At 44.0% G+C, this 54296-nt stretch overlaps 2 protein-coding genes across 2 annotated transcripts; one reads left to right on the top strand and one right to left on the bottom strand.

Annotated features, from left to right (window-relative positions):
- Positions 1-1897: 1897 nt before the first annotated feature.
- On the bottom strand, positions 1898-9599 carry LOC124665173 (casein kinase 1-like protein HD16). The gene is made up of 17 exons (XM_047202574.1): positions 9556-9599; positions 8463-8882; positions 6428-6553; positions 6269-6342; positions 5841-5910; positions 5707-5762; positions 5546-5617; positions 5347-5441; positions 5107-5173; positions 4899-5028; positions 4492-4707; positions 4258-4382; positions 3665-3839; positions 3501-3591; positions 3085-3242; positions 2772-2960; positions 1898-2468 (listed from the first exon to the last, which is right to left on the bottom strand). Exons 2-17 carry the CDS (start codon positions 8844-8846, stop codon positions 2409-2411), a joined length of 2088 nt encoding a protein of 695 aa, XP_047058530.1. The 5' UTR covers positions 8847-8882; positions 9556-9599; the 3' UTR covers positions 1898-2408.
- LOC124662853 (B3 domain-containing protein Os03g0620400-like) lies at positions 9398-44336 on the top strand. Its single transcript, XM_047200639.1, has 8 exons — positions 9398-9613; positions 9806-9886; positions 42017-42106; positions 42211-42670; positions 42751-42950; positions 43231-43576; positions 43676-43896; positions 44055-44336. Exons 1-8 carry the CDS (start codon positions 9398-9400, stop codon positions 44334-44336), a joined length of 1896 nt encoding a protein of 631 aa, XP_047056595.1.
- The last annotated feature ends 9960 nt before the right edge of the window (positions 44337-54296 follow it).

The raw sequence follows: 54296 nt of genomic DNA, 5'->3' as shown, positions 1-54296 counted from the left end.
TGCCAGATCCAAGAGAGAACCATCCCAACAAGTTTTTGTGAGTCGATGAACAGGTCCGCTGCAGGCAGCCAGGCACATGTCGTTGTGGCACGTCGACCAGAGACGTCGCCGTGCTATCTTGAACTAAGATCCATCGCATTCCATCGATGAAGTTGGGGAATAACGACATATCCACCATCTTCGTACCAACGTCCTTTCTCCAGAGCATCACCTCCCCCCGGCCCAAGCGTCGTCGTAGACGAACGCTAGCGACACGCCGAGAAAAATATCTCGCCAGACCTGAAGAAATAGCGAGAAAACCACGTTATCGATCTCCGTCGTGCTCCAGCTACCCTCCCCGTGATGAGCAACACACTCGTGCACAAAGATGAAGCCTTTCCTTTTCGCTGACGCCGAGCCAAGGGTGAGGAAATAAATTGGGGTGGCGCTCGTGCTCTCTCTACTATTTTCGTTCTCCTTGTTTGAATGTTGAATCGAGATGACATACAGATCGAGTACGCGCAAGGAGAAAGAAAAACATAATTGTTTTCGTCTTTCCTTTTCGCGTGGGATGGAAAAACTGTGAGCAGTTGTACCAATCTAATTTCTAACAATTATAGTATCATTAATCAGCGGTATCAATCTTTTATTAAATGATAGTGCAATCAAATAAAGGTATTACAAGAAGCTGTGATAATAAGTGCAACAAAAAAATTCTCGTTGATGGACTTACAGTGAATAAAGAAAACCTGATGCATTAGAGAATGTTGTAATCTCACTTTGTTTTTTTTTTGCATTTTTGTAAAATGTATAGTGGAAGTGCTAAGTTCAAAAAATTATGAAACTTGATGTATTCCTTTTCCTTTTTGAAAGCAAGCTACATGCATAACCTTTCCTTTTCATATTGCTGAAGATAAAAATTATCTCCTGGGTTTGTGCTATTATTTGATTGCTCCGAGAAAAAGATTGGTGGGTATCTTCTAGGACTCAATTAGTTTGAGTTACGGTATGTTTATTTGCTGGATTTATTTTAAGCAATCTCTTCAGTGCTTCCAACATTATTATTTTCTCGGTCAACTTAACGGAATAATTGATCATAACATTGATTTTATCCGGAAAAGGTTCCAAATTTATGTAGAATCCAGTTTGCTTGTAACTCGGTACGATGACTCAAAGGGCAATATTAAGAATGTATATATCCATTTGTATGCAAAATGCTATTACATGCTTATGCACACCAATTTATTTTTCACAGCTTCACATAGACTTGTCATGATTTAAGATAGCCACACATCAGCCTTAAGACTACAAATGAAGGATTCAGAATTTTCAAAAATTCAGCTTGCATGTAGTACAATACTATAACTCGAAAGGCGATGTTAAGAATCTTGATCACGGTTGCTATGTACAATTTGTTTTCTTTCCCCAAGGATGTGTGCATGTGCTATATTTCTTTGTAGCAACTCCAAAATCATGAGCTCTGGTGTGGTGATTTGCGAGAGTTTGAGAAAACACTGACGCAAATCATGAAGTGAAATGTTGGAGCAAAGGGATAACTGAGTAAAGTGATGCGTTATCGGAGTGGGGTGACTATAAACATAATAACAGTGAGCAAAGAAATTCGAAAACCGGACATTAAACTAGTAATAGTATAGATAGATGATAAGAACCGCAACATGCCACGGTTTGGCTTTCCTATCTCGAAGTCTGGATGTTGCACCGAGATTCCGTTCCTTCAGTACTTCATGTCTTCAGACCAAGGTTTCGCTATACACAATTCTCCTTTCCCCCTCTTTACAGTTGTGCCCTTACTCGTAGCTCTGACACTACTTCCAGATCATTTACTGGAAATGCCACTCTTTGGAGCTCTGTACATTATAAGCCTTCCTTGTGCAAAAGCAAAACTAAGATAAGAGAATGATCAGCAAATCAACATCATGCCATCAATGCAATGGGCTTAATGGAGTTGATACACGAATTCATCAGTACACTCGGTTCATCTCGCATAATAATTTAGACACTCCCGGTCTATCTGGGAATATGGAACTTGTTTCCAGTTACAAAATTCAGAACATGATAGAGCTATATACACATGGGGCTTTCACAGGTTAAATGCCTCCAAACAGGAGGAGGCCACCCATACTCTGCACAGCAGCTGGAGTGAAGCAAAAGCACCTTGATGCTAAATACTTGACGCCATCAGCGTCAGCACCACCACCACCAGCCGCATCACCATCTCCTTATTAGCTGGCCGTCATCCCTTCATCCAAGTTCTTCTAGAGCGCCCCTACTCTGGCCATGATGTAATGTTCAGCTACGCAATTTACCTACACATACAGAGCATCACAGCAGCAACTAAAAATTGCTGGGTTTCTCCACGTCAAATCATTTGAATATGCTCAGCCCTGAGCTTGGTGTGCATGTAAATCTCAAGACACTGTCCGGCCAAAGCATATAGAGGCAATGTAAAGGTTCTTGGCCCATTTCTCCTACAAAGGACAACATATGTCTACATTAGAGCGGTGATTAAGTTACTGTTTGAACAAGGAAAAAAGCTCTGTAGCAACAACAAACAGCAACAAAGAATAAAATATTTGGTTGGAGTGGATTATGAAGAGAAAGGAAATAACTAACAGAAATATCAGATCAGTGAGAACTAACAGAGAGTGGATTCTGAAGCAACACACATGCAGATTGAAACAAAACTAGATGACAGCTATTAACTTCCTATAGTCCAAAAACTTAGCATATTAGTTATGAAATGTGCTAAAGAACAAATGGTATGGTCCTACCTTCACATGGTTGCTTGGGAAAGCAGATGTTCTAAGAGTTTCTTGTGTCTCGTCCATTAATTTTCTTTTTGGAATGCTCAATATAAAAGCAGCTTGATCACCAGTGGCTGCTGTAGAAGTTATTCTATATCCATTCTCCCACCGCCGGTGGATACCTTCACTGGGATATAGAAAATCCAGTTCTACTACCTGTGTGTTACATAAGAGGAATGAAGTAGCAATAATTTGATTTCAAACAACAGAACTTGGTTCTGCATGCTCTTTCACATGCCCACTGTATAGTTCACATCTGACTCATGGATTGCCACAATACCTGTTCAGAATATCCAGAGTTCCTTGACATAACTACACCCCAGCGGCTCCCTGCAGTGGTCATTGATGTAACATGAAAACCTTCTTTCCATTTCTTATTGATCCACTTGAACGGAAACGATTCACTAACTTTGTAAGACTGTTGAGTGTAAGGGGTTCCTGGAAAGAGTAAATGACCAATCTAGGTTAACCTCATCCATGTCATAATTATCGACAAAAAGAAACACTGGGAACAGTGCATCCACTACATGCACAAAAGAGTCAGCTATCTACCATTGAATGGAAACGCTAGCAAAGTTATGGGAAGCATAAGCAGGACAAATACTAATTTCCTAAATATATATAACAAATAACCATTGATGTTTTTAATTTACCAATAAATGATAACCATTCGATGACAGAAGAAACTCAACAAACCTTTTGACATAACCACCAAGGAACTTCCGTTCGTAGCTCCTGCTATGGCACTAATGTAGTAATTATTTTCCCACTGCTCCATAATCCAGTCCTAGAGTAAAATAAATAGGCAACTTAGGAACCCGAAAAGAGAAGAGCAGCATGTTGAAGAATCGATAATATACCTTATGCAGGAAAATTGGTGAAAGTTCATAGACTTGTGATGTGAACCCAGTTCCGGCATCCATAATAAGGGCCCAAAGATTTGTTGAAGATGCTACCGAACTAATAAACAATCCATCTTCATTCCCTTTATCTATGTGTTGATGAAGCCGGGCTTCTGCTACATTGTAATGGTATCTGAGAGGAGGGAAACAAGAAGTTACTAGAAGGGCAATTTGAAAACCATGGCTATTGACTAGACAACTAGCTGAGAACAGTATAATACAATCGACTGTAAATTCTCGCTCAAACTGGCAACTCACTAATGAGGTGCACATGGTTTTCTTGTAAAAATCAGAAACATTGGTAGTTTCCAGAAGAAAATCTAGGTAGTGCAATTGTACAACTGTAGCATCTATTAAAGCTTGGCATGGAGCACTGAAACAACTCACAAAATCTTGAATCATGTACACCGTGTGCCTCCTTTGAAATTGAAATATTTATGGAAAAATTTCAGATCATCCATCACACAAAATGTTTATAAAGTATAGCGCATTGTGGCAACTGAAGACTCATTGACATGTGCAACCTAAAAAGCTACGAGATATTTTGTTACCTTTGTTTCATAGGCTTCCTAGCATTATATACTGAAATCCACTGATTTGCTGGGCTTCCGAGTCGAACTTTTTTCTTCGGTTGTTCATCTTCGTCATGATTTCCTCTTGCTCGTTTTTGTCCAGTCTAAATATGAAAATGACAAAAGGTCAAATTAAACAAGCTCACTGTATGAATGGGTAATGCGCCAACTAGGCTTGTTGGACAAAAGGCGGAAACAGTTTTATAAAATGACCTTTAGAGCACCATCAATTCTAATAGGCCTCAAATGCTGGGGCTCAATCAATTCATCAAAGACGGAAATCAGCTTCGGGTAGTTTGGTTCTTCATCGAATTTCATGTTTGTTACAGTCTCCAGGAAAAGTTTGAAAGGAGGCGGGCAGAAAACACACATCAGATCTGGAGAGGTAGCCATTTTCTTCTTGCAAACAAGAAAGCTCTTGTTCTCGCCCTGCACATCATTTAGCTAAAGTCAAACACAAAGGTTTACATCACGTAGGTAGAGACTATCATATTCACTGAATAGTTTGGCAAATAATAAGTTTGTTTCACTTCACTCTACATGCAAGTGGGTGTAATACAATATACGAGGTATGATTCAAACTCTTAATTGCAACCAGAAACTGCAGTAAAAGAGGAAACCTGATAGCCTTGCCAAGGTAACCTTCCTCTGAGTAGAAATATCAATGTATATGCTAGTGATTCCAGATCATCCCTTCTGCTACCAGTACGACCTAAATGGGCATGCACACTAGCATATCTTATTGTGCCCCTGCCGAAAAGAAGGTAATTGGTAAATCTCAAAACTGTAAGGAGATGAAAAACTATTGAACCTTAGATAAAAACAAACCTAAAAATATCAGGCCTCTGATCGTAGTCAACATGTTGTCCAGACGATGTTTCCTTCCATCTCGATGCTGAGTGTAAATGGTAGGAGTGAGCACTTGTTTATATTGGTGTTAGGTATATAATATAGTTAAAATGCAGATTATGATATGCAGAGTCCTAAATTTGTGTGACAAAAGGAATGATCTACTCAACTCTTGGCAAAGAATGAATTATTAATCACAAGAAATTTGCCACGGCATACCTAAACCAAGATCAATCAAAAAGAGCTTCTTCTCATCAGGTGATCCTGGTTGGCCAAGTAGAAAATTCTCTGGTTTAACGTCTCCATGAACAAACCTGGAAAAATATTTTAAGAATAAACATATAAAACGGGAAAGCTGTATCTTAAAGGAAAATTTGTCAAGAGTGTCAAAGAAATTTTTTAACAAGACATCACTTACCCCTTTGCATGAAGTTTCTCAAGAATAGAGATTGCCTCTACAGCGATGCAAGCAACCATACTTGGAGTCATCCTGCTCCAAACATTCGTTATCACCCAGTTGTTCTTATTTGAAAACAGATATGACTAAAACAGTAAGCAAAATAGGTGTATCCATCTTACGCTTGCCCAACAGAATTCCAAACATCCCAAAGGCTAGGCCCTAGTATATCCATTACCTGAAACAGACGTATAATTGAGCTCATTGTTGCAAAAGAACTTTTTCAAATGAAATAGAAAATGTTTATATAACTAACCATCACATAAAAGTCTCCCTGGCGGCCTTTGTAGTGAACTGACGGTATGCCATAACATCCGTTCAGAGAGCTTAAACAAATGCACAACAAAAACATCAGAATAAGTGGGGAAGTAGTTTGGTGATACAAGTATTACAAATGGTTCTTGTAAGTAGTGAACAACGACAATAAGGAAGCCTTCTTTATTTCTCAATAGATTAGAATACTGCCAAATCAATTAAAAGAACTAACAAAGAAAGTTATTAATTAAGCATTCACTCTTCGGTTACATGATGAAAAAAAAATTGGATCCAAAATATAACTAGGAATCTGTAAAATATGCAGAGGAGAAATAAAGTTTAGAGGCACACATATGTAGAAATCTTATGGTTTGCAAGATATTATGTAAGAATATAGACGCTGTCAGCCAATTACAATGTAATTATTACCTATAAACTTGCCACTCATATGGAGGGCCATAATTGCACCCCTTACTGTTGCGGTGCTCCAATTTCAAAGCAACCTGCAAGGAGAGAAGACATCGATATTACCATCATGTTACATTAAAATAGTTTTTGAAGACATAAGAAACAGCAGTAAAGATAAACCTCGTAAGCATTAGGTCCAGTGCGCTCTGTTCCACCAGAAATTCTTCTGCCGACATAAACCTGTCCAAAACCACCCTTGCCCAATTTCCGCTCTACCTTGTATTGCGGAGAATGGCCTACTTGAACCTGCAAATGATTAAAAACAGATTATATTTACTGGATGACTAGTTTTCATTTTCATTTGCACTTAGTTTTCATCATGTCACTAGCATTTCAAGTTTTCAACCCATTATCCCAAGAATAATCAGTTCTTTCAAATTGCCAACCTGTACTGCTGGAAGAAAATTTTAAGCTAGCTTTGACCAACCAGGTATCCACCGATAAGATTCTACTGATATAAATTAAACATCTTTCAAGTACAGTGTGATTCCAGAAAATGAAAGTAACTGCCTGCCAAAATTCAAGGTATAGACAGGCATTTAGATAAACAATGATCAGCTTGAATGTGTATGCCACATTTAATTACTAGATGCGTAAAAGGCGAATCCTAATGCTCAAGCTTTAACTGCCCTAGAAGCAGATGACGGATATGGGTTGTCTATCTTCCATATTACAACCTTTTGAAGAAGCTTCCACATCAGGCCAGTATGGATATGGGTTGTCATCTTATTTATTACGACCTTTTTTAAGAAGCTTCCACATCAGGCCAGTATGGATATGGGTTGTCATCTTATTTATATTTACGACCTTTTTGAGGGAGTTTCCACCTTCAGACCACGGGAACCTTAAGCTTCCAAAAAGAGGGGGAGGGGGCAGAAGACAAGCCCGCTCTATGGAAAAGAGAAGACAACACGGGCTCTCTAGTCTCTACAGAAAACCTCAAACACTCATCCACATGCGTACGGGGTCCTCGGCTTTTAGCCTTCGATCGATCTCGTGACATAATTTCTGTAATTTGGATATGAAATATCTTGCTGGACCTGTCTTATTTACGCATGTCCACCTAAATTTCTTCCGTTAGTTACATTCATCTAGTGGGCAGCAGCCCAATTCTTTACCACAGCACATTCACATCTGCAGCTAGATAAGACATGTGTTGTATTAAATTACGTCTGTGCTTAAACTAGTATTCTTTTACTTCATTACATGTGAACCTAAGTTGGAAAAAGAAAGCTTGCATGATGTAATACCAATATTGAGAGATACGAAGCAGCAACTTGTAGTACCGACAAGAAGTGAGCCTAGGTCACTTGGCTAGGGGAGTTGACGTACATTCCAGCCACTGTGGTTCAAGTCCTCGCGGTTGTGTTTGGGTTCTTAATATTTCAAAAATAAAAATCTGAAGAACTTCAGTTTAATATCATTTAAAAGAAACTATGTACAGGAATCCACGAAAGTCATCCCAGATAAAAACATAATTGGAGGTCGCTACACCTGACCTGACACATCACTTAGTTGCTATAAATTAATGACACGTGTCTGGGGCTGGTTCCGATTATTTATACTACAATTATTTCATACTATGACCTGTTCTTCACATGAAAATGATATCCAGCATTTCCAGTCCATAGTACTAAGAAGAAACAAATCCCACTCGCATGTTCTTTTCTCTTCCCCCACGTGGATTAGCAAGCTATCCTTCCAAATTTAGGAACAGATATAAGTGGAGCTAAACGATACAAGTATTAATATGAGCGCACAATCCGGAGATTCTCATGTAGCATTATTACAATCCATGACAAAGTAAGTACAAGGGGAAAGACGATGCGATTGATTCTTTTCAAATTATATTGTTTTACAGTCTTTAGTCTTTACTACTTTCTAATGGGCTCTAACAAAATTAATAAATTAACTAAATGGAACACAACATAGCATGATACGGAGCACAGAGGCGTGACGCTAGCATAGACATAACTTAATGATCACGGCAGCATAAGCGAAGTGTGAAGTGGACTGTTATATATAAAAAATTATGCATAGCCAAGCAAGTAATAGTTGTTACATACTAAAGATTTATCGTTATCTTCTGCAAGGGGAAAATCAAATCAAAACACAGAAATTAGTAGCAAGAGGCATAGTGTATTCGAACAAGTACCTTCTCTGGTACTGGAGATGCGTCATCTTCACCTCCACCGACCTTGTCAGGACTCGCGCCATCCATCTTGCCAACTTTGTCAGCAAATTCGTTGATGCGCTGTGGACCACCCACAGCACCTCCAGCAACAGCAGGCCCAGGAAGAACCTCGAACGGCTGGTCCGGATCCAAGTCAATCACCGGGACGCCTCGCCCTCTTCCACCCGCCCTTCCCCTCCCAGCTCCTCGCCCCGCACCCCTCCCACCCCTCCCTCTCCCACGCCTCCCCGCCACCGTTGGTGCCGCTGTGCCTGCCAAGTTCGCTGCTGGGTCCTCCACGTCGAGGTCCTCGACCTTCCTCGCCTTGAGCCGAGATTGCCGGACTCCGCTACGCAGCTCCGGCATCCTTCCTCCCCATGCACTTCCTACCACATAACAAATCTGCCACGCGAAACGGATGACATCAAGGGTTAGCACAAACGTACTGCATTCTACCAGCCAGTAATCAAACGTGAAATATTGTTACAGGGAACATGGAGGAAACTCCACATCAATCAAGGACTATCTATCTATCTATGTATCAAGGCCGCTCAAGAGCAGTTCCCGTTTGTACTGCTTGGATAGCCGCCCTGAACAGTCCCACGAGGACAAGGCGACGATCCTTGTTCCTTCTCCGGAACACAAATCTAACACGGGGAACTGTGGCGTGGGATTTGGCGACGGCGGATGTTCCCCATCCCCAAATCCTATCCCGATCTCCTCGGCGCAAAAATTGTCCCCGCCGAAACCGATCGACACTAGGGGCTAACGCGCACGTGTACGCCGCCGCGTCACCGGGACGCGCCCGATCGTCCCCGGGAAAGGGTAGCGGCCGCCGCGGGAACACGCGCGGGCGGCAATCGGAATTTGTGGCAGGAAACGGGGAGATCGGCGGGCGAGGGGCACGATCGGACGCGATGGAGTGTAAGATCGGTGTGCGCGGCGGCGATCGCCCGCGCCCCAGGCTGCCGCCGCCGCCGACACGGGAGGCGGTCTGGCGGGACGCGGGCACGCGCGGACGGAGAGGTCCGGCGATCGGGGCGGGGAGGGGAGGGGAGGAAGGGCAGGCGCTCACCTCGGGGACGGAGACCGTGCGGCGGCGGCGGAGAGGATGCGGCGGCGGCGGCGGAGAGGTGGGGGGCTGAGGGTGTGTGTGGGGAGGTTGGTGTTTGGTGTCCCGCAGGCGCAGGCGCACACGCACACCGCTGTGGCTGTCTGTCTCTCTGCAAGGGAGAGCAGGAGGCTTTGGCTTTTTGAAGGCTTCGAGTTGTTGTTGTTCATTTTCTCTTCTTTTTTTTCCCACTCTGCTCTCGGTTGGAATGCAGAGCGAGGGCCCACGCATCGGGCTGGATTCAACGGACAGGATTCGCTTGGGGCTTGACCGCGGCGGAGTCATGGATAACGTGGTCTGCTCGGTGGGCCCATCGGCGAGATTTTTTTTCCCTTGTGAGCTCCGACTGTCATGTAACGTGTTAGTGCTGTTTTGGGGTTGGAAGAGGTGTCTGTTTAGTTTTCTGTGATGAAATGCGACTGTTGCTTGCTCTCTTTTGTCTTGCGCTGGAATTGCTAACTTTTCTGTTAGTTTGTTAGGCATATAATATCTACTCTGTCTTTAGACAACTCTAAGGGCATGTACATTGGCTTAGACGGATGCTGTCTGTAGTACTACTACATATCATCTACTAGATAATGATATAGACAGTGTATACAATAGTCTGTCTGTAAGTTATCTATTTTTAGTCATAGCTATATGTGAGTATAAATTATAGACATCCTTCATACAACAGTAAAAATGTTGTCTGTAAGAAGCCTACAGACTGTCTGTAACTTTACAGATAGCCTCCTTCTCTCTCCTCATTCTCTTTCCTCCACATCACCAAAATCATCTATAATTATCTCTTACAGACAGCTGAGTCATCACCATTGTAAGGGCATGTACATTGGTTTAGATGGATACTATCTGTAATACTACTTCATGTCATCTATAGACAATGATACAGACAGTGTATACAATAGTCTGTCTGTAAGTTATCTATTTTTAGTCATAGCTATATGTGAGTATAAGTTATAGACACCCTTCATACAACAGTAAAAATGGTGTCTGTAAGAAGCCTACAGACTGTCTGTAACTTTACAGATAGTCTCATTCTCTTTCCTCCACATCACCAAAATCATCTATAATTATCTCTTACAGACAGCTGAGCCATCACCATTGTACATGCCCTAAGGTGGACAGAAACGTTGTTAGTTGGTTGTGTCTTCTTGAACAGAATATTGGGCATTCAGCGTAAGTGATTCTTTTAATAAACAATACGCTCGCAAATATAAGCATACGCTCGTTCCTATGAACGCAAACAAGCACACTCAACCCTATGAGCATCTTCGAGTGAGAGGCAGAGAGGACGGATCTTAAGATTGACGATGTCATTGCAGACGACTCGCTATAGACTGAAACGTTGCCGCCCACTGAAACAAAGTTTCGTATTTATGAAACACCAAAGCTGTCAGACCTGAAGTTTAACCCTAGGTGGGCTACGTACTAATGTCCCCCTAGTCATCCAACCATATGTTGCATGAAAGTGTTTAAGCTTGGCTAGGTATGGATTTAAATTAGTTCTCTTGTGACATAACAAAACCAAAGTAGACAAAGAAAGTGTTATAAAAAACATAAGAAGGAAGCCACTTGGATGGGTAGCAACAAATAGAAGGAAAATTTTGTCGGAAATGGTGGAGAAAAGAATGGAATAGCGAAAAGGCATTATTCCCAAGAAGAATAGAAAGATGGAGATGCTCTTTAACATTACTGAGAAAGAAGAAACGAGGAATGCAATGGTGCTTGGATTCCCTATGTGCTTCTAGTATGGCTTGAGGCCCATTTATTTCGATAGAAACAAGTAAAATGCTGAAGGGAGCTAGAGTTTGCCGAAACTGCACGCAGCTAGTTAGATGTTCGTGTGTGTAGGAGGATGTATAATCGCTGGCTGTGTCACTACGAAAAGAGCCGAACTCTAATTGTCTGCTCGATGTACTGTCTCATGTATTAAACGAAGAAAATGAGAGGGGATTGGCTGGAGGGTCGTGCGGCCAGCTCGGCCAATGAGAAGAAAAAACGAGGGTAGGTAATTCCTATGGAAGGTACATGTCTCGTCAAAGCTTCGTGTCTTCCTATGGCGCCTTCCTCAACACTCCCTACTGGCGGGCGATGTCCGTAACCACAAGCAGATGGAGTCTAGTTCATGAGCCGTCTGTGGCGAGGCTGACTCATGAGACATTCTCTAATAATTGCACGATCGCGAGATGTGTGTGGGATCTTGCTTATGAGGGAGTTACAGAGCACACATAGGCACGAACGAGGATTCATCACCGAAAACAATGGCTTTTCAGGATGATGGAGTTTTTGTCAAGGGCTGATTTTGCTAGAGTGGTTGTCATGTTGTGGGCCATACGGTATGCTCGAGGTGTACCAAAACCCGCTATCAACACACTTGTTCGTCAAGAATTACCTTTGTGATCTCTCGGGTCAAGCACTAGTGGGTCAAAGGGTCATGGTGTCGGTCAACAAACACACCGTGATGGATAGCACCATACATGCGGTGCGTGAAAATTAATGTCGATGTTGTTGTGGCAAATACGCGGAGAGGTGGTACAGTTGGGGCGGTTCGGAGGGATGAAGCTGGCGTGTATTAATGTTAGAACCATTCTTTTAAGCATAATATACTAGAATGAGTAGGACATTATGTGCTCTCTGGTTCATGAATAAATAATTTTATCTATGAATAAAATAGCAGCAAGCATATTATCCTTGTACCAGTAATGTCACCCCATAGAAAATAATGGGAAGAAAGTTTTGTGTTGAAGTTTTTTCACAGAGAATGGATGAACACCACACCAAGAGCAATCGAAGAACGGTTAAGACCATAAGCTTGGATGCCCAAGGAACGCCACTGGACATATATTAAAACTCTCGGGTTGCACACTTCTGAATTTTGTTTTTTAAGCAGCCTAGAATTCTCGCTAAACCTTGAAGCGACCTTTATTTATTTTGTGTCTAGTTTTGTTTAAATTATAGAAGACCATCACATTAAAAACTTTCATGCATATGAAAGAGCTACTGAACTAAACTCTCTAGTCATGAATGTCTCAATAAAAATAAGTTGCATATTATTAAAAGAAGAAGAGGGACGCTGATGGCGGTTGACGAGGCTTGATGGAGTGTCTTGATTCCTCGGGCCCACTTCACAAGCTCCACGAATGAGAAGCCTCAGGCCCCTTCACAACCTTCCACGAAGAGGTCACCGGAACACCAACCAAGCCAACTAGGAGGTCACCCTTCAAGAGTAACAAGCTCACGGTCTCTCACTCAAACTAATCGTGGTGGAGAGCTCAACACTATGCAATGATGCAAAGCAAGAACACCAAATGTGTTCAAATCATTCACACTCAAATCCCACCAAACCAATAGATGCTAGGATGAGATTAGATAGGAAGAACAAGGAGGAAATCAACAAATGACTCCGAGATCTAGATCCAAAGGGTTCCCCTCACTTAGAGGAGAAATGGATTGGTGAGGATTGTAGATCTAGATCTCCTCTCTTAGATCCCTCAAGAATGAGCAAGAATCATGGGGGGAATCAAGAGATAGGGCAAGTTCTTCAAAGTCAACAATGGAGGAGAGAGAGTGGAAGAACTTACCCAGCCCAAGGTGGAAGAAGGCCTATTTATAGTCCAAGATAAAATATAATCATCGGGGAGAATAACGGGCAGAAAAACGACCCAGCCGGCCAGCCAGCCGGTCCACCGGGCCGGGTTCCGGACAGGCCGGCGCAAAGGCCGGCAGCGCCGGCTAACAGGCCGGCCGGGGTGCGGGTGGGCTGCGCAGCACGCAAAAGGGCCCAACCGGGGCAGGCCGGTCGACTGGGCGTTGGGCCAACCGGTCTGGCAGCCACCGGGCCAGGAGCCGGTCATGGGCCGGGAGACCCCTGGAGCAGGCCCGGTGTGCAAAGAGCGCCAGAGACGGTTGATACGTCTCAAACGTATCTATAATTTCTTATGTTCCATGCTACTTTTATGATGATACTCACATGTTTTATACACATTATATGTCATTATTATGCATTTTCCGGTACTAACCTATTGACGAGATGCCGAAGAGCCGATTGTCGTTTTCTGCTGTTTTGGTTTCAGAAATCCTAGTAAGGAAATATTCTCGGAATTGGACGAAATCAACGCCCAGGGGTCTATTTTTCCACGAAGCTTCCAGAAGACCGAGGGAGATACGAAGTGGGGCCACGGGGCGCCGCCACACTAGGGCGGCGCGGCCTAGAGGGGGCCGCGCGGCCCTAGCGTGTGGGGCCCCCGTGACTCCCCCGACTCCGCACTTCCGCCTACTTAAAGCCTTCGTCGCGAATACCCCAGTACCGAGAGCCACGATACGGAAAACCTTCCAGAGACGCCGCCGCCGCCAATCCCATCTCGGGGGATTCAGGAGATCGCCTCCGGCACCCTGCCGGAGAGGGGAATCATCTCCCGGAGGGCTCTTCATCGCCATGATCGCCTCCGGATCGATGTGTGAGTAGTTCACCCCTGGACTATGGGTCCATAGCGGTAGCTAGATGGTTGTCTTCTCCTCATTGTGCTATCATGTTTGATCTTGTGAGCTGTCTATCATGATCAAGCTCATCTATTTGTAATCCTACATGTTGTGTTTGTTGGGATCCGATGAATATTGAATACTATGTCAAGTTGATTATCAATCTATCATATATGTTGTTTATGTTCTTGCATGCTCTCCGTTGCTAGTAGAGGCTCTGCCAAGTTGATACTTGTGACTCCAAGAGGGAGTATTTATGCTCGATAGTGGGTTCATGCCTCCATTGAATCTGGGACAGTGACAAAAAGTTCTAAGGTTGTGGATGTGTTGTTGCCACTAGGGATAAAACATCAATGCTTTGTCTAAGGATATTTGTGTTGATTACATTACGCACCATACTTAATGCAATTGTCTGTTGTTTTCAACTTAATACTGGAAGGGGTTCGGATGATAACCTGAAGGTGGACTTTTTAGGCATAGATGCATGCTGGATAACGGTCTATGTACTTTGTCGTAATGCCATGATTAAATCTCATAGTACTCATCATGATATATGTATGTGCATTGTTATGCCTTCTCTATTTGTCGATTGCCCAACTGTAATTTGTTCACCCAACATGCGTTTATCTTATGGGAGAGACACCACTAGTGAACTGTGGACCCCGGTCCATTCTTTACATCTGAAATACAATCTACTACAATTGTTTTTTACTGTTCTTCGCAAACAATCATCATCATCCATACTATACATCTAATCCTTTATTTACAGCAAGCCGGTGAGATTGACAACCTCACTGTTACGTTGGGGCAAAGTACTTTGATTGTGTTGTGCAGGTTCCACGTTGGGGCCGGAATCTCTGGTGTTGCGCCGCACTACACTCCGCCACCAACAACCTTCACGTGCTTCCTTGACTCCTACTCGGTTCGATAACCTTGGTTTCTTATCGAGGGAAAACTTGCTATCGTACGCATCACACCTTCCTCTTGGGGTTCCCAACGGACGTGTGTCAACTGCACGCATCAAGCTCTTTTTTGGCGCCGTTGCCGGGGAGATCAAGACACGCTGCAAGGGGAGTCTCCCACATCCAATGTCTTTACTTTGTTTTTGTCTTGCTTTGTTTTACTTTATTTACTGCTTTGTTTGCTCTCTATATCAAAAACACAAAAAAATTAGTTGCTAGTTTTACTTTACTTACTATCTTGCTCTCTACATTAAAAACACAAAAAAATTAGTTACTTGCATTTACTTTATTTTATTATCATGACTAGTCCTGTAGTTGTTACTCTATCACCTGAGAAATCGATCTTCACTTTTAAACAAGGTGGTGAAGAGAGTTTTAAAGAAGCTTGGTCTAGAATTTTTGATTCTTATAGTAAAACTTAACCTAAAATGACTCTAAGTTTGCTTCTTAGTAACTTTTATTTTGGGCTTATTCTTCGTTATAGATATGCCTTAGATGCTGTAGTGGGAGGAGATTTCCTTCACTGTGATGGGGATCAAGCTTTTAATGCCATAAAAAATTGGTTGCATCGTCTAGCTCCACTAATAATTATGATCCATCCCTCGTTAGTGTTTATAATAGATTGAATACTCTTGAGACACATGTATCTTGCTTGAAAGAAGGGTATGGTCGGATTCGTGAGCATTTTGATTATGTTCCAATAAACTCTGAACCATCAATGTGGGACCCCACTATTAAAGTTACTATTGATGGTAAAAAAATTAATGCCCGTTGTGATATTATGACTGAATTTTGCCTTATGCCTGAAAGTATTTATAAATCTTTGACACTCTGGGGACTTACTGAAGGTGGAGAAGGAATAACTCTCACTGATAACTCTGTTATAATTCATAAGGGAATAGCTGAAGGAGTATTCACAACCCTTCTTGGAAAAACGGTATCCACTGATTATCTCGTTATTGAATGTGTAGGTACAGGATGACAAGGGATCAACTTGTCAATGCCTACGGGTTATAGGCTAGGGTTTAGTTAGAAGTAGAGGGCAAGTAGATCTCGAAGGTTTCAGCCGAAAAGTACTCGACGATTACGAAAACTAGGGTTTGTGAACAATGATTCGATGATCTCCTCGTCCCTCGACTCCCCCTTTATATAAGAGGTGGAGCCGAGGGTTTCGTTTTGTACAAGTTACGTAGTTCGGGACGGTTTCTAACTCATCCCGCCGGATTACAAACAACACTTCCTATTACAACTCTACTTTCCTTAATATATCTTGGGCTCTCGAACCTTCTTATTCTTCGGGTAGTGGGCCTTCATTAAACCCCGGGTACTATCTTTGGCAGGCCCATTTGGGATGCCTATGTCAGTAGCCCCCGAGATTTTGCTTGAATCGTAGAGTCAAGGAAAATCTCCATTGTTTATTTTTATTCGACAATTTAAACTTTTCTATATTTCTTTATATAAATTTCTGTATTGTACAGGGATATTGGTAGTTGGGGCTAGTTCATCTGACGGATCAAGTACTAGTTAACTGCTCTAGTGGCAATCCGCAAAAACCTACTTCAAGATCACGTCCCTGGACATGATCTCGGGATACTGGTGCAAACTTCGACAGGTGCCGCTTAAGGTCTTACCATTCTGTCGAGTCCCGGTCAAATTTATCGAGTACCTAACGCGTCCGTTAGGATTTTTCTTCGTATCCGTTGATACGGATAAAAGTAGCAGAGCGCAGTCTTCGGCGATGCCACGCCCAGCGAACGGATCCGGGGTCTTACCTTCGCAAATTTGCGGCATTCGGAAATTGATCGCAACTTTGGCGTTCTGAGAATATATTGTCGAGTGCTTTTCCGGCTGTTGGAATGGCACATTTTATCGAGTCAAATATGACTTATATTAATCTCCCGATGGGAGTATATGTAGAGTTAATTATAACTCGAAATATACTCTCTTGCTTTTCTATCTTTCTTTCTTTTCCTTTTTAAATTTCATCGGGCACGCCAACAGCGTTCCCGATGGGAGTAGCCCCCGAGGCTACAGCCAAGAACTTGTGCTTGGTTGTAGGCTCAACATTTTAGTCCACCTTGTTGCTATATTGCCATTATTTCCCGATATTCTCTCTTTTTTTTTCTCTCGGGTGCGCGAACAGCGCTCCCGATGGGAGTAGCCCCCGAGGCTACAGCCAAGAACTTGTGCTTGGTTGTAGGCTCCCGCAATTTCTATATTGCCATAGTCGAAATTTTACTTTTATCGAAGTAGCCCCCGAGCATTTGGGCAAAAACTTGTTTCGGACCAAAGGCTCCCCAAGTATTCAAATAACTTCTCCTGTCGCCATTCTCCTTTTATTTTTCTTGTCGACATACTTTCCTTTGTCAAATTCACTTCAGCTCTATTAATAGTCGGGATTTTTCTGCCCTGTGGGTCCATTGTTCCCACCACGTTGACACGTCGTGCAAGTGGGGGGCACACGTCCTCCGCTTTTCCTGGCGCACGTACGGTAACGCCTGTGCTGTTCCACTTCAGTAAAAATACCTTTTTACCCTCTTATCTACTGGATCTTTTTTCACCACATGATTTCTTCATCCAACGGTTCATTACTTCTCCCAAAGCCTATATAAACCTTTCTTCAACCTCGGTCCACTCCTTCGCTTGCGCCGCACATCTGTTCCCCTCTGCAAAAACTTCCCTTGCGCCCAACTCTGTGTGATCGTCCGCACGCACGAGCATTGCTTTTTCCAGTGCTGTTGATGCCACCGCGCACGCGACTCACTCGCCACAGTACTCCAGAATCCAAGATGGCCGCTGAAGATCTTGAGTGGGAGAGATCTAAAATCTCCAACCAAGACGTCAACATGCTGAAGAGGCTTGGCTTGATGAAGAAAGAAGACGCCATTCGCTTTCCCAGCGAAGAAAGCTACCCCAACCCTCCAATGGAGTACCGGGTTAGTTTCGTTGATCATCTCATCCGCGGCCTTTCTACCCCAATTCACGATTTCCTCCGCGGCCTTCTCTTTGTCTATGGGATTCAGCTGCACCAGCTCGACCCCCAATTCCATCCTTCATATTTCTATTTTCATCACCCCGTGCGAATGCTTCCTTGGAATCACTCCAAATTGGGTTCTTTGGAAACGCATTTTCTGCCTCCGCCGCAATGGCTCCCACAACGCCACTTATAACATAGGTGGTGTTGTTATTTGTGTCCGAACTGACGTCGATTACTTCGACGTCAAATTTCCCGATTCTGTCCAAGGATGGCGCAAAAGGTGGCTCTACATACACGAAGAAAGTGCCAACTCTGTAGAGCACAACATAGTCCCTTTTGACGGAAGTGCCAAAATTCAACGCCGCCGCTCCTGGGATGCTGAAGCTTCCGAAGAAGAGAAAAAGGCGACAGAAGTGCTTATGTCTCGTATTCATGAACTTCAAAATACTCGAGGCAAAGAGCTTTCTGGTGTTCAAATCACTGCCTACTTCCTTCGGATTAGAGTGCAGCCTCTTCAAGCTCGCAAAAATCCCCTTTGGACGTATGCTGGTGAAAATGACGCCAATAGGTTGTCGAAAGATCTTGCTGTGAAGGACTTGGAAAAACTTATTCGAAGAATTTCCTCGCTGAGCAAGAGGGATCCTATTCCTTCCTCTTGCCGCGTGGAACCATACAGACTCCACCAATCCTCTCCCCAAGGTATTTTGTCTTCTCGAATTTTTATCTTGTTCCGAACTTTTCCCGCATCTCATTGTTTTGATATCTCTCTAATATTTCTTTTGTCGTTATATTTCTGCAGAACCATCCTACTATGGATTCTCTTCCTCCTCTTCCTGAAGGTGGAGATGTCGAGGAAAGGGCCGTTGTCGCCGATGACAACCAGGAGGCCCCCTCTTTTGTGAATGAACCCGCAGACTCTCGAAAATCTGCGGGATCTATTGAAAAGGATGCTGCTTCTGAAGGTACTACCTCAGCACAATCTCCTCCTCCTGTCGTTTCCCCAAAGAACAAAAGGAAAAGGAGTAATGTCGAAGATTCCGGGACCTCCCAACCCGAAGAAGTTGCTCCTTCACCGCGAAAGGCAGCATATGACCCATATCTCGAGAGTCTCATCAGTTCGTGAGTTCCCTGTCTTTTTCCTTTTTCTTTTTTATTTTTCTATTCGAAGAATTTTCTTTGCCTTGCTTTTTATGCTGCCACCTCTTTTTCTACAGTGATGATGACGAAGAAACACCAACTTTGGATGTGGCTGCTCGAACGAGTACGTCACGTACCCTAGTTATTTCAGAGCCGCGAGTTGAAGGAGAGGAATCCTCGCCTCCTCAACAAAACGTCGGCGTGTCTACTCCTCCTTCGAGCCCCCTTGTCCCTTCGCCAAAAAGGGCAAGGACCGAAGCGATTCCGGAGCCGAGTCTCCAATTGAGTAGCTCTTCTAACCCTCTTTTGGATGATGTAAGTTCTCCATACTTTTGTCACCTGTCTATACTTCCTCTGTTTGCTTCGAATGCCATTATATTTCTCTCATACCAAAATTTTCTTGCTTTGTCCCTCTCTCTTCTTAACAGCCCATGATCAAAGAGCTTATTCGCATCGGTGCTCAATTCATTGGGTATCGTGATAATGCCAACAAAACTGAAGGTGATGCCTTGCTACTTTCTTTTTTACCATTACTCTGTTACTTCGTTGTTGTCGATATTTGAACGAAGTTTTGCCTTTCTTGGCAGAAAAAATGGCGGCTATTAACGAGCGTGCCAATACACTTGCTCAAAAACTAGAGCAAAGTGAAGAGGCTCGTAAGAAGGCCGAATTAGATGCTGTTAATGCTAGAGCAGAAGCTGACAAAGCCAAGACTGAAGCTGCTAGTGTCGAAGATCTTAGGAAGAGACTTCACGCTGCCGAGACTTCACTGAGCGAGCATATAACTGCACAATCTGCTCGCGAGGAAGCGATCCTTAAGCGTATAAAGACGCAAAGTCGCCGCTTTCTCAGTAAGTATCTGAACCATTTCGTATCCTTTGTGTTTTCTTTTTGCACTCGTTTGTTGCTCAAGAAGTTTCTTCCTTGACAGATAGAACGGGTCAAGAGTTTGAACTTGAAGATCCCGACGATGATCCTCTTCTCGACGCCCTTTCTTTTCTCGAGTTTCATGGGTCAGAAGCACGCGAAGGCATTGATCGCGCTAAAGCAGGGCTGTCGCGGCTTTTTCCCTATTTCTTCCCAAAGAAAGAGGAACCCGCAACTTTCCTTAATCTGGCCAAATGCTTTGATCCACCAGAAGATCTTGGGCTGAAGCTGCGTCATGAGAATATGAAGGTCGCCGTTGAAAATACTGTTGCTTTGGTTGCCGATAGCCAACAAACTATCGACTGGGCAAAAGTTGGCGACTGATACGCCTCCGACGTATCCATAATTTCTGTCGTTCCATGCTTGTTTTATGACAATACTTACATGTTTTGCTTGCACTTTATGATGTTTTCATGCATTTTCCGGAACTAACCTATTAACAAGATGCCACAGTGCCGGTTCTCGTTTTCTGCTGTTTTTGGTTCCGAAAGGCTGTTCGGGCAATATTCTCGAATTGGACGAAATCAACGCCAAACCTCCTATTTTCTCCGGAAGGCTCCGAACACCGAAGAAGACTCGGAGAGGGGCCAGGGGGCCACCACACCACATGGCGGCGCGGGCCAGGCCTAGGCCGCGCCGGCCTAGGGTGTGGCGCCCCCAGGTGCCCCCCTGCGCCGCCTCTTCGCCTATAAAAGCCCTTTCGACCTAAAAACGCAGTACCAATTGACGAAACTCCGGAAAGACTCCGTGGGCGCCGCCACCGTCGCGAAACTCCAATTCGGGGGACAGAACTCGTTCCGGCACCTCGCCGGGACGGGGAAGTGCCCCCGGAAGCCATCTCCATCAACGCCACCGCCTCCATCATGCTCCGTGAGTAGTTCCCCCATGGACTACGGGTTCTAGCTGTAGCTAGTTGGTATTCTCTCCCCTATGTAGTTCAATACAATGATCTCATGAGCTGCCTTACATGATTGAGATTCATCTGATGTAATCGGTGTTGTGTTTGTCGGGATCCGATGGATTGTTACATTATGATTGTCTATCTACAAAGTTTATGAAGTTATTGTTGCTGCAATCTTGTTATGCTTAATGCTTGTCACTAGGGCCCGAGTGCCATGATCTTAGATTTGAGCTCTATACTTATTGCTTAGATTGTATCTACAAGTTGTATGCACATGTCACCGTCCGGAACCAAAGGCCCCGAAGTGACGAAATCGGGACAACCGGAGGGGATGGTAGTGATGTGAGGATCACATGTTTTCACGGTGTGTTAATGCTTTGCTCCGGTACTCTATTAAAAGGAGTACCTTAATATCCGAGTAGTTTCCCTTGAGGCCCGATCGCCACCGGCTGGTAGGACAAAAGATGTTGTGCAAGTTTCTCATTGCGAGCACGTACGACTATAATTGGAAAACATGCCTACATGATTAATGATCTTGATATTCTGTCTTAATGCTATTTCAATCCTATCAATTGCCCGACTGTAATTTGTTCACCCAACACTTGTTATTGGAGAGTTACCACTAGTGTAGATAGCTGGGAACCCCGGTCCATTTTTCATCATCATATACTTGTTCTACATGTCAACTGTTTTCTGGTGCCATTGCTCTCATATCACTATTACCGTCGCCGTGTTACTCGTTACTATTGCTCTCATACCACTGCTACTTTCACATCACCCCCGTTGCTAGTGCTTTTCCAGGTGCAACTGAATTGACAACTCAGTTGTTAAGGCTTATAAGTATTCTTTACCTCCCCTTGTGTCGAATCAATAAATTTGGGTTTTACTTCCCTCGAAGACTGTTGCGATCCCCTATACTTGTGGGTCATCAAGACTATTTTCTGGCGCCGTTGCCGGGGAGGAATAGCTCTACTCATAAGTTCACCTGGGGAGTACACTCTACATCTCTCTCTACTTTTATTTTATTTTGTTTTGCTAGTTTACTTTTGTCTAGTTTATTTGTGCTTAGTTTATTTCTGTCTAGTATTAGTTTGCTTAGTTTACTTTTGCTTAGTTTATTTTTGTCTTGTTTTATTTTCCTCATATACCCAAAAATCCATAAAAATTTGAAAAATCTAAAAATTAAAAACTGCTGTTATGGGAGAACCTACAACCTACTTGGAGCTTATAGAATGTTATAATTGTTATAGAGAATCAAGAACTGGTAAAATAATGAGTGCTATGATAGAAAAATTGAATACAATTGCTAAAATCTTGCTTGAATGCCATGATATAAACTGTTGCTCTCAACAGGATACTAAACATCTTAAATTTCAATGTGGCTTTAGTGAGGAATTTTTAATTAAGAACTATAATCGGAATTGCTATATTCATTATGGGTTCGAAGAGGTAGAACAATTTGTCTTGTTTATGGGAGCCTCCGAGATAGAATCCTTCATGGTTGAGAATTATGAAACTTGTGTTGTTTGTAAGGGCCTTAAAGATTATGTCTCTACTATCCTTAATTCTTGCATAGAATGCTACCAGTAGGAATCCTTATATCCTTGATTATAAAGAGAGACACATTAATGCACAAGAATGCACTCACAGTTTGCAGGGACCGGTGGAAGAAGAAATTGATGAACCTGAAAGCTCATTGGATGAAAAAGAGGAGGAAATTGATGAACCCGAAAGCTCATTGGATGAAAAAGAAGAGGAGAGCGACGAACAAAAGGAGGAAGAATGGATTAGCTACCCATGCCAACCTCCTAATGAGAGTAACTCTTTATCTCTTACACTATTTGATTGTCCTCCATGCTTACCGGAAGAGGTTGAATGTTATGTTCCTGTGGATTCTCTTGAAGTATTGCCTATGAGTAAAACTTGTGAGAATGATTATGCTACTGTTATATATGATAATCCATGCTACTTTGATAAATCTTATGATAATGCTTTGTTTGTGCCTGATGTCGAAATGCATGGTACTAAAGAATTTGGCTTGGCAAATGTTTATGATAAAGCTCTAGATGATGGTCCTATGTTACTTGATAATATTAATTGTACTTCTAATGAAAATGGGATTGGAGAGTTCTTGACTTATTCTATGAGTCCCATATCTCTTGAGATTGATCAACTACCTTGTTATATTATTGATAAAAGTAAGTTTGAAAGTTTTAATTCCACTATTCTTGAACTAGATAAAAATTATATGTTTGTGGATCATGAAAAGTATGCTGCATGTGATAGCTATATTGTTGAGTTTGTTCATGAAGCTACTGAAAATTATTATGAGAGAGGAAAATATGGTTGTAGAAATTTGCATGGTACTAAAACACCTCTCTATGTGCTTAAAATTTTGAAGTTACACTTGTTCTATCTTCCTATGCTTGTTACTTTGCTTTTCATGAACTTGTTTATTTACAAGATTCCATTGCATAGGAAGCATGTGAGACTTAAATGTGTTTTGAATTTGCTTTTTGATGCTCTATTTTGCTTCAAATACTATTTCTTGGGAGTGCATCATTAAAACTGCTGAGCCCATCTTAATGGCTATAAAGAAAAGAACTTCTTGGGAGATAACCCATGTGTTATTTTGCTACAGTACTTTGTTTTATATTTGTGTCTTGGAAGTTGTTTACTACTGTAGCAACCTCTCCTTATCTTAGTTTTGTGTTTTGTTGTGCCAAGTGAAGCCTCTAATCGAAGGTTGATACTAGATTTGGATTTCTGCGCAGAAACAGATTTCTTTGCTGTCACGAATCTGGGCAAAATTCTCTGTAGGTAACTCAGAAAATTATGCCAATTTACGTGAGTGATCCTCAGATATGTACGCAACTTTCATTAGTTTTGAGTTTTCTGATTTGACCAACGGAAGTATTTTATTAAAATTCGTCTTTACTGGCTGTTCTGTTTTGGCAGATTCTGTCTCTGTTTTTTGCATTGTCTCTTGTGGACTTTAAGCGAGGTTTTCTAGACGTAGAGAGCTGTAGCTAATGTTTTATTGAGTTCTTGCAATGTGCCAATACAGGACCAAGGTGGATTCAAATTTTTTGAGTACTAACCCCTCTAATGAAGTTTATGAGAAGTTTGTTGTGAAGGAAGTTTTCAAGGGTCAAGAGAGGAGGATGATATATGATCAAGAAGAGTGAAAAGTCTAAGCTTGGGGATGCCCCCGTGGTTCATCCCTGCAAATTTCAAGAAGACTCAAGCGTCTAAGCTTGGGGATGCCCAAGGCATCCCCTTCTTCATCAACTTATCAGGTTCCTCCCCTGAAACTATATTTTTATTCGGTCACATCATATGTGCTTTACTTGGAGCGTCTGTGTGTTTATTTTCGTTTTGTTTGTGTTTGAATAAATTCGGATCCTAGCTATCCTTTTTGGGAGAGAGACACGCTCCGCTTTTTCATATGAACACATGTGTTCTTCGTTTTACTTTTAATGTTCAATGATAAAAGTTGGAAGCTACAATACTTATCTTTATTTGGTTGGGAAAAGAAAATGCCTCATATGTCTTGGATAATTTGACACTTGGCAATTGTTTTGAGCTCTCAAGTAGATCATGATTAAGTTTTTTCATGTAGTCTAAGCCTATTAGTGGAGAACTACTCGTAGAGCTTGTTAAAATTGGTTTGCATAATTGATCTCTCTTAAGGTCTAGATATTTTCTCGGTAAAAGTGTTTGAGCAACAAGGAAGACAGTGTAGAGTATTATAATGCTTGCAATATGTTCTTATGTAAGTTTTGTTGTACCGGTTCATACTTGTGTTTGCTTCAAATAGCCTTGCTAGCCTAAGCCTTGTATCGGGAGGGAATACTTCTCATGCATCCAAAATACTTGAGCCGACCACTATGCCATTTGTGTCCACCATACCTACCTACTATGTGGTATTTCCCGCCATTCCAAAGTAAATTGCTTGAGTGCTACCTTTAAACAATTCAAAATTTATCATCTCTGATTTGTGTCAATGTTTTATAGCTCATGAGGAAGTATGTGGTGTTTATCTTTCATTCTTGTTGGGCAACTTTCACCAACGGACTAGTGGCACATCCGCTTATCCAATAATTTTGCAAAAAGAGCTGGCAATGGGATTCCCAGTCCCGAATTAACTGACTTAAATAGACACTCCTCCATGGTTTGTGATTGTTGGACGGCACCCGAAGGATTCGGTTAGCCATGGCTTGTGTAAGCAAAGGTTGGGAGGAGTGTCATCATAATTAAACTAAAATAAAAAGGCACTCCTTCATGGTATGAGATTGTTGGCAGGCACCCGAGGATTCGGTTAGCCATGGTTTGTGAAAGAAAGGTTGGAAGGAGTGCCACCCAAAAATAAAAATAATTCATGGGAGCCGCTCTTTGAAGGTTTGTTTGGCAAGGGGGTTAGTGTACCCATTACCATTCGTTGACAACAACAAACACCTCTCAAAATTTTACTTTTTATGCTCTCTTTATGTTTTCAAAACTAAAGCTCTAGCACAAATATAGCAATCGATGCTTTCCTCTTTGAAGGACCATTCTTTTACTTTTATGTTGAGTCAGTTACCTACTTCCTCCCACCTTAGAAGCAAACACTTGTGTTAACTGTGCATTGATTCTTACATACTTGCATATTTGCATTCATCATATTACTTTATGTTGACAATATCCATGAGATATGCATGTTGAAAGTTGAAAGCAACCGCTGAAACTTATATCTTCCTTTGTGTTGCTTCGATGCCTTTACTTTGAATTTATTGCTTTATGAGTTAACTCTTGTGCAAGACTTTTGATGCTTGTCTTGAAAGTACTCTCCATGAAAAGTTTTGCTATATGTTATCTACTTGTTAGCAACTATAGATCATTGCCTTGAGTCACTTCATTCATTTCATATGCTTTGTAATAGTATGATCAAGGTTATGTAAGTAGCATGTCACTACAGAAATTATTCTTTTTATCGTTTACCTGCTCGGGACGAGCAGGAACTAAGCTTGGGGATGCTGATACGCCTCCGATGTATCCATAATTTCTGTCGTTCCATGCTTGTTTTATGACAATACTTACATGTTTTGCTTGCACTTTATGATGTTTTCATGCATTTTCCGGAACTAACCTATTAACAAGATGCCACAGTGCCAGTTCTCGTTTTCTGCTGTTTTTGGTTCCGGAAAGGCTGTTCGGGCAATATTCTCGGAATTGGACGAAATCAACGCCAAACCTCCTATTTTCTCCGGAAGGCTCCGAACACCGAAGAAGACTCGGAGAGGGGCCGGGGGGCCACCACACCACATGGCGGCGCGGGCCGAGGCCTAGGCCGCGCCGGCCTAGGGTGTGGCGCCCCGAGTGCCCCCCTGCGCCGCCTCTTCGCCTATAAAAGCCCTTTCGACCTAAAAACGCAGTACCAATTGACGAAACTCCGGAAAGACTCCGTGGGCGCCGCCACCGTCGCGAAACTCCAATTCGGGGGACGGAACTGCGTTCCGGCACCCTGCCGGGACGGGGAAGTGCCCCGGAAGCCATCTCCATCAACGCCACCGCCTCCATCATGCTCCGTGAGTAGTTCCCCCATGGACTACGGGTTCTAGCCGTAGCTAGTTGGTATTCTCTCCCCTATGTAGTTCAATACAATGATCTCATGAGCTGCCTTACATGATTGAGATTCATCTGATGTAATCGGTGTTGTGTTTGTCGGGATCCGATGGATTGTTACATTATGATTGTCTATCTACAAAGTTTATGAAGTTATTGTTGCTGCAATCTTGTTATGCTTAATGCTTGTCACTAGGGCCCGAGTGCCATGATCTTAGATTTGAGCTCTATACTTATTGCTTAGATTGTATCTACAAGTTGTATGCACATGTCACTGTCCGGAACCAAAGGCCCCGAAGTGACGAAATCGGGACAACCGGAGGGGATGGTAGTGATGTGAGGATCACATGTTTTCACGGTGTGTTAATGCTTTGCTTCGGTACTCTATTAAAAGGAGTACCTTAATATCCAGATAGTTTCCCTTGAGGCCCGGCTGCCACCGGCTGGTAGGACAAAAGATGTTGTGCAAGTTTCTCATTGCGAGCACGTACGACTATAATTGGAAAACATGCCTACATGATTAATGATCTTGATATTCTGTCTTAATGCTATTTCAATCCTATCAATTGCCCGATCGTAATTTGTTCACCCAACACTTGTTATTGGAGAGTTACCACTAGTGTAGATAGTCGGGAACCCCGGTCCATTTTTCATCATCATATACTTGTTCTACATGTCAACTCGTTTTCCGGTGCCATTGCTCTCATATCACTATTACTCGCTCGCTGTGTTACTCGTTACTATTGCTCTCATACCACCGCTACTTTCACATCACCCCCGTTGCTAGTGCTTTTCCGAGTGCAGCTGAATTGACAACTCAGTTGTTAAGGCTTATAAGTATTCTTTACCTCCCCTTGTGTCGAATCAATAAATTTGGGTTTTACTTCCCTCGAAGACTGTTGCGATCCCCTATACTTGTGGGTCATCAGCGACACTGAGCAGATAGAGCAATCGAAGTGGAAGTCGCTAATCAAGGCAGCTAAGCCCAATACGAAGAAAATCCTGGCCTATCTCGGGATCAAGCCGTCTTCAACTCCTAGCTCATCAAGGCCGGAGGTCTAGTTGAATGCCTCTTTGCTTTTTCTTTTTAGCGTACTTCTTCCTTTTGGCGTTGTCGCCGTAGTGTTCTTTGGCGATAACTGCTTCCGTAGGTCTGTAGGAGGTCCTTCTTTTGTAATAGACATGTATATATTATGGGAATGAATGGAAACCTATCTTTACTCGGTGATTGATGTCGAAATATTTTCTTTTTTCCAGTTGATTTTTGACAATTATACGCCAGCTCCAGCTCCTGGTCCTTCCAATATCTCGCCTTCTTCTCACTTAAAGAGAGCTTTTGCTGGTACTACACCTGCCGAAGATTCTTTACCGCAAGAATTGGATGAACTTCGGCAACAACTTCAGTATGCGAAGAAGCAAACACTTGTGATGATGGAGAAGTCTCGCAAGTCATCTGAAGCCGAAAAAGTTGCACTTCAACAAGCTCACGAGGCCATGGCTGCCAGGGAGGTTGCTGCTTCCGAGGCTGAAAAGGCAACTACTCGAGAAAATTTCATGCTCGAAATACTGAATGAAGCCAGTGCAGATATGTCGGGTATGTTTGTTTCGTTCTCACTATCTTCCGTCTTCATTCTACGTCTCTTGAAGTTTTCTGTTTCTTTGTGTTCATAGGCTCCTTTACTGATACTGTTGCTGAAGAGGAAAGGGTAAATACTAGGACAAACCTCCTTGTTAACCTTTCCCTTGATCATGGCTCTCTATTTTGGGCTACCCCAGAGAGGACCCGCCAAATTGTCAGATTTCAGGATCGCGCCTCCCAAACTCGCGACTTCCTTGACTTCTGTACCAAGACCTTGTCTATGGTTTATAATTCCATGTTTCCTCGAAACGTTCAACCAAAGACTCTTCTCGAGCTAATGGAAAAGTTTAAGGATGCCCACAGGATCCATGACTTTGTCAAAGCTCAACCGGTAGCCGGCGCCGCATTTGCTCTTATCATGCTTCAGATCTGCCACTCAAAGCTTGATCTGACCCAAGTTGTTGCGCGAGTCCATGAAAAGGTACGGCGCCGAAGAGTTGGTGTCGACCGTATTAACACGAAGGTTTCACCCATAGCTGAGGAAATGATTGAGGACCTTCTTCGGATGGATGCCGACTTTTTTGCAGATGGACATTATGCTGATTTTCTTGGTGCTGCTCCCGAAGAAGACAGGATTACCCTTGACAATATATTGAACCAGGACTAATTTTTTCCTTTGGTAGCTAATTCTTCCTTGTAAATCGTGATTGTGATTATATTGTGAAGCGAACATCATATTTCTATATTTGTTCTAGCCCCCGAGTGTTTTCGGTGACTATTCGCTGTATTTGTATAGTGCGAGGTTTTGAACCAAGGCAATAATATGTAATTTTGGCGAATATCGGCCCCCGAGCTTTTTTTATTTAGTACTATTTTGTATTTTTATTGACTCACGAGGTATTTTGATACCAAGGCGAGGCTTTTCTTTATGCGAGGAACTATATTGAAATTCGTCGGGTTGGAGACTTGAGCATGTCGAGAAAGAAAAGTTATATTGACACTATCTTTATTATATTGCAGCACCACGAGCCCGCCTCATTAAAAACCTTTCCCGGCCCCACTCGGTGCCCCGAAAAAGGAAAAGAGTGCGTCTGAAAACTCGTGGGCGTTTCAGTACATTGAAGTTTTACAAGGACTATATTTTAGCTCTAGGCGTATAACCGCCTGAGTTGCGCCACGTTCCAGGGGTTTTGCTCCTCCACCCCTGTCTTCTTATCCTTTATCCTGTATGCTCCTCCTCCGATTACTTCCGTGACGATATAGGGACCAAGCCATGGTGACTCGAGTTTTTCATGACTTTTTTGCGTGAGCCGAAGAACTAAGTCTCCCACTTGAAAGGATCTTGGACGCAAACGTCGACTGTGGTAATTCTTCAGGTCCTGTTGGTATTTGGTTACCCTTGATAATACTTCGTCTCGAGCTTCGTCGAGTGCGTCTACATCGTCTTCCAATGCTGTCCTTGAAGCTTCTTCATTATACCCCGTGACTCTAGGGGAGTCGTGCTCTATTTCTATTGGTAGTACTGCCTCCGCTCCATGGACCAGGAAAAACGGGGTCTCTTGTGTCGCTGTATTTGGTGTTGTTCGGATGCTCCACAACACACTTGGTAATTCTTCAGGCCAGGTATGTCGAGCTTTTTCTAATGGTCCCAACAGGCGTTTCTTGATGCCATTGCAGATGATTCCATTGGCTTTCTCGACCTGCCCGTTGGTTTGAGGATGTGCAACTGACGCAAAGTGCGGCTTGATGCCCACTTCTCCTCCTTAAGTGCACCTGAATACTTAAGTGCGGCTCCACTTAAGTGCACCTGAATACTTTGCATGGCTGTTGCCCTAGTTCCTCCAGTTAACTTCACCGTCTCGAGGTAATCAACTAGCCAATCCTCTGGATCTTGCAAGCCGTCAAATTTTTTGAAGTGATCGGGCAACTTAAATCCCGAAGGGACTCGAGTTTTTCGTACTCTCCTTGTGAAGCACGGCAGGCCGCACATATCCTCGTCGTTAAGCTCCGGGGATTGCCGATGATCCCTTCTGCTTTGCCTTGCTCTATCGACTCTTGCTTGTGCTCCTGTGTCTCTTGCTCCACTTGGTCCTTCATGGACTGCCGCCGTTGCTCGCCGCAGGTCGTGGACTATTTTGCCTTGCCGTTCCTTCGGGAGGCGTTGATACAAACGCTGTCCCCATAGCTCCAACCCCTGCTAACGCCATATTGTATAATGTTTCCCTTGGATCACCAGGGGGTGGCCTAGATGCGAGGATGTAAGCTTGTGTCGCCATATACCCAGCTTCTGGTGTCTTAGGGATAATGTTTCCTCTTGTATCTATCGACATAAAGGACATGTCGAGGTTTTGAACTAAGTGCTCTCTTTCTGCTTCGGGTATGTGTTGTAACCTTGATCTTCCTCTGTTCCGAGCCTCCCTATGGCTATCATCCGAAACTCTAGATTGTCGACTTAGATCTGCCCTTCTCCTGCTGGATGCAGAAGCTGCCTCCTTTCTCCTGTTCAACTCAGCTGTCTGTTTTTCTATTTCTCTGGCAGTTCGTGCGAGCCTATATTGATAAGCTTGCAGTTCTTGAGCCGTAGCCGTTGTCGTCATTGGCTCCGAACCATCTAAAGCTTTTGCGGCTCTATCCCGAGCTGTTTGTGGAAGTTGAACTCGACACGTGGTGTGGGCCCGACATATTTAGTGCCCATACCTCTCCTTAGATCCGAGGGATCAACATAGGGATTACCCAAATCGTCGAAAGCCTCCGATGTTTCCTCTTGATTTTCGATAGCATAAATCCGATGATATTTTGTACTCGGATCTATGTTGGGTTTGGTGACATCATTGTTGAGATTGATGAAGACCTTGCCCACTGTGATAGATTTGTCGATGAAGTCGTAACTGTCGACATCGCTTGAGCCATCGCTTATATATGAGTCCGCAGATGACTCAAACGACATGTCGCCGAAGATCTTGGCGAGTTTCTCTCTTGCTCTGGTGCTGATGTAACGTGTTGCCGAAGTTTCTTCTTCTCCTGACTCGGTTGACGATGCATAGCTTGAAAAATCGGAATCAACCGCCGACGATCCCGACGAAATCGGAATTTTGACACGATACGATCCTTCCTTTTCGACGTGAAAGTGAAACCTTCCGAACGTCATCTCCATGGGCTCCGCCAGATACGCATATGCATCCAAACGGGAGGGTGGGTGAGGAACAAAATCAACAAGACCAGCAGCGATCTGTTTACCTTGGTCCATTGTGTTGCTTCCGGTTGACGATGTCGAAGATCTTGAACGTGCCATCGAGATCAGATCCTTACGCCTCTAATTCCCACAGACGGCGCCAATTGACAAGGGATCAACTTGTCAATGCCTACGGGTTATAGGCTAGGGTTTAGTTAGAAGTAGAGGGCAAGTAGATCTCGAAGGTTTCAGCCGAAAAATACTCGACGATTACGAAAACTAGGGTTTGTGAACAATGATTCGATGATCTCCTCGTCCCTCGACTCCCCCTTTATATAAGAGGTGGAGCCGAGGGTTTCGTTTTGTACAAGTTACAGAGTTTGGGACGGTTTCTAACTCATCCTGCCAGATTACAAACAACACTTCCTATTACAACTCTACTTTCCTTAATATATCTTGGGCTCTCGAACCTTCTTATTCTTCGGGTAGTGGGCCTTCATTAAACCCCGGGTACTATCTTTGGCAGGCCCATTTGGGATGCCTATGTCACAGGACAAATCACACTTGGAAGATCCCTGCTGAAGCTCTTTGGAGTAACCATAGATGTGGAAAAAGGCACTCTAAATTCCTCCATACCTGGATGCAATCATATATTCCCTAAACCAAAGAGTAAGAATAAGAGTAAGAAGGGTAGGCGCAGAGCCTCTGGTAAGAATGCCAATGCTTCATCTTTTGATAATACTTGATTCACACTTTCTGCGCCTAGCTGAAAGGCGTTAAAGAAAAGCGCTTATGGGAGACAACCCATTATTTTACTTCTGCACTTTTATTTTATATCTGAGTCTTGGAAGTTGTTATTACTGTAGCAACCTATCCTTATCTTTATTTTATTGCATTGTTGTGCCAAGTAAAGTCTTTGATAGTAAAGTCAATACTAGATTTGGATTACTGCGCAGGAACAGATTTCTTGCTGTCACGAATTTGAGTAGGATTCTCTGTAGGTAACTCGGAAAAATCTGCCAACTTACGTGCGTGATCCTCAGATATGTACGCAACTTTCATTCAATTTGGCCATTTTCATCTGAGCAAGTCTGGTGCCTCTAAAAAATTCGTCTTTACGGACTGTTCTGTTTTGATAGATTATGTCTTTTATTTCACATTGCCTGTTTTGCTATGTTTGATGGATTTCTTTGTTCCATTAACTTTCAGTAGCTTTGTGCAATGTCCAGAAGTGTTAAGAATGATTATGTCACCTCTGAATATATGAATTTTGATTATGCACTAACCCTCTAATGAGTTGTTTTGAGTTTGGTGTGGAGGAAGTTTTCAAGGGTCAAGAGAGGAGGATGATACAATATGATCAAGAAGAGTGAAAAGTCTAAGCTTGGGGATGCCCCCGTGGTTCATCCCTTCATATTTTAAGAAGACTCAAGCATCTAAGCTTGGGGATGCCCAAGGCATCCCTTCTTCATCGACAACTTATCAGGTCACCTCTAGTGAAACTATATTTTTATTTCGTCACATCTTATTTGCTTTACTTAGAGCGTCTGTTTGCTTTTATTTTTGTTTTTGTTTGAATAAAATCGGATCCTAGCATTCTTTGTTTGGGAGAGAGACACGCTCCGCTGTTTCGTATGAACACATATGTTCTTAGCTTTATTCTTAATGTTCATTGCGAAAGTTGAACTACCTCATTCATTGTTATATGGTTGGAAACGGAAAATGCCGCATGTGGTAAATGGTATAATGTCTTGAATAATTTGATACTTGGCAATTGTTGTGCTCATATAGATCATATTTAAGCTCTTGCATCATGTACTTTGCACCCATTAATGAAGAACTACATAGATCTTGTTAAAATCTGGTTTGCATGATTAGTTTCTCTAGAGTCTAGATATTTTCTGGTTAAGGTGTTTGAACAACAAGGAGACGATGTAAAGTCTTATAATGCTTACAATATGTTCATATGTGAGTCTTGCTGCACCGTTTTATACTTGAGTTTGCTTCAAACAACCTTGCTAGCCTAGCCTTGTATTGAGAGGAATTCTTCTCGTGCATCCAAATCCTTGAGCCAAACACTATGCCATTTGTGTCCACCATACCTACCTACCACATGGTATTTCTCCGCCATTCCAAAGTAAATTACTTGAGTGCTACCTTTAAAAATTATATTCCTTTGTCTTTGCAATATATAGCTCATGGAAAAATAGCCTTAAAAACTATTGTGGTGAAGAATATGTACTTATGTGTCTTATTTCTTAATAAGTTGCTTGTTGAGCGGTAACCATGTTTCTGGGACGCCATCAACTTTTACCTTTGTTGAATATCATGTGAGTTGCTATGCATGTTCGTCTTGTCTGAAGTAAGGGCGATTTTCATGATAAAATGGTTTGAGTATGCATATTGTTAGAGAAGAACATTGGGCCGCTAACTAAAGCCATGATCCATGGTGGAAGTTTCAGTTTGGACATTTAATCATCAATCTCTTATGAGAATTTTAACTGTTGTTGAATGCTTATGCATTAAAGAGGAGTCCATTATCTGTTGTCTATGTTGTCCCGGTATGGATGTCTAAGTTGAGAATAACCAAAAGCGAGAAATCCAATGCGAGCTTTCTCCTTAGACCTTTGTACGAGCGGCATAGAGGTACCCCTTTCGACACTTGGTTGAAACATATGCTATGCAATGATAATCCATGTTAATCCAAGCTAATTAGGACAAGGTGCGAGCACTATTGGTATACTATGCATGAGGCTTGCAACTTATAGGATATCTTATACATAACACATATGCTTTATTACTACCGTTGACAAAATTGTTTCTATGTTTTCAAAATGAAAAGCTCTAGCACAAATATAGTAATCCATGCTTCCCTCTGTGAAGGGCCTATCTTCTACTTTATTGTTGAGTCAGTTTACCTATTCTTTTGTATCTTAGAAGCAAACACTTGTATCAACTGTGTGCATTGATTCTTACATGTTTACCTATTGTACTTGTTATATTACTTTGTGTTGACAATTATCCATGAGATATACATGTTGAAGTTCAAAGCAACTGCTGAAACTTATATCTTCCTTTGTGTTGCTTCAATGTCTTTACTTTGAATCTATTGCTTTATGAGTAACTCTTATGCAAGTCTTATTGATGCTTGTCTTGAAAATATTATTCATGAAAATTCTTTGCTATATGATTCAGTTGTTTACTCATTGTCTTCACCATTGCTTCGAATCGCTGCATTCATCTCATATGCTTTACAATAGTATGATCAAGATTATGATAGCATGTCACTTCAGAAATTATCTTTGTTATCGTTTACCTACTCGAGGGCGAGTAGGAACTAAGCTTGGGGATGCTTGATACGTCTCAAACGTATCTATAATTTCTTATATTCCATGCTACTTTTATGATGATACTCACATGTTTTATACACATTATATGTCATTATTATGCATTTTCCGGCACTAACCTATTGACGAGATGCCGAAGAGCCAGTTGCTGTTTTCTGCTGTTTTTGATTTCAGAAATCCTAGTAAGGAAATATTCTCGGAATTGGACGAAATCAACGCCCAGGGCCTATTTTCCACGAAGCTTCCAGAAGACCGAGGGAGATACGAAGTGGGGCCACGGGGCGCCGCCACACTAGGGCGGTGCGGCCTAGAGGGGGCCCGCGCGGCCCTAGTGTGTGGGGCCCCCGTGACTCCCCCGACTCCGCCCTTCCGCCTACTTAAAGCCTTCGTCGCGAATACCCCAGTACCGAGAGCCACGATACGGAAAACCTTCCAGAGACGCTGCCGCCGCCAATCCCATCTCGGGGGATTCAGGTGATCGCCTCCGGCACCCTGCCGGAGAGGGGAATCATCTCCCGGAGGGCTCTTCATCGCCATGATCGCCTCCGGATCGATGTGTGAGTAGTTCACCCCTGGACTATGGGTTCATAGCAGTAGCTAGATGGTTGTCTTCTCCTCATTGTGCTATCATGTTAGATCTTGTGAGCTGCCTATCATGATCAAGATCATCTATTTGTAATCCTACATGTTGTGTTTGTTGGGATCCGATGAATATTGAATACTATGTCAAGTTGATTATCAATCTATCATATATGTTGTTTATGTTCTTGCATGCTCTCCGTTGCTAGTAGAGGCTCGGCCAAGTTGATACTTGTGACTCCAAGAGGGAGTATTTATGCTCGATAGTGGGTTCATGCCTCCATTGAATGCGGGACGAGTGACGGAAAGTTCTAAGGTTGTGGATGTGTCTGTTGCCACTAGGGATAAAACATCAATGCTTTGTCTAAGGATATTTGTGTTGATTACATTACGCACCATACTTAATGCAATTGTCCATTGTTTGCAACTTAATACTGGAAGGGATTCGGATGATAACCTCGAAGGTGGACTTTTTAGGCATAGATGCATGCTGGATAGCGGTCTATGTACTTTGTCGTAATGCCCTGATTAAATCTCATAGTACTCATCATGATATATGTATGTGCATTGTTATGCCTTCTCTATTTATCAATTGCCCAACTGTAATTTGTTCACCCAACATGCGTTTATCTTATGGGAGAGACACCACTAGTGAACTGTGGACCCCGGTCCATTCTTTACATCTGAAATACAATCTACTGCAATTGTTCTTTACTGTTCTTCGTAAACAATCATCATCATCCACACTATACATCTAATACTTTGTTTACAGCAAGCCGGTGAGATTGACAACCTCACTGTTACGTTGGGGCAAAGTACTTTGATTGTGTTGTGCAGGTTCCACGTTGGCGCCGGAATCCCTGGTGTTGCGCGCACTAAACTCCGCCACCAACAACCTTCACGTGCTTCCTTGACTCCTAGTGGTTCGATAACCTTGGTTTCTTACTGAGGGAAAACTTGCTACTGTACGCATCACACCTTCCTCTTGGGGTTCCCAACGGACGTGTGTCAACTGCACGCATCAACGGTGCGCACGGATGGTCCGATGGCAGGCTCGGCCTCGCCGTGCGGTGGGCCGGAAATTGCTTCTGGCCAAAACCTTTTTCTTTTTCTTTTAAAATAGAAAATGCTCCCGAACTCCGATTGACATGAAACCAATTTTGTTGGAAAGATAACGACATATAGAACCCCAAAAAAATATTGAGACTCCTCACAAAATATATTTAGATGATTCTAGAGAGGGAGTCTCCCAACATTAAGAAACGGTAAAGACGTCCAAACTCGAAAACGCAATAGAAGATGTATGCGGATTCCGTTTTCGATGAACTTGGGCTTGTTGAAAAGCTAGCAACAAGTGAAGAACCTCACACAGAGAAAATATCAAGAAGCAATAGGGATATGCAAAGTATGCAAATGATTGAGCTCCCTAGGACGATGTGATCAAGTTACCCAACCGAAAGCCCCTCTTGATATTGCGGCTATCTATCCTATAATCCGATCTCCCAACAACCACCTTGAGACCGGTAAAAGGAAAACGTAGCAAGGCCATACCTTTGCCTTGCGCATCCCGCTTGATCTTGATGATAACTCTTCAAGCTCCACTCAAGCCGGAATGCCTCGCTTGATCATTGTTGCTTCGTGAAGACTCACAAATGCTCCCCCATACACCATGATGGGAAATCTCCATTGATGCACATCTTCACATGTCCATTATCACAATATGGATGACAAGCTTCAAGCATATGATTTTCTTGTGGTGCTCAACTTGAACTTGCTCAACTCAACCTTGATGACGATCACCACTTGACGTCATCCTCTCATGGGCTATATGAGATCTCACTTTTGATGCATGCCCATGAAAATATACCTAACTCACATAGACAACACAAGGGCATATATATGATGGGTTAATTCATAAAGCATAATTGACAAAGCTTACCATACCACATGGCTTCATGTGGCACATTCTTTATGCTTCATGTGTTGACCAAACTTGAATCTATTCTTCGCTCTTTGTATTGGTCAACCTTGTATATGCTCATGCTCTAGCATATTATCTTGAGGTGTATAAAGAACTCTTTATTTGTTTGCATGCTCTAAATCTTAGTCAACCATAGCTCAACTTATGAGACTATCATGACACCGACTTAGATCCATATATATCTTGAATTATTAACTTGGAATCAAGCACTCGAGATCTTGATCATTCATTGTTTAACACATAAGCTAGATCATGGCTAATATTGAGTTCCACATAAGAAATCCATGCATCTTCATTTTTTCTTCTTGATCATATCACATATATGTCTTCAAATCGATGATATTGATGCCAATACTCAAGGTATATCTTTATCTTCATTGTATCCATACTTGAATCCAACACATGGACTACAAGTAGTACCTATGGAATATTCCTTCATATAAACTCAATGAAAATATTAGTCCATAAGGGTTGTCATTAATTACCAAAACCACACATAGGGGCAATATACCCTTACAATACAGATTTAGAGAATAGACAGTTTACCTCCAGCTCCTCGTGGGTTTGACACTCAAATACTTATCGAATTATACTATGGTGATCCCCTGCACTTGGGGGTTATCAGCAGCTGACTGGCAACAACCGCCGACGGTAAGGGGTAATGAGAGCGCACGATGAACCGAAGGAAAGTGGGGAGGACGAAGAAGGGACAATAGTCTTATGTAGCTGGCAGCCCGAGCGCAGACAAAAGCAAGACAGACAAAGCTCGACACATAGCATAGTTTACCCGATAGACTGTGGCATGTGGCACCATGGAGGCAACGTGGCTATGGAAGGCGCATCCATAGGGCAGGTGAAGGCCACACAGTGTGCATGCAGACCGCTGCGTAGACACGCGCGTTGAGGCCAATTGACACGTACCCCCACGAGTCATGCATATTACCCTATAAGATGAACGACGTTGCCACAACCCGAATTAAGAGCAGAAGCATCGCACTCGAGCGACATGTAGACCCCCGGGACTACATGCAGCTAATACGCTAATTCGGGAGGCGCCCTGACCGACCCGCATGGAAGGGGATCAACATGGGCCCATGTTGTAGGGTTTGAACGGTGTGTCCATTTCGATAAAAGAAGTTGCAAGGGGGACCCCTACTGATCTCCTTCCATGCGGGCCACACCGGCCAGGAGGGGTGCGGGGGGAGAGATGTGACCCAGACAAACGGGCCACACCGGTCAGGAGGTGGCCAGGGCGAAGGAGCTGGGAAAGCGGTGACCCGAACAACCCGACCACCACTAGTCAGACGGGACCCGACACACGAGTGGACCACAGTGCGACACTGCCACAAAGTAAGCCGCAAATGATTCAGAACGCAGAAAACTTACGTGTCACGCCCACAAAAGTTGCCACGGGATAAAAAAACCGGAGAAAAATCACATGCTACATGACTTAGTATATAGTATATTTTTAACATCTACACGTGTTGATTCTTTACAACTTAATGGTCTCGGAATGGTTAAACTAGCTATGGCTAAGGTGAAGAAATTAAGCGACAATTCCAAGATCTCAGCAGCCTATGCTCTCTATTATGCGAGGTTACTTATTTTATCTTATGGTTGTAATAACATAGACATGTATAAATGATAGAAGTACTCCCTTAGATATAGGTTTGGCGCTATTCTTTCTGTACCAGGTGACGTGCATATCAACAATAAGCAGGAGCGAAGGTCCCAACAGGGCAAGGTGGGGCAGCTGCCTTACCATGATTTTTTGGTTAATGCACTTAGATGCGCGTGTTTTTTCTGAAAATTTGAGTGGTCATATGTCAAAAACGAACTCCGTGTGAGAAAATTATACTTGTTTCAATAAACACTGCGCAAAATTGATTACAAACCAAAAACATATATTATTTACTGTTCTAGATTCAATGTGAATACATTATTTGTATTATAGAGATATATCATTGACTGGACTTTATTATATACTAGATAAGCTCGAGTTATTCATTATTTATACTCATAGAATTAAAGACTTTAGAGATTTCTAGATATTTGAAAGCCATATCATATTTTCCATGACTGCTTTATCACTTCATTAAGATGACATCACCAGTGGTGGCATTAACAATTGAAAGAAATTGCCCGTCAACAAAGGTAAACAAGACTGAGTTGCGCGTCGAACGAGGGATAACTAAACTTCTTGATTGTTCAATTACATTAGAGTTCTTTTAAAAAGAGGTAATTTTTTTCCATTGAGTTGGCATTATAGGTGTGTTTTTTTAGGTTCTACTTATAATCAAATATATTTTTATTTTTATTGTATTAAGTGATTGTGTTTGAACCACATCATCATTATTGTTTTAGAACTATTTTTGTATTTGTATCATTCAAGGTTCGTTCTACCTCGGATTTTTTTCGTCCCACTGACAATAAGATGTCTGTAGTGATTTTATAAATTTTCGCTCAAAAGAAAGTGTCCAAGGCTCACCTGTAAATAATACTCTAGGAGTAATAACTAAGAAAGGAGCCGAACCACCGCCGAGTCCAAGCTTCATAAATTTTCGTCCCGACTTTTTGTTTCTCGCGCCTTCCGATCCTGACACAGGGAGCGAGAGGGAGCGACGCCGCCGGCGATTCACGCCGGCGTACGTCTCACCAGCATCTTCCGCCTTTCTTCTCTTTCCTGGCCTCGTACACAAGTCCTTCTGCACATCCTGTTCCTGTCCAGTTCCCACCACCTCGATTCTCCAGAAACCCTCTCCAGTATCCCTATCGTCGCCGGTGCTGCAGAGACGACCTCGATAGTACGTCCCGAAGCCTCTCCGCTCTCCGCCTCCTCGCTGGCGCTGCAGAGACCGAGACAGCCTCTGGTGCAGGTGAGGCATGTGAGCCGATTGGGGTTTTTCTGGCGATTCGACTGGGGTTTTTGTGATGTCACCGATTTGATTTCAGATTAGTTCGATTAAATGCTGGAAATGATCTGCGTCAGTGGCGGCGATTTCCCATCTTTTTTTTTTTGACCCTGAACAAGTGCTTGCTTGTATTTGCAGCTTCAGGGTTTTTAGTTGTTCGGAACTTCGGATCCTCACTTTTTTAGCATTGTCTCCGCCGTCTGCATGCCGGCCAAAGTGAAAAATAAAAACATTGGATTTAAATCCAACGTCTGCACTAAAAGTGAGCGATTTTTTTTCAGGCAACTCGGCAATAGATTGACTCTGTAGAATCCATGCTATTATTCGTATGTGTACTATAGGTTCCACCTGTCCCACGCCCTTATTAGCTTACTTTTCTAGATTGCATGCGGCAATGTCCTGAAGCCACCCATGGTCTTAGAATTTGTGTAGGCTGTGTGATTACAAATTTCACACTGGCTCTCTTGCAGTATTAGATTTTTCAGAACGGAGGTAGTACTTGCCACTTTGCCAGTGTTTTAGTTGAAAATGTGAGAATATGAGAAGCAATACTTGTTTATTCTGCTATTTTTCTATGAAGTGATGTGAGCATTGCTTTCTTACTTAGTTTCTATTGGTTGTATCATTTTATTTGGGTCATGAAAATTTCCTAGTTGGTTGTTTTATTGTTCTCACTTTATCCAGTGTGGTTTTCATTGGCCGATAATAGATGTACACTTAACAAATTGGCTGATACAGTGAAGCTCTCTGGTTACTTTTCTGCCCACCCTGCACATCCATTTTAGTTTATTCAGTTGGCGTCGCAGCAATGTAATTTCTCAAAGTAGCGCTGCTAGTTGATATCATTTATGGACCTAGACCTAGACACATCTGAATTCTGAAATGGGTTAGAATAAATGACTGCATGTTGATGCAGTTGATCGACTGATGCAGAGGACAGGTGTTTGGCCTCTTTTTTTAGAAGAATAATTCTGGAGTGGGTTAGAAGTATATGGCATGAAGTTTTAGGTTCAAGCAGTGATATAACAGTAGCATTATCTAGAAAGACAAGGAGTACTTTACTTGCAAGTTTTCCACGCATGATCAAGCTATTTTTGGGAAATTGGCTGGCTTTCTATCTTTGATTTGATTTGCAGTGTTGGGAGTTAGCCACTCCAATGTTTTTGGTAAATCATGGGAATTAAGGAGGTTTAACGTGACATGGTTAATCTTGGGCAGGAGAGATAATACTATACATGCTGTTAACGCCTTGCAAATATGAGAAGTGTCCAATTAAATCTTATAGGATTACTTTAGAATGTTATAGTCACAATAAGCAAATAACGAAGAACGAACAAGAACACACACATGGGACACAAGGTTTTAACGTGGAAAACCCTGTCCAACAAAGATACGTAAAAACCACGGGTGCCAATCATCAAAACTTCACTATATCAGTGAGTGTTTGTCTGTGCCACTAGGGGGCTTCGCACCCCCCCCCCCATCCCCGAGTGAGCTTCTTCTGCCCAGTTGTTTCTGTTTGTTTGCAATGTAGTCATGCATATTCTCTTCTTGTACACCTGTGCGGCTGGGCAGCAGCATCTCTTCTTATTTTGCTTTCTTTTTAATTTTACATGAGAATCAGCAGGTTTGCAGGGCAGCATTAGTTTTGTAGAGTTCACAATATTTTCTTGCTGAAGAAGTGCTGTAGGGGCTTCCCCATACCGTATTCCTTTAATAAAAAGCTTCTTGCTAGACTAGACAAAGAAACTTTCTCTGTACTCTGGAAATATTATAGGGCATCGTTTTGAACCTTGAGTGATTATTGGGTATCATTACTTGCACAATGAACAATGCCCCATGACATAATATATGACCCAATTTTACAGGACGTATCCACGATGAGCAATCCATGTGAATTCTGCCAAAGCAAGCTGAGGTTCATAAGACATATTAATGGAAACTTCATGCATAGCATGGTGAGCTAGTTCTGTCTTTCCTTGTTCAGTGGGTTTCCTGAAATTTGTGGAGTTTTTTCGCTACCTCATTCTCTATCTTTTTAACCCATTCCTGCTTGCTACAGGTCATACCCCACTGGTTTGTGAACTATTTTGGAGGAAAGATCCCAGGAACTATCAAATTAGAAGCACCTGATGGCAACACATATGATGTCAGAGTCACTAAGAGCATGAACAGAACAATCCTCAAGTCTGGATGGGCAGAATTTGTTGATGCCAATCAAATAGATGAAAATTATTCCTTGATGTTTCAATACCTTGGAAATGCTCACTTTGTGGTTACAATTTTTGATTCCAACGGTAAGGAGAAAGCCTTTTGCAGTGCTGGAATGAAAACTGCCTCTGACATGAAAACATCAAAGAATCGCTATGTTGATAATTCGAGCAGTTCACGTGATGGCAATACCCAGTCTTCATCAGCCGAAGGATCAGAATCAGATGGATGCCCAAAGAAAAGCTCATGCCATTATTGTGAATCAGCAAAGATGGCTGCATTATCTTATACTACTTCTGAGGAATTTTCAGGTTAAGCCGTGTTGTCAAATTAAATCAGTTGCCCACTTACCTCTCTCTTACATGTACTCTCAATTTTTTTTATAATGCAGAAGACAATCCATCTGAAGATGAGTCTTTGGGGTTGGACGATCTTCAGATGCTCCCTAAGGATTGTGTCTTATCAGGCCAATGTGTTCTTACAGTAGCACAGAAAGCAAAAATACGTGCACTTGTCGCTGAAATTCAACCTAAAACCCAAGTCCTTGTTGTGCTGATAAAGAAGACTAATGTAGAACCTTATACTGATCTGGTACGTCAATTTTAACACCCAAATTTGTATGAACAGGGTAGGTACATTTCATAATTTGATACAGTTTGGAACTACAGTCGTGTGGTTCGAACTGTGACAAATCTCTGAAAGATACTTTTGCAACAAAACACATTCATAATTGAAACAGTAAGAGCATTGCCTTTTTTTTAACAATCCTGTCATGTGTATTGAAACATTTAGCCTTGTAAGTTGTGGCAGTCTTCTGCACTTTCTTTTATCAGATAAAGTAGGTCCACAATACCATCATGTCCCTTTTCAGGTAATACGGAAGGACTACGCACTCGTGCACTTTCCACGCGAAAGCCAAACTATCACACTCCAGGTTCCTAGGAAGAGCAAGGATTGGCAGTGCAATTTGCGCGTCAAGCCTGATGGTCGGAGCAACCTATGCTTGGGCAACTTTGTCCGTGACAACAGTGTTCGAGAAGGAGATGTCTGCATCTTTCAACCAATGACACAGGTTAAGGCAAGCAGATTCACAATAATGGTCCATCTACTTCACAGAGAGAGCATTGGTCATTCCCCTGGAGGAAGAACCGGTAACCACAGAAGGACACAAGCAAATGACTTGACAGCTCGTGTAAAGGAGGAAGCAGCTTCTGATGGTATGACACACACCGCACAAAAGATACTATCACGGATGCTAAAGTTCATGTGTCATATTTCAATGCGCATCCTTTGTGTCTGATTATTTGAGTAAACAGGTGAAGAGATCTCATCACCGGGATCTGAAGACCATGGATCCTCTGACAATTCCGAGGGATCTTTTGAGCCTCTCTTCATGCTGTCAGACAGACAAACTCTAACGGAAGCGCAGGAGATGAAAGTGGTGGAGAAAGTTGAAGCCATCGAGTCAGCACTGCCAATTTACGTCGCGATCATGAGCGGGTCCAATGTGCGTCGCAGAAATTCTGGCATCTACCTAGTAAGCTCGAGAACATCTTAATATCTCTATGTTCTGTAGTGGCCTATCAGTTCCTAAACTGCATGTGTGTTCCTGGGTACAATACGTATTCACAGATTTTGCTAATTGTGTATCTGCATCTGTGTCACTAACACCCTGCGTGCGATGCATATAAATAGGGCTTTGGCACGCGGTACGTGTCAAGGTATATTGAAAAGAAGTACGCTACTGGGCACGGAAAGAGGAATGTTATCAGTTTGGTGCTTCAACGGGAGGGGAAGAACAGGACGTGGTACACGGAGCTGCGGCGAATGAGTGATCGCACGATGATTATGAAAGGATGGGCGTCTTTCGCCCGCGGCAACAGCCTACGGGAAGATGATCTGTGTCTCTTCAAACTGATGGAGAACAAGGAGGCGCTGAAGATGATGGTCTACATCATTCGTCGAGAGAAGTGTTAGCTTGAGGCATGGTTGGACTCTTGCTACTCTGATTATGGTTGGAAGCCGTATGCATCGCTTGATGCAGAGGCTGGGGATATACCCCATTTCGAAAAAATGTAGAATCTGGAAGATGGCTTGTCTCCAATATAGTCGGAGAGGAACAAACTTTTCAATTTATCTATATTCAGAGATTATCTCAGTGGTTTATTACTTATGTCAGCGCTTTGTTATCTAGAGTAGCTTTGGATGGTCATGCCTGAGAACTTACTAGAAGGACCTGGCACGCCTTGTCGCGCCGTTTCTAGTCTTTGCATTTTTTTCTCGTCAGCGCAGTTGGGTTGATTTCATAAACCAACATTGATGCATATCAACGCACACTCAAAAGTTCAAATGGAATTCCTTTCATTGCGTGGGGCAGATAGGAATTCAACAGGGCACGTGCTACTAACAATGATGCATGTCAACAACACTTGAAAGTTCTATATATGCCATGCATAACATAACCAAGGACAGACAACAAGACCTATCAACAAACACCCAGATCCCAGAAGTTCCAAAGATAAGAAGACCGAAGGCTTTGATGAATAGCATAGAAAAAACAGAACAGGGTATGAAAACACAACTCACAACAAAGTTCTAAGAATCAGGAGATTCTCCAATCCTCATCCAACGCCTTCCTCTATCTTCTAATGACCCTGGATTCATCTCCTTCAGTTTGTTGTCAATTGCTAGCGATACCCCCTAATCTCTCATTGTTCCACTACAACGACACGTGCTGAAGATAGAAACAAAAAACTGTATCGGCATCTTCAACGGCCTTACTGCGTGCTTGGTCAGAGAGGTACATGACCTTACTCCATGGGCATCCCCTAGCTCCTCGTAAGCAGGCAGATCATGCAGCGAAGAAATTCATTAATACGATTCATGTGTTCTCTAACAGTTCAAATAAGATAGGAAATCCTAATTGAAGCGGGGTAGTCAGTCTATAATTAACTTGCTATCACTCAAGTCTAGATCAATCAAAATCTCAGGCCAATGATGTTCAGCTTTAGAGTAAAGCTTGCAACACTTAAAAGGATTTGTATGCTAAAATTGATTCATGTATGCTGCAAAAAGCTAGACATGTGAACATTCAGAAATTTAATCCAAATGTGGCAAACCTTTATAGTGGCACCATACTGCAAGCATTATCTAAACCAGATCAATTACACATTTGATGGAGATAAACCGGAAGAGAGCAGAAGGGAGGAAAAAGAGCTGGATGGGAAGGAGGCACGGGGAAAGGGTATTTGTGGGAATACCTTTCTCACAAAGACGACGTCATGGATGGATAGAGGAGCTGGATTTGGAGCTCAAGCCCTAGAGCATCTCCACTCGTCCCCCCGAACAGGCCCCCGGCGAGCGTTTTTTCCATCCGGACGGCGAAATTCGGCCCAGTCGCGCCCCCGGTTCCTCGTTTTCGTCCGGATTTGGGCCTAAATCCATCCGGCGATCCCACGCCATCCCCGGCCCCCGGGAGCGCTCGGGGACTCCGGACGAAACGAAAGCGCGCGAAACGGCGAGGAAACTTCCCGCGCGTCTGGTGGCCCCAACTTGTCGGCGAGAGAAGCCGATCGTCGTCCTCATCGCATCGTCTTCCGCGCGCTGTAAAAGCCTGCCGCCGGTCTGCATTCGCCGGCCACGCGGCGAGTTAATGTCGTCGTCTTCCGCGCACGCATCGTCTTCCGCGCGCACTAAAGGCTGCCGCCGGTCAGCTCGCCGCGGACGCGTCGCAATCCACGCGGCATTTAATCCCCGCGCCAGCCACGCCTATATACGCCGGTCCGATCACCGCGAGGCGTACCCCGTGCTCCACTCTCCCTCCACTCTCCCTCTACTCCCAAGATGGCGTTCTACGGCGACGACGGCGCAGCCAACAACGGCTTCCCCGCCGGTCGCTGCACACGTGGGAGGGGCACCTCCTCCACCGGGCGGGGTACCCCTGCCCGCCGGACACGAGGCCTCCCGGAGGCGGCTGGCGGCTAAGTGCTGGCGGCGTTCCGATCCCGCCGCCGCCGCAGGGCCATGCCCTCGACGTCGCCATCGAGGAGGCGAGGATGACGATGACCGACGAGGAGCGCGCCGACCCGCGCCACCACCCCGACAACTACACGCGGTGGAACTCCTATTTCCTCCGGCGGTGGGAGCGGGAGCTGGCGGCCTACGACGGCCCGCCGCCTCCACCTGCGCGCAACAACGCCGTGGGCCGCCGACGGTGGTGGAGCGCGCCGGGCCGGACACTCGAGGCCGTCCTCGAGCACATCGAGGGCGGCAACTTCCCGGTGCTCACGATGCCCCCTCCATCGGCATCGAGGGCATCGGCGAGCCGCCGTCGGGGAAACGTCTGGCAGCCACGGCGCATGGCTGCCAGCTCGTCGTCTTCCGGATCGGCGCCGAGGTCATCCTTGGCGCCGGTGAAGAGGGAGGAGGCGACGTCGCCTTCGACGCCGGTGCGCGTCAAGAAGGAGCCGGCGTCTCCGCCGGCGACCGAGAGGGCGCAGCAGCGGCGCCCTCGTTATCCGAGAACAGCCTTCCGCGCCGCAGAACGGCCGGAAGAAGAAGACGAAGAAAGAGGCCGCCGCCGCAAGCCAGCTCGCCGAGGAGGAGGCGAAGCGCGCGGAGGACGCCGCGATGGCGGAGACGATCGCCAGGTCGCTGCACGACATGGAGGAGGAGAAGGGCGCGGACGACGCCGCACTGGACTCGGGCCGAGCGCGGCCCGGGAGCGCCAGGAGGAGGAGCAGCAGCGGCGGCTGCTGGACCTGGCCGCCGCACGCCAACTCGCCGCCCGCGCCGCTCCAACCGCCAACGACGACTTCGCGCGGTACCGCCATCCTGCGACACCTCCATCCGGCGTCGCTGTCCCCGTCGTCGACCTCGAGTCCTCCGACGACGACTGGTACAAGCCGTCCCCGGGGTGGGGAGACGCCGGCCAGGGCAGCAGCAGCCAGGCCGCGCAGCCGAAGGCCAACGACGACGGCTCCGACGACGACGGCGGCGACTACACGGTGTTCTACCGCCATTTCGGCATGTAGAGCGCCGTGTTTTAAAATTAGCGTTTGCATTCCCCTAGCCGAATTCGAAATATAGTCGAATTCGGCCTCTATGTATGAACTCCTCCCGTAATGTAATAAATATCATTAAATTTAGTCTATATTCACCCGTTTTTAGCCGTAGTTTGTCAAGTTTCTGTTTTTTCAATTCGCCTCGTCGACTTCGCCTGGGCACGCGGCTGGGAAACTACTACTCCCCACGCCAAATCTTCCTCCAATCCGGACGAAAATTTCGCCGGATTTGGGCGTGGGGAGCGCCAACGAGTGGGGATGCTCCTATATAGGGAAGCGATAGCAGCATAGTCTCGGAACGCAGATTGTGAAATACATCAAATGCATCTTTTCTCTGCCGCCAAATCACCTCTCATTCTTCACATTTCCCCTTTGGCACCAAACCACAAGCTCCGTCATCTCCCTTTCCGCACTCTTCTGGTTGGCGATTCCACCGAGTTGGGAAGGCGAGGAAGCAAAAGAATCCCAGGAGGCCAGGAGGGTCCATCATTGCCATGTTACATTATCTCAATATTAGTCGAAGAAAAGTATGAGTGCAAGTACTTCTTGCTTTCAAGACACCTATTAACTGTGTGATAAAAAATATGTGGATCATACATGATATATCCTCCTGCAAAAAGAACATACATGATCAACCTCAAGTTGCGAATGAAGCTCATAAAAATTCAAGGAAAACATTGGAAGCTGCTCCTAATCATACGAATTAAAACATAAGCAGAAAGCAGCAAACAAGAGTTATATCTACCTATACAGCAAAGAAAACACCAACCATAGTAGTAAGACAATATACAATATGTTATAGTTGCAAATGAAGCTCATAAAAATTCAAGGAAAACATTGGAAGCTGCTCCTAATCATATGAATTAAAACATAAGCAGAAAGCAGCAAACAAGAGTCATATCTACTTATACAGCAAAGAAAACACCAACCATAGTAGTAAGACAATATACAATATGTTATGCTACTATGTGCTTGAAAAGTTTAGTTTCTGCAAGAAGACATCATGAAACCAATCACAACTGAGGCACCATACCAAGAAGGTGTATGGATTCTTGTCTTCATTTGGCCTAAAGAGTTTAGTGCAAGTACTTCTTGCGTTCATTTGGCCTAAAAAGGTTTCAGAAATAAGAGATTCACGGAGGTCTATGGTCAAAAGAGAAAAGGAAAAAATCGAGAAAGATCCTACTTTCTCCATCTCTATTATTAGCCACTAATTCTAGCTTTTTGTGTGCTCTATACATCGTCATCACTCAAAGAAAAATAGGTAAAGAACTCGCTTGTCCTGCCCATATTTTAAATCAATCATTTCAGCAACATCACGCCATCATACTGCACTAATTATCGTCATCCATAATAGGAACGTTATGCATATACGCATAAACAAACAAAAAAATTAAGCGTGAATTGGCCAGTGGTAGGAGACTAAAGAAACTGGGCATAAACCAGAGTTTTATGGACACACTAAATAATGGGTAAAATAGAAGAATACCAGATTATACAATGATTGGAATCTCACTATTTCTCTAGGAAAACCAAAACGAAAAAATTTCCACTGTTCTCAAATTCAAATACGAATTGCTCTGATCACAGACACACAAAGCAAATACATTTACCACTGGGAAAATAATTGCAGACTAAGGGTAAAAAAGAGCAGTGATGTTTGATTTATTCTAGAGGGTCTTTTTGTTCTTCGTAAAAAAGGATCTTCTGTTTGAAATACACCCCAATTGGTCCACATAAAGAAAAGGTTTTAAAAACAACAGAAGCAAAATTACACTTCAAGGTGACGCAATATCCAGACCTCGTGAGAGAATAGAAATAATTATCTTTCGCCATTCATGCATGAACATATGAAAATATCAGTGCAACAATGGAAGTACCAAATAGCAGTGGCACTCGTTTCTTCATGTATGTGTGCATGCAGAAATGAGTTCATACATGACATTGATGGTTTTTTCTACAAAAAAATAGAATTTGAATGACCATCTGTCACATTAATAGCCTTTGTACTCCTGGCATGGTAACAAATTAGAGCAAATTATGTTGGAAATCATTTTGTTTTGAACTCGGACTAAGTGGGGATGAGACAGTTTGCTAAACACAAAGAAAGGATGTAGTAAATGCCTACCCAATTTTCAGACATCAGCCTACATTTAGAAACCATCATAACCAACCTGACAGACTGAGAATAAATGATATTTTGATTAATAAACTGTGTACCTAACATCACACAACAAACCAGATGAGCACTCAGGGGTCCATGTATAATTGTTTTCGAAAACTGATCCACGTATGCTAGAAAGGCCAAGGATCTGAACTTTTGAAAATTTAATCTAAAGCTAGCCTAACTTGAGCTCGCTTGCTCATTGTATCGCTTAGGCATATGGCTGTCTAGCCTCATTAACACATCATGTATTCACCTATGTATAATAGAAGTAGAGATTATACATAAATACAAAAAGGATGCACAGAGAAGTCACTGTGACAACTAAATAAACCGCACCTCTGACAAAAACAAGATAGAAACTTGAGCTTCAGATAATAGATGACAATTTATTTTCTACACCAGGCGGTTGTACAACAATATTTTCAACGAAGTGGCAAATAGTGCACCTTTGACAATTACACACCAGCTTTTTAAGGCAGCTACAGGTAATACCTGTCCATATTTACTTGCACATCCCTCACTCAGGTCAAGCTACCACACATTTTTGATTTATCTTCTTCATATGAATGCAGCAAGGCCATTGCCGCCACTTCAGGTGTGGAGAATTCAGATCCAACTGGGGACGCCCTAATTAAATTTTGTTGCCACTGTTTATATTGCTCTAAAAAATATGAACATGCGTGACCACCAATGCAAAGTTGCAAACAACAAAACAGGAGATGCCCTAATCGTCTGCCAATAAAATGGTCCTCCCACTGTTCAACACCTCCAAATTAGTTTATATGAGTCACACCCATAGACCACCACACAGGCACATATTTGAAAATGGGAACCCGGAGATAAAGATTTCCCTGCCATTTGTGACTGAAGTTTCAGCAATTGCATATAGTCATTATTTCAGTGAAATAACAATATTGGTCGGTTTTGGTAAATACCAACCTGAACGGTTTCGGTTAATTCCACATTGCCAAAGCTGATGCAAATTTTAGAATGACTCGATGGCTAAACATCGCACAATTACAGGCGACAAATAGACATGTAGAAATTTCAGCGGTTCACATCAATTTTAGTAGTTCCAGTAATTACCTATACCCATTGGAGACCCCTGGAACATGGATGCACAAGCCAAGCGGCATGCCTACTTGCCTAGTACTTCAGCCGGGAGCACTAAGAGCATCTCCAACAGGCGCGCTAAAACGCGGGCGTGGCATAAAAACTGCCGGTTTGCAACAGGCGGGAGGAAAATCGGCCCTCCAGCAGGCGCTGCAAACCGCGCGGCACTGTAAATTTTTTAGGGCACGGGCGGGTTTGCGCTATCGCGAGCGGCATAGTTTGTGCGCCGGCTACAGCGCGCGGCATCGCTCGTCCACGCGCGAAAAAACCCCCGCGCTGAAACTTCCCCTTCCGCGTCGCCGCCCGAGCTCCCAATCCGTCGTCTCCGCGCGGCCGCCGGCGCAATCCCGACGATGGACGGTCCGTCCGGCAACCCACCGACTCCTCCCTACTCCGTCCCACCCTCCGCCGCCGCTTCCGCCGCGCCGCCGCCCAATGCGCCAAACCCTAGCGGCGGCGCCGACGGCGGCAACACAACGGCAGCTGCACGCGCGCTCTTCGTCCCGCCGCGCTGGGCGCTGCACGCAGGCGCAGCCGCTGCGCAAATGAAAGCCGCGCAGGGCGCCGGCAACGCGCGGGCCGCGCCGAGGAGGGGGAAGGCGCCGTTGACCAAACGGCCGTCCATCGGTGCCGCCTCCGTCGCGCCGCCGAAGAAAGCGAAGGTGCCCGTCTCCTGCCGGCCGCAGCCGCCTCCTCCTCCGACGAACCAGACTCCTCCTCCGACGACGACGACGAGTCAGCCGGCGCCTCCGTCCGGCAGCCGCGCGGGCGCACATACGGTGCATGCTGAAATGCCCGAGAGGTAAAAAAAACACTACTTTTCATCCAAATTGTAGTTTAGATGCATACCTAGCTGGATAATAATGAATTTCATTGCAATGTAGAGTCGATGATGACACATTCATGGAGACGATGAATGTTGGATCTTCGTTCATGTATGATGAAGCCGCCGATGGAGAGGAGGAATATGAGGATGTAGATGAGGAAGGAGAAGGGTTGATTGAACCTCGCCATCCCGGTCGGTCGGCCAACTACACCATAGCGGAGGACAAGTTGCTTTGCAAGACGTGGTTGACAATTGGAATGGATCCAACAACCGGTACCGATCAAACAAGAGAAATATATTGGATGAGGATGACGGAGTACTTCAGCACACACAACACAAGTGGGAACGAGCGAACCATGCGCTCACTTCGGTCCCGTTGGTCCGGCATCAACACCGATTGCCAAAAATGGGCGGGCATGCAAGCCAACGTCGATGTTCTTAATCCAAGTGGCACAAATGAGAATGATAGGGTAAGCCATTATACTACTATGTTGACCATATGGCTCATATGTGAAGAATCCGGTTCTAGTTCATATAGCTCATCTATTTCCTTTTCCGCATATGTGTAGAACTCTATGGCTCAAGGATTGTTTAGGGATGTGGGAAAGAAGAACAAGAAAGGCAACAAGATCCTTGGCAAGCCATTCACCTTGCATCATTGCTATGAAGTTCTAGGGAATGAAGAAAAGTGGAAGACCCGCGGCAAGTTGGATGCGGCAACTATGGCGTCCAATGCTAACGGTGATGCAACAATCATCGATGATGATGATTCAAGTGATGAAGGCAAGAAGAGAAGCTCCACTCCTCACTCGGTCAACAATGGGCGGAGAAATGTGCATGGTAGGAAGACCGCCAAAGATATGAAGAGAAAGAAGGCCGGAGATGACGACATTGCAATGGCTATGGAAAGGATTGCAAATGCACGGTTGCAAGCAAATGAAGATAGGAAGATGGTAAGAAACTTGGAGAAAGAGGCTATGGATGCTATTGAAGCTCGGAGAGCCGCTTTGGAGGAGAGGATTGCCGCCAACGAGGAGAGGAAGTTGGCTTTGGAGGAGAAGAGGCAAGCCACCGAGGAGCATCTATGCCTAGCGGAGGAGGAGAGGAAGCTTTTCTTCATGGATACTTCCCAAATGGATGAGAGGCAAAAGGAGTACATCAACCTTGCTCGCGACGAAGTGTTGGCCAAGAAGAGATTGTTGATGGCCAACATGAACACACCCACGGCCGGCATGTTTGGAGGAGACATGTTTGGAGGAGGCATGCCGACGTTTGGAGGAGGCATGGGAGGCATAACCGGCATGGGAGGCATGGCCGGCATGGGAAGCATGCCCATGCCCGCCATGGGAGGCATGGCCAGCATGGGAGGCTATGGAGGCATGGCCGGCATGGGAGGACCAACCTATGGAGGAGTGTTTGGAGGGACTATGGGAGACTCAGTGAGTGGTGTGTATGAGAGTATGGGAGCACCACCGGGAGGCTTCGTGTCTTCCATGAATGCTACTATTCCTTCTTCAACCCAAAAAGATGAGGAAGAAGAAGAAGGTGTTGACTTGGAAAATACGGAAGTGTGATATGCATTTGTGATATGCAAATTGTGTGTTCCACTTTGTCCATTTGAACCATATGTCGTGTGTCATTGTTGAACTACGTCATTTTGTGTGTCGTTCTTGAACTATGTGATGTGTGTTGTACTTTGTTTCCATTTAAATTATGGTACATCATTTGTTTCATGATTTATGTATGAGTATTTGATCTTGTGAGATGCATAGTAGTGTAGAAAACTGTTTTCCGCGCCCGCGCGTGCTGTATTTTGCCGCGCTCGGCGGAGGACCATTTTTACCGCTCGCGCACGCGCTGCATATTGACGCGTCCAACGGGGAAAAAACCGACCCAGCGCGCTATTTGTTTACCGCGCGGCGAAACGAAGGTTTAGCGCGGGGCTCACACAGGCTGCACGGTTGCAAGTGCATTGGCCTACAAGCCCAGCGGCTAGCTGGTTATCCGATCCTGCACAAGTGCACGGACACGGGCAAACAATGGCCAGCACCCAGCCTTCTGCATATCGTCGTTCTCGCGTATCTGAATAAAAAAGTTAACAATACATGCTCACACATGCAGTACAAATAGGACAATCTGGGAAGAAATCAAATAGAGACAGGGAATATTAAGAATAGAATACTGAACTTTCGCCCATGGCGATGGTAGCTAGCTCCTCCTTGCTGGCCTGGACCTTGCGTGATCGATTGAACACACCAGTTGGGGACCAGGAGCAGGGGAACGCTGGAACGGCCGAACGGGAAAGGGAGGGGAGAGCGAGAGCGAGAGCCGAGCTGCATGCGGGACTGACGGGGAAGGGATGCACGGAGGGTTGACGCATTCATCAGCCGCTGCAGTCCCGCCTACAGGGTTAGGGTTAGGCAACAGCGCCGCCACACATTGGAGAAATTGGGATGGAGCCCATCGAGAGTTTGTAGGCGAAGCAAAAACGGCTCAACCGAACCAATCGGGCAGGCCCCACGATAGTGACCTGCCGATCGCTCCTAGGCTCTCGAGGGAATTGCACTCTCCACCAGGCTCATCTCAAACCGTTGCACATACCACCACATCGATAGAAATTTTGCACATTCCACCAGGTCTACATCTAATCCTTTGCAGTCCAGTCTAATACCATGTTGACAGCTAACCTAGCAACAAAATTACAATGGGAAGCTGTTTTAGTTAAGTGCATGCCAAAAAAATTAGAAATGGTGCAGCAATCTAAGAGT

The sequence above is a fragment of the Lolium rigidum genome, chromosome 6 (assembly GCF_022539505.1).
Source record: "Lolium rigidum isolate FL_2022 chromosome 6, APGP_CSIRO_Lrig_0.1, whole genome shotgun sequence".
NCBI lineage: Eukaryota > Viridiplantae > Streptophyta > Magnoliopsida > Poales > Poaceae > Lolium > Lolium rigidum.
Note: the sequence above shows the minus strand (reverse complement) of the source record. Positions and strands in the feature narration are given on the sequence as shown.

Excerpts from the sequence above, each read along its gene's own strand:
- LOC124662853 (XM_047200639.1), top strand. The coding sequence starts at position 9,398 with ATGGAGTGTAAGATCGGTGTGCGCGGCGGCGATCGCCCGCGCCCCAGG. Across the intron at positions 42,107-42,210 it reads GAAACTTCATGCATAGCATG|GTCATACCCCACTGGTTTGT; the intron begins GTGAGCTAGTTC and ends TGCTTGCTACAG. Across the intron at positions 43,897-44,054 it reads GAAATTCTGGCATCTACCTA|GGCTTTGGCACGCGGTACGT; the intron begins GTAAGCTCGAGA and ends GCATATAAATAG.
- LOC124665173 (XM_047202574.1), bottom strand. The coding sequence starts at position 8,846 with ATGCCGGAGCTGCGTAGCGGAGTCCGGCAATCTCGGCTCAAGGCGAGG. Across the intron at positions 5,911-6,268 it reads TATGAGTGGCAAGTTTATAG|CTCTCTGAACGGATGTTATG; the intron begins GTAATAATTACA and ends CATTTGTTTAAG. Across the intron at positions 2,469-2,771 it reads TCCCAAGCAACCATGTGAAG|GAGAAATGGGCCAAGAACCT; the intron begins GTAGGACCATAC and ends TGTCCTTTGTAG.